The following is a 72,089-nucleotide window of genomic DNA, read 5'->3' as shown; positions in this document are numbered from 1 at the left end:
CTTTACCTAGAGCAGTTGACAATGCTCAACCTATTATAAGCCTCCTGCAGGCAAGCAAGGAGGAAAAAAAATCAATCAAAAATCAATGATCCTCTCAGGAGCACATTAGGAATAACCGGCCTGTCTACCATAGTTATTCAGCCAGCAGCCTCAACGTGCTAGCTGGCAGGAGACAGCAATCTAATCACTACACTGCAGTCACTTTGGAAAACACCCAGCAGCTCAAATAGAGAGAAATTATTGATATACACAGGGCAACTGATAATTGCTAGTGTTGAACAAGTGGACAGATTTCTTTTCTTACCTATTGGCATCCTGTATAAAAATATGAGAGCATTCTACTGAGATGATCCAAGACACTGCAGCGTACCTTGGTGCCGGATCATGCAAAATATTAGCAAACTTAATGCTTATTGTTACAAATAGTCCCATTCAAATCAATGGGACCACTCACTGGAGTACTTTCTGCATGGTAGTAAGTGGTGTGACTGCTTGAGCCCTTGCTCTGCAAAGCATTCCAGATGCAATGACCACATACCATCCTGTTTGCTTATTTCATTCCTAACTATATTCTTTGGTATTGCATATGACACACTGTATTGCACTCACGTGAGTCTTCCAGGTATAAGCTGTTTGGGACAGCTATTCTGCTCTTTATTGAACATATGCTACTTAGCACAAAGTACCATGTTATGGCAGCTATATAAATAATATAGTTTTATAGAGGATTATTGTAGAATACAATAGCTTTTTGTTAAGGAACCACAGAACATTGAAACATTGACTCTTTATAGTGTAGAGTCTCCTTTCCGCTGCAAGACAATATGTTGGTTAAGGGCCCATTAATTTGGATGATTAGTCAACATGCCTTTGAAACATTGCTTCCATGAAATCACAATTAGGAACTGGTCCTATTTAATCACCTCTCTGGTTTGGGAATGCTTGGCTCCAGATCTAAGGGCATATCTACACTCCAATTAAAAATGTGTGGCTGGCCCATGCCAGCTGGCTCAGGTTGATTGGGCTGTTTAATTGCCACGTAGATGATTGAGCTTGGGCTGGAGCCTGGGATCTAGGACCCTGAAAGGTGGGAGAGTCAGAGCTTAGGTTGCAGTCCAAGACTGAACATCAACACTGCAATTAAACAGCCCCTTAGCCCAAGCCCAGCTGTGGGAGTCTAATTGAAGAGTAAAAACAACAAGGAGTCCGGTGGCACCTTAAAGACTAACAGATTTATTTGGGCATAAGCTTTCCTGGGTAAAAATACCACTTCTTCAAATGCATGGAGTAAAAATTACAGCTGCAGGCATTATTTATCCTGACACATGACGAGAAGGGAGTTACCACACAAGTGGAGAACCAGCGTAGACATACCCTAGATGTCCTGGCTTGAACCTGTTTCCATAAAAGGCCCAAACTGGAACCACAAATCTGAACATCCTCAAACATAAGTAAAGTTTGGATCCAGGATAAAACTTACTTGCTCAGGCTCATTTCTATGTGCTTTTGTGCTCCTGCTGTGATCAGCTCCAGCTGAGGACTGGATTGAACAGTTTCTATTTTGCATGTTATGTTTTCCTTCGTTCCCAGGGTATCTTTCGAGTGAGTGAGTATATTGGAAAGTTTAGTGCTTTAAAGGCAAATTCTCTCCTTAGATGGTCAGGAGCAAATCCCACTGAAGCTAAATTGAACAACTGCATCTGAGGGCAGTGTTTGGCCCTGCCTATGCAAAAGAATAGAAAATGATTTTTCAAAAAAAGACATTGCCATCTGTTTTCTTGTTCCCTGTCAATATGATAAAGGCATGTTTTATCAGTGAGAATAATCTTTTGATACCTGAGATACACATTCAGCCTACACACCCTCATGCACAGAAAAAACTATATAAGAAGTTTGGTTTATGAGTTGAGATCATGACTCAGCACTCTAGCTCCTCCAAGAGATCATGTTGATGTACCTCCCCAGCAACTGATCTAAGCTTTTGCTAGTTTGGTACATAATAAAAGCATATACATTACTTCTACTGTTGCCATCCCTCCAGGACTCTACAACTTTGGGACCTTTGCTGGCAGGGTATAGTTTTTTTCATTCTCCTGTTGTGGTCGTTACCATCCACATGATTTAGACATTCAGTTCCTACACGAAGAATAACTATTTTAGAAATTAGATCTTCGTTTTCTGATACAACTTTTTACAACTTCATTCCTTTGGCATATTCATTTACATCAATTTGTGCAGCAATATTTGATATTTCTATTAAATCCCTCATTTTGAAAGTTCTTCATTCTCCTTGTTCATTGGGGAGGTTTCTTCAGCTATTTTGAACCCTGTTACAGATCCTGGTTTTCTTTCTAAAATTCCCCATAGTTTATTCTTTAAAATATTTTGCACATCAAACTTTAGGAGCAGTCATGCTGAGCCCAAGACATAATGGAGTTTCAGAGTAGAAATCAAGCAGCACACTGGGAATTGAGCAGCCCCAAAATGGGCTTGTTGAGGAATGAAACGAGGACAAAGGAGAGGAATGACAAAGGATGTGCAGAGAGAGTGAAAGGACAGGGCTAAGGAGAAAGACGGTTGGACTGAAAGCATCTTGCATATTTACTTATTGCAATAAACCAAATTCTCATCTGTTTCGCAGTGGTGGAACAATAGCATCATTATTAAATGGCCAAGATAAAAGTTGGTTGACTTATCAATACTTGTTTTTTAATTAAGTGTTGTGCAAAACAGGAAAAGTGTTTGCACTAACACTTTCCGGTATTGCAACCATCACTGCAAACACTCTAGCATGCCTATAAAACAACTCACCTCCAGATTCAAAACTTCCTCCAAAGTGTGAGTTTAATACTGAATAAATGGCACTGTGAGTCTAGTGAAAATTACTGAACTAACCAATAGCTGTTAATAAGATGGGTAGGTAAATATCTTTCTAGTTCAGCAATGTTTGGCTTTCAAAAGTCTCTGGCTGATCTTTTCTTGAATTTAAAGTTCATTTCCTTGATCATGTTGAACGATGGTCTTTGTAGCTGGTTTAGGGATACGTGTAGTTAGTTCTTGGTTCAGTTCCCCATACAGGACAAATTTGTAGACTTTGCTGGATTTCTCTGTTACTGTAACTCAGTTGATGGTGTTGCCAGTCACAATAAAGGAGTTTTTCTAGCGAGTTGGCTATAATTAGGCTGTGGCTCTGCCACATGATTGTTATGTCTATGCCAGGTTGTGTCATCTTTTACCTTTACTGTGTATATCACTGGAGCTCATTGTGATGGAATGGCCATTTTTAGTCTCCATGGACGTCTTTCCCCCACTTTTTTTGGTTCATGTATAATTTACATAAAATGGATGTTGTCCACTGACTTTGTTTTATTTGCTTTTTATAAACTAATCCTCAAAGGTCTTGTTTTGAGATATGTAGGCAAGAACGAGCATTTCATGCAAAAACTAAAACAGATGGCACCTGGCTAGTCTTGATGTGTGGGGTATTTCTGGGTGTAAATAAGAAGTTGGCCAAGATTCTGTTCGTTTGTTTCCTGAGTGCCCTTTTTGGATTATATAGACTATATTCCCCTCTTTAACATTTTGAATGAACTGTTCACCCAAGCCCAGCAATTTGGGGTGTGTTACCACTGTCAAGCTGCTCTATCTACAATATTTATGTGGCCCCATTAACACAGTAATGGGGGCTTCACAATCTTTATCGTATTTATCCCCATCTTCCTATTTATCCTTCCCTGTGAGGCTAGAAAGTACAGTAACCCCATTTTGCAGAAGGGGAACTGAGGCACTGAGAAACTAAGGGTAATTTTTTTCAAAACTACCTGACTGTGTTATAGAATCATAGAACTGTAGGGCTGGAAGGGATCTCAAGAGGTCATCCCCTGTGCTGCAGCAGGACCACCCCGACAGGCATTTGTCCAACCTGTTCTTAATCTCCAATGATGGGGATTCCACAATCTCCCTTGTTGTAACCTATTATGTTAAGTTAATGGGACTTAGGGCTAGATTCACAAAGGAACTTAGGCATGGCAACTCGAAGCATTGCCACGCCTACCTTTTAGGGACCTAGAAAATCACTAGGACTCACAAAGCCTGAGTTAGGAGCATAAGCTCCCTAACCAGTGAGTGGAGGAGAAATCGGCACCTGAGAAAGGGATTCATAAAAGCCTGCATGTGCATGAGCTCCCTGCCTAATCTAACCAATGTGAGGGGCCAAGGCAAGGGGTGTGTTCTAAACTTTACCCCACTCAGGGTGTTCAGTGCCTAAATTTAGGCTGCATGAATTCTCAACTACAAACCTTCTCTCGTAGCTAGTCATCTATGGAGTTTTTGCAAGACGGGGGAGAGAAGAAGGAACCCTAATTTACCTTATAGCCCAGAGGTTAGCATACTCCTCCAGGATGTGGCCGACCTCTGGTTCAAGTCCCTTCTCCATCTCAGGGGGCAAAAGGATTTGAATAAGGATCTGCGACCTCTCAGCTGTGTGCCCTAGCTGGGGGCTCTGGGATCCTCTCATATGGGGCTCCTTCAGTTTCTCCTGTTGAAGCGGTTACACTGTGAATAAATAATTTTAAAAAGGCATTGGAGCATGGGAACTGGGAGCCTGTTCTGTCGAGCTCTCTTTCTCTCTGGCACAATGACTCTAATTATTTATCCACAGGGGAATACTTTCAACAGGTGAGGCTGAGCCACACATCAGAATATCCCATAACTCCGTGATTAGAGTGCTCTCCAGAGAGGTTACAGATCCCTTCTCACCTCAGGCGAGTACCTTAATCACTGAACTAAAAGTTATGAAGGAGCTTCGCCTCCCCAATTCCAAGCTGTTTGGTGTGAGTGTGTGTATGGGGCGCAATCTAGTCGGCGAGCTTTGAGACCACTGACTGGATCAGTTCCTGCAGGTGCGTTAGGCAAATGAACACCTATCTTTCCCCGGTTTGTGAATTGCACTGGGACTCAGGAGTCTGGATGCCTGGTATGGGACAAGAGAGCACATGCTCAGAAGCAGAAATGTAGGCACCTAGGGAATTTTTACTGCAAAACTGTAGGCACTGAGGGAATTTAGGCACCTACAGGATTTGGCAGCAGCTGATCTGGGGTTTTATGAATCCCAGTGGGACCTCATTCTGGGATTTAGGCACCTAAAGTGGCAGCTATGCACCTAAATCCTTTTCTGAATCTTTCCCTTACACACTTATAAAATAGTGACCCTAATTGACTTGCCTGAGGTTACACAGGAAGTCTGTGGCAGAGCAGGGAATTGAACCCAAGTCCCAAGCGAACCTCCTACCCACTGGGCCATCTTTCCTCCCTTCTTGCAAACAAGCCACATAGCGTGTCAGTGATGTGTACTGATGTTGTACATGATATTCATAACAGCCCTGATCAGTCTGAATAGGCATCGGTCACAATGTCTGTTTGGCCCTGGAAATGTCTTACAATGTGTGTGTGTGTGTGTGTGTGTGTGTGTGTGTGCGCTCATGTTCATGCTTCATCAGTACCCATGGACACAACAGGAGCAAAAAGGAGTCTCTTTTGGTGCATTCAATCCCTGTTAGCTTCCATTTGTCCTTTGGTCAACTTTTCAACTTAGTTATTAATGTTTGGCCAGCAAAACTAGTTTTGTGTGTACCTTTTAAGCATCCCAAGATGGCCTAAATGTAACTTGTCCAGCACCTATCATTGCAGGTGACTAGAAATGATAACTCAAATGCCTCCTACAAGGCTCCTCCCCCTTACATAATGGAAAGCTCACATCTCTGACTAGGGAATGGGAGCTGTGTTCAGCTCTCTAGACTTTCATAGTAGCCTCACATACCTGTTCTAACAAAGGATCATTCCTACTTGCTCTCCTTAGCATTGCATAGGTAACTAGTAAAGCGTGCATTTGAGATGGACTGAATACATCCATTGAATCTGATTGGGAAGTAAATTCTGTGCTATCCAGTAGTCAGGACACACTAGCAGCTTTTGAAAGCTTTGCGGTGTTATTATATTTAAGTTCACTGAGAACAGTTTAACTGAAGGACATTCATTGAGATCGAATGGGAAACTAGGTAAAGAAGTTAAAAATAACAGTTTTACATACAGGTTTTCACAGTAAAAATATGTTAAAGATCTTTACAAGATAGTTAAAGTTACGTGTTTTTATAGTGTTCTTGACAAATCGTGCCTATTTGACCCCAAACATACAACACATCCTTCTCCTCTGGGGGACAGGAAGAGATCCCACTGGAAGTGCAGATGCCTTCGCAAAGATTGGTTAAGTAGAATTCCTAGTATTTGGTGTGTCTGCTATATTGCTCTGGAGCAAGCTGGCAGCTTTTTCCCTTATCAAAAATAATACATTTTCAAATATTTGACTTGGAAGGTGGCTAATGAAATCCTGGTCTCTCACATATCACCTTCTGAGGCCTCATTAGTGGAATTCTCTCAAAGTCCTCTGATCTATAAAAGAGCATCAGTGCACCTGTACCAGGCATCCATCCTTCCTTCCTTCCTTCCTTTTTTCCTCTCTCTTTCTTCCCTCCTCGATGTTGCATGAGTTGGGGTGTGGGGGAGAGGAGGGAAAAACACTGGGTCATTCACGCCAGTTAAAGCCTCTGCACTCAGGAGCGCACATGGCCATTTCCCTCTCCCCCACCTCTTCCCCAGAGCAGAAATTTCTCCAAAGGGAACAGAGAGAAGACAGGGCCTGCTAGACCTCTACACAGGCCCCCCCAGAATGCACAGCTGTGAAGAGGGAAGTGCGTTGCACCGCTTCAGAGAGACTGTATTGTGCTCATTTCTCCTGTACCCTGACAAGATAGAGCAATGCAGTCCCTTTCCTAAGGCACAATTCCTCCCAGAGCTCCCCCTAGGGCACTGCAGTTCTTCACCACCCACTTCTAAGGGCTGGGGCTAAATGTCACAATCTAGCCCTAGTCTCTTTGGTGTTCAATCTTTGACACTTACTGTCAGACAGTTTTTAAATCTCGGTTTTATCTGTCTAATGAACTAAAACATTTAGTCTAATATGCTCCATAAACTGAGTCTTGTTTCTTCTATGGACAATTAACAAACGTATCAGCCTCTCTCTAAAAGTCCGAAGTCAGAAAAAATAAATTCTCATATTAGTGGAGCCATTTAGGGGCTGATTTAAATTGCACAGAATAATAGAAGGTAATTAAATATTCAAAGTGAATAGCTCTGTCGCACTGATGAAACCTTCTGTTAAACATATATCAAATGTAATTGATTGGGAAGGATGAATAGACTCACCTTTTTCCCCCTTCCACAATGCCATAGAATTAGTGAAAGTACTAGGCAAATTGGATTATCAGTTTTATTTGGGACCATATAAACCTTATTTTGAACTATTCATCGTGTGCCAATTTGCCTGTGTCAAAATGGAAAATTGAATGCTTACATTTGTCTGACATTTATATATACCCAGGTATTGTTTTGCAAAGCACGAGTCAGTTACTATAATTTCTTGAAACTTTCAAAGAGGAGTCCAGAAATATGTGTCGCTGGATTCAGACAAATGTGTCTGGCTATACAAATAGTCATTTCTACCGGAAGTCTATTTAAAACCTCTACATTATTAAAGAGTTGCTGCTGATTACCATATCATGACACAAAATTATGAGATTGCAAAGGTTTGGAAATTAAAACTGTAGCTCTGACATAACAGAGTGGTAATATTGTGCTAAACCAATGTATTTTATGCAAAGCAGGAGTACTTCCTCTCAGATACCTGCCTTTTTAAAGGAGATCATAATATTTTAAATAATATCAAAACAGCTTCTGTATCATCTTTCCTATTAACCCTGTTATTTATTCAGGCAAAATAGAAATGGCAAGTGACTTCTGATTTTTGAATTCTTATAGAGATTGGGGAATAACTTGTAAAAAATGTATCTGATGAATTTCTCCTTTTCTTCTGATTGCAAATTTGTCTGTGAACAGATCATGATTTTTCCTGAATGCATTTGTCATTCAAAATTACTCACCAGATAATTTCTACAAATCTCAAGTTGTTGGCAGTTCATAAAACCAAGTCAGGTTTCAAAGTCTAAGCTGCGTTGGTTGGTTTTGGTCACTTAGACACTTTCTCTTTTCCATCACTTGCTCCCACAGTAACTGCATGCACTCTTTAAACTCCCTGCACTCCCTTGCAATCAGAAGATAAAAACAGTGCCAGAGTCAAAGGCAGCATATACCATAGTTCTCTAAATTTTCTTGTTTCTCCAGTGTCCCTTCCTCCTCTGATTCTGCTCTTGTTGCTGCCTCTGGGTCACTTCTCAGTCTAAATACTTAGGCTGCAGTACTTTATGAACACATCTGTATGCAGACACATTTAACATAAATGCAGACATATTTGAAAGCAGAAAATTGCACCTGCAAAAGAGAGGTTTGATAAAATTTGGACTGAAAATCAGGCCACTGAATGCATCCAATGAAGTGAGCTGTAGCTCACAAAAGTTTATGCTCAAATAAAGTTAGTCTCTAAGGTGCCACAAGTCCTCCTTTTCTTTTCGCGGATACAGACTAACATAGCTGCTACTCTGAAACCTGGCTATATGTTTAGTTAAACCTATTAATCCTGTTTTCTGTTCCAGGATCCTGTGTATACCATTGCTTTGAAGCATTGTTCACTGGAGTGTCAGAGGAACATACTGTGGCAGATCTGTGCAGCAGACGTGTTTTGCCTTTTGTACCAAGTGTGGCACCATTCAATGAGTGTGTCAGCCAAGTAGGTCATAAAGATATAGATATAAAGATAGATATAGATATATAGCAGCTACCTCCAAAACTGTTAGGGGTGATCACTTTATGTGTCATTCCCACTCTCAAACCTTTGAAGTAGTGCGTTGGAAATAGACCTTTAACTTCAGAAGGGTGGCTTTTCTCTTTCTGTAATAATTACATATGCATGATTTATATATGTTTGGGATTTTTCTTTATTGCTCTTTATCTTCATTATTTACCTTACACAGTACTATCCAGTCTAATGTTCATGATGGAGTTTCTTCTATTGAACTAGATCTATATACGTTGAGGCATCCAATCCCCCATTTGTGATTGTATATGACAGAGGGCCTGTTAGCTTTTTCCACACTGAATATTTCACATTGAATTTGGACTCCTTAACAAAACATTTTCTTAGTTCTCCAAGTAAGTGTATAACTTGTGCCTTCGAAGCCAGTGCCAGATCTGGGGGAGGGAAGGAGGAGAAATAAGCTATGCTCCCACTGCTAGCTGTGGCTGGTTTAACATATCCCACCTAGATATAAAGGAGGCAGGAGTGCCTTTCTCAAGGAGAGACAGAGAGCCCAGGATGTGACTTGAGCAGTCCTAAGGTAGGAACTGTAGGAGTCCCCAAACGCGTTGAAAAAGCTCAAGCTGAACTTTATCTCACTGTTAATAAAGCCAAATCACAGACAGGGAGAGAGCTGAGATTCTACGTGGTGTATAGTCTTTGATTCAGAGGGAGCTGGGAGACACCTGCCCATGGTTGTCCCTGCTGGCCCAGCCTATACCTGTTCTTTAGATAAAGTGTGACAGGTTAATCTGAACTCTGTTCACAGTGCCCTAACACAAATTTACCACCATCGAATGCAGTCTCATAGCCACCAAGCAAGTGTTAGTTTCCTCATTTGTAAAACAGGAATAGTAAAGCACAGAGAAATTAAGTAATTTATCAAAGGTCACAGAAAAAGTGGAGAGCAGAGGTTCCAAACCTTCTAACTCAAAGTCTTGTTTCTGCCTTATTAACTTATAAGAATTGTTAAAAATGATTTATAGACATAGAAATTACTCAACAGCAGTGAATTCCCTTTAACTTTCTACCTAAGAGGTAAAAAGAAAAGGAGTGCTTGTGGCACCTTAGAGACTAACAAATTTATTTGAGCATAAGCTTTTGTGAGATACAGCTCACTTCAAGCTTATGCTCAAATAAATTTGTTAGTCTCTAAGGTGCCACAAGTACTCCTTTTCTTTTTGCAAATACAGACTAACACAGCTGCTACTCTGAAACCTACCTAAGAGTTAATGTAGTACATGTAGTTAAGCCCATGCTGGTACATGGACTTGTATGGGAGGGAAAGAGCTTTACCATAAGCGTGCCTGCCTCCTCACCTGTACCCCCTGTTCTGTGAATGTAATAAATTACAAGTTATAAAGCAGACAAAAGTTAAAAATGTTAAAAATGTCATATATGTCACTAAAAATTCCAGTGCCAATCTGGAGCCAGATTCTACCAGCTTGCAGGTATGTGGGAGAACACAAATCTGTGACTACCCTTTAAGAGTGGTGGTATATTCCCTGGTTTCAGGGTAGCAGCTGTGTTAGTCTGTATTCGCAAAAAGAAAAGGAGTACTTGTGGCACCTTAGAGACTAACAAATTTATTTGAGCATAAGCTTTCGTGAGCTACAGCTCACTTCATCGGATGCATTCAGTGGAAAATACAGTGGGGAGATTTACACACACACACACACACACACACACACACACAGAACATGAAACAATGGGTTTTATCATACACACTGTAAGGAGAATGATCACTTCAGATGAGCCATCACCAGCAGGAGGGTAGGGGGGGAAATATATATTCCCTGCTGCCAGACAGCATGGGGAGAGGGCAAAGCCCAACTATTCTCTGCTATGCCCCTCTTCACTGTCCAGGGAGGAGCTTTTCAATATCAAACACTGTGGTCACTGTGACTGAGTGCACCCCAGTATTCACACCCTACATGCTATTGTTATAATCTGCACAAGATATGCCTTATAGATTCATAGATACTAAGGTCAGAAGGGACCATTCTGATCATCTAGTCCGACCTCCTGCACAGCGCAGGCCACAGAATCTCACCCACCCACTCCTATGAAAAACCTCACCCATGTCTGAGCTATTGAAGTCCTTAAATCATGGTTCAAATACTTCAAGGAGCAGAGAAGCCTCCCTCAAGTCAACCATGCCCCATGCTACAGAGGAAGGCGAAAAAACCTCCAGGGCCTCTCCAATCTGCACTGGAGGAAAATTCCTTCCCGACCCCAAATATGGCAATCAGCTAAACCCTGAGCATATGGGCAAGATTCACCAGCCAGATACTCAGGAAAGAATTTTCTATAGTAACTCAGATCCCATCCATCTAATATCCCATCTCAGGGGATTTGGCCTATTTACCCTGAATATTTAAAGATCAATTACTTACCAAAATCCCATTATCCCATCATACCATCTCCTCCATAAACTTATCGAGTAGAATCTTAAAACCAGATAGATCTCTTGCCCCCACTGCTTCCCTTGGAAGGTTATTCCAAAACTTCACTCCTCTGATGGTTAAAAACCTTCATCTGATTTCCAGTCTAAACTTCCTGGTGGCCAGTTTATACCCATTTGTTCTTGTGTCCACATTGGTGCTGAGCTGAAATAATTCCTCTCCCTCTCCTGTATTTATCCCTCTGATATAGTTATAGAGAGCAATCGTATCTCCCCTCAACCTTCTTTTAGTTAGGCTAAACAAGCCAAGCTCCTTAAGTCTCCTTTCATAAGACAAGTTTTCCATTCCTCGGATCATCCTAGTAGCCCTTCTCTGTACCTGCTCCAGTTTGAATTCATCCTTTTTAAACATGGGAGACCAGAACTGCACACAGTATTCTAGGTGAGGTCTCACCAGTGCCTTGTATAATGGTACTAAAACCTCCTTATCCCTACTGGAAATGCCTCTCCTGATGCATCCCAAAACCGCATTAGCTTTTTTCACAGCCATATCACATTGGCAGCTCATAGTCATCCTATGATCAACCAATACTCCAAGGTCCTTCTCCTCTTCCATTACTTCTAATTGATGTGTCCCCAACTTATAGCTAAAATTCTTGTTATTAATCCCTAAATGCATAACCTTACACTTCTCACTATTAAATTTCATCCTATTACTATTACTCCAGTTTACAAGGTCATCCAGATCCTCCTGTATAATATCCCGATCCTTCTCTGAATTGGCAATACCTCCCAGCTTTGTATCATCTGCAAACTTTATTAGCACACTCCCACTTTTTGTGCCAAGGTCAGTAATAAAAAGATTAAATAAGATTGGTCCCAAAACCGATCCCTGAAGAACTCCACTGGTAACCTCCCTCCAGCCTGACAGTTCGCCTTTCAGTAGGACCCGTTGCAGTCTCCCCTTTAACCAATTCCTTATCCACCTTTTGATGTTCATATTGATCCCCATCTTCTCAAATTTAACTAATAATTCCCCATGTGGCACAGTATCAAATGCCTTACTGAAACCTAGGTAAATTAGATCCACTGCATTTCCTTCATCTAAAAAATCTGTTACTTTTTCAAAAAAGGAGATTAGGTTGGTTTGGCATGATCTACCTTTTGTAAAACCATGTTGTATTTTGTCCCATTTACCATTGACTTCAATGTCCTTAACTAATTTCTCCTTCAAAATTTTTTCCAGGACCTTGCATACTACAGATGTCAAACTAACTGGCCTGTAGTTACCCGGATCATTTTTTTTTCCTTTCTTAAAAATAGCAACTATATTAGCAATTCTCCAATCATTCGGTACTATTCCTGAGTTTACAGATTCATTAAAAATTCTTGCTAATGGGCTTGCAATTTCAGGTGCCAATTCCTTTAATATTCTTGGATGAAGATTATCTGGGGCCCCCAATTTAGTCCCATTAAGCTGTTTCAGTTTCGCTTCTACCTCTGATATGGTAATATCTATCTCTATATCCTCCTTCCCATTTGTCATGCTACCATTATCCCCAAGATCCTCTTTAGCCTTATTAAAGACTGAGGCAAAGTATTTGTTTAGATATTGGGCCATGCCTAGATTATCTTTAACCTCCACTCCATCCTCAGTGTTAAGCGGCCCCACTTCTTCCTTCTTAGTTTTCTTCTTATTTATATGGCTATAGAACCTTTTACTATTGGTTTTAATTCCCTTTGCAAGGTCCAACTCTACTCTACTTTTAGCCTGTCTCACTTTATCCCTACGTGTTCTGACCTCAATAAGGTAGCTTTCCTTGCTGATCCCTCCCATCTTCCACTCCCTGTATACTTTCTGCTTCTTCTTAATCACCTCTCTAAGATGCTTGCTCATCCAGCTTGGTCTACAACTCCTTCCTATGAATTTTTCCCCTTTCTTGGATACAGGCTTCCGATAGCTTCTGCAGCTTTGATTTAAAGTAATCCCAGGCCTCCTCTACCTTTAGATCCATAAGTTCTTCAGTCCAATCCACTTCCCTAACTAATTTCCTTAATTTTTGGAAGTCAGCCCTTTTGAAATCAAAAACCCTAGTTGCAGATTTATTTTTGTTAATCCTTCCATTTAGTTTGAACTGAATTAGCTCATGATCACTTGAGCCAAGATTGTCCCCTACAACCATTTCTTCTATGAGGTCCTCACTACTCACCAAAATTAAATCTAAAATGGCATCCCCTCTAGTCGGTTCAGCAACTACTTGATGAAGGAATCCATAAGCTATTGCATCTAGGAAAATCTGAGCCCTATTATTATTACTAGCACTGGTCCTCCAGTCTATATCTGGGAAGTTAAAGTCTCCCATGATCACGCAGTTTCCATTAGTATTTACTTTATTAAAGACATTAAAAAGGGCTCTATCCATATCCAAATTAGATCCCGGAGGTCTATAACACACCCCAAGCACTATCGTAGGAGAGGCTTTACTAGTTTTCTTCCCCAATGTAATTTTTGCCCACACGGACTCTGTCTTATCCATTGCATCGCTTCTTATTTCTTTACATTCTACCTCATCATTGATATACAATGCTACTCCACCCCCTTTACCTTTGTTTCTGTCTTTCCTAAAGAGCACATACCCTTCAATACCTGTAGTCCAGTCATGACTACTATTCCACCATGTTTCTGTTATCCCTATGATATCTGGTTTCACTTCCTGCACCAGTAGCTCTAGTTCCTCCATTTTGTTACCTAGACTCCTCGCATTGGTGTACGAACATCTTAATTTTTGCTGTTTGGCCTCGCTCACATTTTGTACCCTATTAGGCACAGTCATTCTACGTCCAGTATAACCTATTAGACTAGTATCCACACCGCCCTCACTCCTTATATACATTCTCCTACCCACGGTTGTATCCATTCTTACTTCATCTTCTTCCCTCTCAATGCTAAAATCTGGCATGGAGATTTTCTGGACATCTCCCATCCATCTCCCCCCAATTCTTAGTTTAAAGCTCTCTTTATCAGTTGTGCCAGCCTCGATCCTAGAAGTCTATTTCCTTCCCTACTGAGATGAAGTCCATCCCGAGAGAACTGACCTCTGTCCGTGAATGCCTCCCAGTGGCCATACATCCCAAAGCCCTCCTTATAGCACCACTGCCTAAGCCATCCGTTGACAGTCAATCTTGTCAGACCTTTGTTGCCCTTCTCTAGGAACAGGAAGGATCCCGCTAAAGATCACCTGAGCCTCAATTTCCTTAAGCGTCTTCCCCAGCCTAGCATAGTCTCCCTTAATACTTTCCAGCGAGAATCTAGCCGTATCATTTGTTCCCACATGAAGGATAATTAGGGGATTCTTTCCCGCTCCCTTTAGGATCCTTTTCAACCTCAGGTCTACATCCCGTATCTTAGCACCCGGAAGACAGCACACCCTTCTATTCTCAGGATCAGCTCTAGTTACAGGCCTGTCTATTCTTCTCAATAAAGAGTCCCCGATCACATAGACCTGCCTTTTCCTGGTGACGGTGCTATTCTCCAGCGTCTCCCCTGTTCTCTCTGGCTGCAAGTTCTTTCCATTCCTATTTTCCCTTACAATCTTCTTCAACCCATCCTGTATCCTCCTGGGGCTCATATTTGGTGTAGTCTCCCTTGACTCTTCCCCTTTTTCTATAGGGCTAGCCTCTCTTCTCTTCTTCCTTACCCTTCCACCTTCAACAAGTACCTGCTGAGCCCCTTCTTCATTTTCCAACTCTGCAAACCTGTTCCTAAGCTCTATTTCTCCTTCACTAGCCCATCTTTTTCTCTGCCTGGTTCTTTGAGTCACATGTTTCCACTGACCACTTGCCTCATCCAGTCTCTCCTCAAAATTCCCCAGCCCTGCTTCCATCTGTGAGTCTGAGCTTTTCCCTTCAGATACCTCATATCTTTGCTCCATCATCTGCTCAAACCCCTTCCTAAACTCAACCAGACTTTCCACCTGCATCTCCAAACCTCGGATCTTTTCCTCCATCAGCTCTATCAGACAGCATTTCATGCAGAAAAAACTCTTACCGGTTCCCCCCTCCAGGATCATGTACATACCACAACTTCCACATCCAGTCATCCTCAATGTGTCTTTCACTGCAGGAGTCACTCCCACAGCTGCCTCTGTATCTGTCATCTCCTTCCCACCTAAATCCTGTTAATCTGGGAAACACAAGTCACACCAAAAAGACTACCCCCCAGCAAAAGCAAACCCCAAACAAGCACCACAATACAAATTCCCCTTATAGACTCCCACTCAAACTCCCCTGTTTAGAGCTCTGTTTGCTAGCTCTTATGCCACTGCAGCTGTCTGTGCCACTGCCTGACTGGCTGGCTACCTTTATAGGGCCCCTAGTCAGAAGCCCCACCCCCTAGGCAGGGCTCAGCTGCTCTCTCAGCACAAAGCCCCACCCCCTAATCAGGCTCAGCTGCTCTCCCAGAAAAAACCCCTACACACACACAAATACAAATACTAAAAATACAAAACCAAGTACAACTACCTTCTCCTTCAACAGAACTCCCACTCAAACTCCCCTGTTTAGAGCTCTGTTTGCTAGCGCCTGTGCCGCTGCAGCTGTCTGAGGTGTTACCTTGTGAGGTGTTATTTGAAAACTAATAACTCACTGATTAATAATATGGTGAAATGGGTGTGGCAACATTATATGTAAAAGTTATGAACATAAGCTGGAATTATGACTGAAACATGCTTACCAGACAAGTCTGGGGAAAGGGTAAACCTGTTTCTCAAAGACAAAGGACAAGATGATGCCTCTAGCCAGGTGTCAACAAAGAGGATTGGCAATCACCGGTGGAGTGGCCATTATTTGGCAATGGAAGGGGGCAGGAACAGATCTGCATTGTAACAAATGACTACATGGAACCTCTTTCACCATGCTTCCTTCCTCACCATGGGAAGGAACTTTATCTGGGGCTAACCCTCAGGAAAATGCATTTCAAAGGGTGACTGGACTATAACAGAGAGGGGCAAAACACCTCACATATTCTCTCTCTCTCTCTCTCTTTCACTTAGAAGAAAAAGGACTCTGGCTGGTGGGGTCAGAGCTTCTGGACTGGGGTCAGAGCTTCTGGACCAGGGCTTTGACTATACACAGACACTCAGGTTGTGAGCTGCATGCTGGCAGGCTGATTGTGAGCAACCCAAGTTGGGAGTTACAACAGCAAAGAACTGTGAGGTACCCAAGGTTGCAGGGCAAGCAGTGACACAGTGCCTAACTGGTCTGGATTGCACCCCAGAATGTGGTACTCCCCCAAACACAGAGACTGCAATTCTGGCTGCCCTTTATTCATGAGTAAAGGAGAAGGTTCTTAACTCCTGCACTACAAGTCATATAAGGAAGACACAGACTAACATTATGTCTTCTCTACAGAGTTACCTTGAATTATCTATACTCAAGTTTCTTCTCTTAAGTTAGCCTAGTTCCAGTGAAAGTGGCCACAATGTAAAAGAACATTTGAGCCACTGGGTTCACATTGGTGCTGTACTTACCCATGTGTGGCACTAGGACACACAAGAGTAGTGGTGAGCAACCTGCATTCTGTGGGCCGCAGGTTGTCCATCACTGTACAAGAGGGTCATGAATTCTTTCCTAGTGAATTGTGGGAGATCTTGTCTATCCTTGCCAGACACATGGAGGGATTTAGGGGAAGGTATTGGAGAACATGCTGTACTCAAGAGAAGCTACCATGCATCTGCACAATGGGGCAAATGTGTTAGCAGCTGACAGATTGTGCTATCTTGAGCTTTAGCCTCTGACCCTTGACGGACCAGCCAACTTGAGTTAAGGGTATTTGTGGTAGACAGGAGTCGAGTTAGAGGCAGCACCAGAGTTATAACTGGAGTTAACACAAGTCCTAGGCTAGTATGGTGAGAAACAATGAGGAATGTAAACTCAACAAGTAATAATCATAGTAATATTAGTTAGCATGTTTGTACACATTCCAAGCACTGACCACTCAGTGTTCATTAATTAATTAAGTCCATCTGATGATGTTTCCATGTGAAGGAAATACTGTCTCTATTTCAAATTACTTCTGAAAATTTAATCATCAGAAAGTAGAATTTCTCATTAGTTAGTAATAATGTATTAAGTTCCTCTGTCTGCCTTCAGATAGGAAGGATAAAGACTAATTAATTCAAAGAAATATCACAGAATATGTACAGTACCAGTGGTGGTGGTGGTGGTAGTAAGGGAAGCTATAACTCTTGGACATGTTAAAATTTAATGCAGCTATTTCTTATACTGTCCCTAACCAACATCAATGCTTTTTTTACAACAATAAAAATATAGATTGTTACAGTCTAACTGCATACATTCCCTTCACTCCAGTATAAAAACTGTATACAACATATGTCTTTTCCTGGGATAGTACAGCAGTTGAGGCTTTAGCAATCTTGAAAGAGATATTTCTGCTTTCATCTAAAAAAAAGTTACAATAACTTTTAGTGAGTAATGGAAAAAAGCTCATGAAAAGTACAATATGGTTCGTATTGATCACAAACAACTATGAAGACATCCTTATAAGAAACATTAGTCAGTGCATCTGACTGGACAATGTACAATGTTTACTCAGGGGTAGATTACAACATTTAGTCTCAGCTTACAGTAAAGGGGAATGCAGAGCAGCACTGGTGGGACACTGGAGAAATTCTCAAAAAGAAAAGGAGTACTTGTGGCACCTTAGAGACTAACAAATTTATTAGAGCATAAGCTTTCGTGAGCTACAGCTCACTTCATCGGATGCATTTTTTGGAGAAATTCTGTCTCTCAGAGCTCTCTAGTTGTGCTTGAGGGAATGCAATCTTTGACACCCTTTAAGGGATACAGCATTCAGGTCCTCTCTGTGCAGATGATGGGGGTGGAACCATGGCTCTGCCTATTCCCTCCTGTCTGCCTGCTTTTGGGTGGCTTTCTCCCAGTAGCAGCCTCTGAGCATAGGGGTTGCTATTCTGGACAGTCCTTTTCACAGAATGTGAAAGGTTTGGTAGGCTCCTTCCTCCCTGGGCAGCTGTGTATATGGGCCAGCCATGATCCAGTTCTTAATCAATTCACATCGGACGGAGGTGCTTTATGTAGTCAATACATGAGGCAATAAAGGACATTTATACATCTTTGCTTGATGTTCCTCAATAAAAACTGATATAGCGTATGTTTACACTATCACTACAGTGACACTGTAGCACCATCGTGTAGACATTTCCTATATCGACAGAAGTGGGTTTTCCATCAATGTAGTTAATCTATTTCCCCAAGAGGCAGTATCTAGGTTGACAGAAGAATCCTTCCATCAACTTAGCCATGTCTATTTCGGGGCTTAGTTAGACCTAACTAAGTCACACAGGGTTCAACATTTTTTACAGTCTGAGCAATGTAGCTATGTAGATCTAATTTTTAAGTGTAGCCCTAGAATCATAGGACTGGAAGGGACCTCAAGAGGTCATCTAGTCAGTCCCCTGCACTCATGGCAGGACTAAGTATTATCTAAACCATCCCTGACAGATGTTTATCTAACCTGCTCTTAAAAATCTCCAGGGATAGAGATTCCTCCCTAGGCAATTTATTCCAGATCAAGATTACCTGGCCTTAATTGCCAGGAAGCAAAAAATCACACCCAGCATTTCCACTTGTTCAAGATGAGATATTGACAGCAGCTGAATTAATTTTTCATGGTTCAGTTCTGGCAAACTTACAGGACAACATCAATTCAAATCTTCATGCGGTAGGAATCATATCTGAATAACAATGGGGATTCATTACCATTTATGTAAATATGTCCAGTTCAAGGAGCTGGAAATTAAAAGTTAAGGGGTGGGAGGTTGGCTTTATTTTATCACCTGGATACCTCATATTTAATAAAATGTCATATGGTTGTGGATATTACAGACTAAAGCTGTGCTATTCACAGGCAGATGCATTGAGAACATAAGATTACACACCCAGAGGAGAACAATTTTGTCTTTCCCCCCTTCACACTTATATCATGTATCATTTCCCTTAAAAAAAAACAGAATATAAATATTTCCTTTCCCCTTTGCCTCTTTATACAGATTCTGTCAGCCATAAGTGCCATAGCAGAATTCACTTCTGCATGATTACATTGCTGGGTTTACAATAGTTTTCTCTCCTGACATTGTTTTATGTACCCTTCATTCTCAGAAAAAATATGCTCCGAAATCAATGTAATTGTCAGTCATAATGCATTTAATAAACTAATATTAGTAGCCATTAAGAAACTCTTTCTCCTGCCTACTAGTTAAATAAAGGGGTCTTATAAACATTTCATATGCTCATTGTGGCATATCTCATGCCTTCAAAGTGATTTAACAGCATTTTGAGGAAGCAGACCACATGGAATAATTTGCAAGTGAAGATAGAAGGTCCAGGATAAAATGTATCTACAGAGCCAGGTGGAAGGCAGCTGACTAAATGATGGAGCTCTCTCTGACTCCCACACATGCCTATATCTTCTCTTATATTTCAAGGTCAAATACATCAAAGTGCTGACTAATCCTCTCCCAGAGCTCAGGGATGAGTGATTGTTTCTGGTCCCCATAATCATTTTTATGAAACAGGCTTTTTTCTGGTTCCTCTGTAAAGTGCCAAGATAAATGTACTGTACACAGTAAGACTGAAATCAAGTTAAAAAGCAGATTTAAATCCACAGCTTTCAAAATCTGCAGCCATGTAGTAATCATTGTGCTGCCTGATTAAAATTATTCTAAACTCCAGCCTCATTAAAAGACATCTCAGTTTTCAAAATTCCCTATGACTTGAGATGTTAAGAATAACAAGAAGGGTTTCTTCAGGTATGTTAGCAACAAGAAGAAAGTCAAGGAAAGTGTGGGCCCCTTACTGAATTGAGGGAGGCAGCCTAGTGATAGAGGATGTGGAAAAAGCTAATGTACTCAATGCTTTTTTTTGCCTCTGTCTTCACAAACAAGGTCAGCTCCCAGACTGCTGCACTGGGCAGCACAGCATGGGGAGGAGGTGACCAGCCCTTTGTGGAAAAAGAAGTGATTTGGGACTATTTAGAAAAGCTGGACGAGCGCAAGTCCATGGGGCTGGATGCGCTGCATCCGAGAGTGCTAAAGGAGTTGGCGGATGTAATTGCAGAGCCATTGGCCATTATCTTTGAAAACTCATGGCGATCAGGGGAAGTCCCTGACAACTGGAAAAAGGCTAATGTAGTGCCCATCTTTAAAAAAGGGAAGGAGGAGAATCCTGGGAACTACAGGCCAGTCAGCCTCACCTCAGTCCCTGGAAAAATCATGGAGCAGGTTCTCAAGGAATCAATTCTGAAGCACTTAGAGGAGAGGAAAGTGATCAGGAACAGTCAGCATGGATTCATCAAGGGCAAGTCATGCCTGATTAATCTAATTGCCTTCTATGACAAGATAACTGGCTCTGTGGATGAGGGGAAAGCAGTGGATGTGTTGTTCCTTGACTTTAGCAAAGCTTTTGACATGGTCTCCCATAGTATTCTTGCCAGCAAATTAAAGAAGTATGGGCTGGATGAATGGACTATAAGGTGGATAGAAAACTGGCTAGATTGTCGGGCTCAATGGGTAGTGATCAATGGCTCCATGTCTAGTTGGTAGCCGGTATCAAGTGGAGTGCCCCAAGGGTCGGACCTGGGACCGGTTTTGTTCAATATCTTCATAAATGATCTGGAGGATGGTGTGGATTGCACCCTCAGCAAGTTTGCAGATGACATTAAACTGGGAGGAGAGGTAGAGGCGCTGCAGGGTAGGGATAGGATACAGAGGGACCTAGACAAATTAGAGGATTGGGCCAAAAGAAATCTGATGAGGTTCAACAAGGACAAGTGCAGAGTCCTGCACTTAGGACTGAAGAATCCCATGCACCGCTACAGATTAGGGACCGAATGGCTAGGCAGCAGTTCTGCAGAAAAGGACCAGGGATTACAGTGGACGAAAAGCTGGATATGAGTCAACAGTGTGCTGTTGTTGCCAAGAAGGCCAATGGCATTTTGGAATGTATAAGTAGGGGCATTTCCAGCAGATCAAGGGACGTGATCGTTCCCCTCTATTCGACATTGGTGAGGCCTCATCTGGAGTACTGTGTCCAGTTTTGGGCCCCACACTACAATAAGGATGTGGAAAAATTGGAAAACGTCCAGTGGAGGGCAACAAAAATGATTAGGGGACTGGAACACATGACTTATGAGGAGAGGCTGAGGGAACTGGGATTGTTTAGTCTGCAGAAGAGAAGAATGAGGGGGGATTTGATAGCTGCTTTCAACTCCTGAAAGGGGGTTCCAAAGAGGATGGATCTAGACTGTTCTCAGTGGTAGCAGATGACAGAACAAGGAGTAATGGTCTCAAGTTGCAGTGGGGGAGGTTTAGGTTGGATATTAGGAAAAACTTTTTCACTAGGAGAGTGGTGAAACACTGGAATGCGTTACCTAGGGAGGTGGTGGAATCTCCTTCCTTAGAAGTTTTTAAGGTCGGGCTTGACAAAGCCCTGGCTGGGATGATTTAGTTGGGGATTGGTCCTGCTTTGAGCAGGCAGTTGGACTAGATGACATCCTGAGATCCCTTCCAACCCTGATATTCTATGATTCTATGATACACTTCAGACATCTGAATTTGATTCAATGTTGTTCCTACCCTTTTCTGTTCAATTTTCTGCAAATATTTCTGCATCTTTTAGTCTCAAGATGTTTGGAGAGTAGTTTTATTTGTACTGTATGTACCTGATATTTGTCTGCAAATCCTTCTCAAGAATCTTCCCACAACCACTGCAGCTAGAACTGTACACTGTTGGGGTTCCCCCGATACCTCTTCCACTGGATTCCTCAAAAATTCAGTTTCACTCTAGTCTTTGTTACTTAGGTTCCTTTATGTGGTGTACTGCAAAGCTTTGTTGATCAGCCTCAAGTATAGGGGGCAGGTATAGGGTGTACTACACATCCAAAGTTACACAGAAACCCTCTTTCTTTAGATACATTTACACATTACATTACACTGATTGTACTTTGCATCACACGTTTTAGGGTTGGCTTTGTTACTTTGTAGGAACCAATCCCTGTCCAGCATGCTTTGTCCACACACAACTTAACCTTTGCCTCATCTTAGGGCCCTGAATTATTGTGTCCATTGTAAATGGTTCCCTGGGTATTTCCCCTTATTTTAGCTAGTGCCGACATCCTCTTTCCAGGCTGCTGATCCACTTATCTCCCTAGTTCCATTTCCCAAGAAATGAAGCTTCCCCACATGCAATTACTCATGTCAAGCCATTTGGTTTATTTGCATTACATTTTTCTCCTTTTTTTAAAGTTATTATGCCCAACCCCTATCCTCCTTCCCTGGGTGTCTTGTATAAGGCAAGGAATGAATGAGGCATGGCTTCAGCCTCATTTCCAGTAGCACTTTTTTTTTTTTTTTTTTTTTTTACTAACTTGGACCGGTGAGAGAACAGAGTGCAGGCTTAGCAGAGAATATTATTTGATTTATGTATGTGCTGCTGTTACATGTATTCCATGCATCCGATGAAGTGAGCTGTAGCTCACAAAAGCTTATGCTCAAATAAATTTGTTAGTCTCTAAGATGCCACAAGTACTCCTTTTCTTTTTGCGAATACAGACTAACACGGCTGCTACTCTGAAACCCATCCAATATCTAATTTATTATGTTCACAGCATACACAGAGAAACTAGATAAAAACATACTATACTTTTACTGGAAGGTTGAAATGGAATGCTACTTTTTTTTCTTAGAAATCAGACTCAGAACACATGAGTACCCCAAAACAGAGAAAGCCAAAGCAGGCTGCTTCCTAAAACAGAGAGGCACTGGCTTTCTGCAGACTGACTCTGCTCATTGCTTCCCTACAGAGCCCCTAGCTTTCAAGGAGGATGAGTAAAATCCCCTATGATTAATTGATAGTTTGTAATTTTAACACAGTTCAATACACCACACAACTCAACAAAATTCTTTCTACATTCAACAAAGATTTTTAATGGCCCAGTAGTTATTGATTGAATTTCTGGTCTTCCTTCCAACCAACCAGGCAGCTTCCAGTAAAGATCCAGTAGTCCAAAACTAACTTTTTTTCTAAATTGTAATTCTGCTGGATAAACCAGGAATGATCAGTCTTCCAAGAGAATAATATTCATGTTTGTAGTAGTCTACTGGGATAACCTTAATTTAGTTAATATGCCTAATGTAGGTAATATACAATACCTCTGTACACATTATGTTAAATGGCTTGTTGCAACTTCTTTTGTTGACTCTGTGTTGGAAATGCTGATATTTCAAGTTGCCCTCACTACCACAGATACCACAGCTTGCTAATATCTCTTTAAGAATGTGGCTGCAATATTTCAAGTCTGAAGTTTTTGCACACACAAACTGGAATGTGTATATTTGTGAAGACAGATTACATATCTAGGTGTGCTGTTTGTTTACCCACAGTGCCCAATTAACTGTTTTCCACCACTCAGCTCCACTCTGGCATGATTACACAATGTAATGTGTAAATGTATATAAAGAAAGAGGCTTTCTGGGTAACTTTGGACTTGTGGTATGTCCTATACCTGCTCCCTATGCTGAGGCTGATCAAAGCCTCCCCATTAAAAACAAAAGAAAAATTATAATTGCTTTAAAAAGATATATATCATATAAAACTATTCATTATATGATCCATTTCTCTTATAAAAATGACTTGTCAAATCAGTTTTGCTTTCCTTACCACCCTTGCCGTTCCTCATCTACCATAGTCTGTGGTTACTAGCTGTAGTGATATTGATCTAATTTAGATTGTAAACTTCTAGGGCCAGGAACTCACCAAAAGAGGGTGGGGAGGGCTGGGAGTATGCAAAACCATGTCTCCACACAGGGATAGGAATATGCTGCATCACTTATGTGGGGATCACAGATTGCAATCTTCCCACACTCAACCAGGGAGCTCTCGGAGGCATTCTGTGGCATAGTGCTCCCTGGTGCTACCTCCAAGACGATGGAGGCTGCACCACCCTCAAGGCAGACCTATGGCTAAATGCCACAGTTGACTGTTTTCTAGATAATGAATGAAAATAATTATTTCAAATATACTTACTTTTTTATATATAACTGCTTGACTCTGCTCTTATTTACTTTTATAAATGCTCTGGTTCCAAGAAACCAGACAAGACAAGACAAGGAGTTAACAATATATGTGACTTGAACCATAAGTAAACAAATAAGCATTAAAAGAAGAGAAAAAAAGGATAGTGTGTTGCGTCAAAACAGCACTGTTCAGTAGGGTATAACATTTAAAATTGGAAAGATGCTTTTTAAACTATGCAGGGCAATGAATTAGGGTTCATCTACTTGGGGACTTTAAACTGGACTAAGTCAAGAAAACACTTGTGTGCACACAAAGCAATTATGATGTATTGACTCAACATTTATCATACACTCTGGATTCTTCTTTCAAAATGAACAACCTTTGCTGCAAATCGAGTTAGTCCAGTCTATTGTTTGTGCACACAATGCTGTTGAGAACTACTTTGGCACTCTTCAAATGGCTATCCCACGCTGCTTTGTGGGATACTTTTATTGTCCTCTGTGTTTACCGGTGTGCCCTTCTCTCCTCTGGGGTCAGGTTGATTATAAACAGGAGAGGGAACATCTAAACTGGTGAACAGCCAGATTTTCTCCACTTGATTCTGGATTTCATTGTATCACAATAGCCGCAATAATACTCCAGAAGCCTTAAAACATGCCTCAAGCAGCCACTTGGAGACTGGTTGAGTCCCTGGATCCCACTGCCATCTGGGGAGAAGCATTGATGCGGAAAATTCTGTGGCCTGCCACTGGAAAGAAGATCTTTTTGTGGACAACAAACTGAATGAGTCAACAATGTGATGCAGTAGCAAAAAAGTCCAATATCATTCTGGAGTGTATTAACAGGGGTGTCATATATAAGACAAAACAGGTAACTGTCCTGCTGTACTCAACACTTGTAAGGCCTAAGCTGATCTGTTGTGTCCAGTTCTGTGTGCCACGCTTTAGGAAAGATGTGTGGAAATTCGAGAGAGTCCAGAGAATAGCAACAAAAATGATAAAAGGTTTAGAAAACCTGACCTATGAGGAAAGGTTAAAAAAACTGGGCACGTTTAGTCTTGAGAAAAGACAACTTATCAGGTCCCCTTCTCAATCTTCAAATATGTTAAATGCTGTTATAAAGAGGATGGTGATCAATTGTCCTCCATGTCCACTAAATGTAAAACAAGAAGTCATCTGCTTAATCTCTGCAAGGAAGATTTAGGTTAGATATTTGGAAAACATTTCTAATTTTAAAGGTAGGGTCTGGAATAGGCCTCCAAGACAGGCTGTGGAATCCCGATCATTGGAGGCAGAGAACATAGATTTATTTGATCCTGCCTCAGCACAGGAGCTGGACTTGATGACCCCTCAAAGTCCCTTTCAGCCCTGCATTTCTATAATTCTATGAAATTGGTAGGCCAATATCTGCAAGATGCCATGCAAAATGCTGAACACTGCTGGATAAAGAGCAAAAGAGCGCAGAGGATCTACATTAAAACAAGGAATGACAGGGGGAAAATCCAGCAGAAGACATGTAACATGTACATATTTTGAGGAGCCGGACAGGAGTTTACATAACTACATAACTACCCAACCCAGACAACTTGTAAAACTGTTTTCCACCTTCAGTACCACACCCTCAAGGATGACAGCAAGATTATCAGAGGATATAGCATGAGGAGGCCAGTAGAGATCTTCCTGTAAAGCCAGTACCTCTTTGGGACTTGGGAACATGACACTGGCCGGAAAGAAGGTGAGCCCAATCCCTGCCCTCAAGCAACCAGCCTGATTCTAAGGCAGCAGCACAGACTAGGACTAAGAAGGCTGATCCTACTGAGGGCACCTGGGCATGTAAGTCTTTTTTATCTTTTTTTAATAATTAACTATGTATTATCATTATGCTGTGCTAGTTTCTGTTCTGGGAAGCCCATGGGCGCAGTCATTGTAGGTGGATATGAGCTAGAAGCCTTTGAGTCTGAAGTCCCCATCTCCTTCCCTCCTCTCACACTGTCCTGTCAGCCCCCGATACACCTTTCCAAAATGGGGGCTACTCCAGCTGGGCAATTGGCCACCATGTTATGCTAAAGCCCTGACTACCGACCATTTTCAGGCCCCTTCTCTCAATTGTCCTGCCTGGCATAATTCCTACTCCATCCCCAGAGTGAGCACATAATTCCCAAACCAGTCTGAGCCCTCCAGCCTCCAAAGCACATCAGCAAAACCAAACAGTGTATACTGCACAGACAAAAATCCCAACTCACACATCACATACCATCCCTGAGGTTTCCCCCAGATTAGGAAAAATCTCAAGCAGATAAAGCCAGAAATGTTATCACAGCCTCCCTAGGATATGACTACTAACTGCTTGTCATTTTTAATACCCTCAAAGCTATGGCACCTGCACTCAAGGCCAGGGCCCTTATCAATGCCTCTGCTGCTGGCAAACCTGAAGGGGGGAAAATAGAAAACTCGTGACGAAATGTTTGCAGACATCGTTACAGAGTCCCCAGAAAACTGAAAATTGAGGAGAGGTGGAGGCAGTATCTGAAGGCTGAGAGGGAATCTGACAAGGAGCTTTCCACGGAGCTTGCTGCACTGGCAAAGGACAGTGTGGCCTTTGCCAAGAGAAAGTGTTGCATGGCCAAAGACAGTATGGAAAAAGGAAGGGAGATGCAGATGGATCCCTAGCTTAGGGCACTGAGAAACAGTGGTACTTAGGACTCCAGCTCTTTTGAGCCCTTTGTCACCCCTGGTAAATTTGTACCTCAACACTACATACCAGAAGTCTGACGAACCAGGAAGTCAGAGGGAAGACTTTGCCTGTAAGCCCACTAGCTCTTTGCATTGTGTCTTGCACTGCACTGTTGTACCTTACTGTTTTGTTTCACTACCAGTTTAATAAAAGGGGTCTTTGTAGTTAGACAATAGATTGGTTTTTAATATATTGTTCCATATAATTAAAAGCCATCATTTCAGCCGAATTTCTACTTGTTACATAGATGGTTTAATAATAAAAACCTTTAAAATGTAATTCCTAAGGAGTCGACAGTTTGTTTTACATAGAAAATTATTACTTTTTCACTAATTCATAAGGCTTTACAAACACACATAGGCAAAGACAAAGATGCAATAGGGATTGCCACAACATTGTTCTTCCACTGCCCATAAACACTGAACTGCACAAAAAACTTTCAATCCCCCTCCACAGGTTGACTGCTGGATTACTACTGCATAATTTCAGGCCTGCAATTCAAAATAAGAGAAGAAGACATCCCTGACAATATTACCTTGGCTGTTTGCGGTTTTGTATGGGATGCCTTGCTGGTTGCTCATATCACTGACCAAGTCTCTTTACCTCAGCCTCCCACCCATCACTAAGGCTTTCGTGCTTATCCTCATAAATACAAAACACAAACATACTGCTATAATCTGTGCGAAGTTGGTGGGGGGCTTTGGGGAGGGCTTGGTGGTTTTGCTGCTCCTAATCTATTCCACAAACAGTGCCACCCATCTCCCTTTCAAATGGCCAAATGCTCTCTCTATCACCATTCTTCAAATACTGAGGGGCAGTAGTTAAACAGTTCCTTCCTTCTGTGCAAGCAGCCCACGAATGGCTGCATCAGCCAAGGAAGCAGAGGATAAACTGGGTCTCCCAGGATAACCAAAGCAATGTCTACATCATTATTGTCCATCATGGTCCTGGGGGCAAACAATCCTTTCTCCCTTAAACTTAAATAGAGCTGAGTTCCAAAGGATGCTAGCACCATGGATCCTTCCGGGCCACCCAGCATTTATGTCTGTAAGCCTGCTATAGTGGTCAACAAGCCTTTCTGTTTATGAATTCTGAGCCTTGGCAGGCAGGGAGGGTAGAGCAGGAGGGGAAATAATAGGCACAAGAATTCCATCACCTGTCCCAATTCAGTTTGGAAAACCCATGCATACAAAGCCAGTCTCTTGAGCACAGCCCTTTATGATTTGGTGCAACAGTACCTTATTCATGACAATGGCTCCAGCGGTCAGTATCCCCCTGCCACATTAGTTTGCTATGAAGCTATAGCCTTTGGGGTGGCCAGCTTCCAGATGGCAATTGTGACCTGCTTGTCCACAGGTATGGGGCATCACATGTTGGAACACTGCCGCTGCAGCTCCGGGGTCAGCTCAGCAACTGTCTCCAAAATGATTGCCTTTCCCACCCTGAAACTCTTGCCACTGCTGGATCCCAGGTCTGCAGAACAGTCCTTTCCCACCAAGCCTCACTGGTCTGCCAAGTGAAGAAACAGCCCTGTATGCTGTGAAGCTGCTCCAGGAATTGGTCCTCTACTATCAGTCGCTCGGTGTTTTCCACTTCTTCCTCAGCCACCTCCTGGTTCCACCATCACTGAAGATCTTGTTGCTGCTGCCACCACCACATCATCCACTTTCTGATGCAGCAGGTGAAGTCCAAAGCCAAATTCATCTGACTTTGAATGCTGAAATACAGCCCAAGCGGCCTCCACATATTCCACATTGCCAACGTAGAGCCACAGAGCACTGTTGAGTACATGTTGGCTGACAGCACTTCAGAAATGATGCTAACATGCCCTTAAAGGAAGTGCAGGGTGGAGTCAGAGAAATCATGGGATTTTTTAAAAATGAAAACAAGCCTGGCCCTCACTATACATCCCACAATGCACAGCAAGAAAAATCCCAGAATGCACACTGTTCCACAGCAAGGCAAAGGAGCATGGGATACCCTCCAAGAATGCCACACCCTCACCTCACAGCATGTATTGCCAGAGGGCACACCGTCCCATGGGCACGCTATTACTGCACTTGCATACACTGCACATTAGTTTTTAGCTGCAGATTAAATCCCCCTCACCCCCATGTAGACAAGTACTAAATAAAGAAACAAACTTTTTTTCAGTCAGGCATAGCACGTGTCACATATGCACTCTTGTAGAAGTATTGCTTCTTTACTTCACGCTCACTATGATGACTGTCTTTGTCAGGATTTGGTACAAAGCTGTGTCATAGGGTTGAACAAATTTTAGCATGTAGTCAATTCCCTGAGGCCTGCTTGCTTCAGTGGAGAGGGTAGCATTTTCAGAAGTTTCTAAAAGGAGCTTAAGTTCCATTTTCCAAAGTGACTTCTGCTCTTATTTAGAGCTGTCAAGTGATTAAAAAAATTAATCATGATTAATTGCACTGTTAAACAATAATAGAATACCTTTTATTAAAATATTTTGGATGTTTTCTACATTTTCAAATATATTGATTTCAATTAAACACAGAATACAAAGTGTACAATGCCCACTTTTTATTATTATTTTTATCACAAATATTTGCACTGTAAAAAACAAAAGATATCGTATTTTTCAATTTCCCCATTTCAAGTACTGTCGTGCAATCTCTTTATCATGAAAGGTGAACTTACAAATGTAGAATTATGTACAAAACAACTGCATTCAAAAATAAAACAATGTAAAATTTTAGAGCCTACAGGTCCACTCAGTCCTACCTTTTGTTCAGCCAATCACTCAGACAAACAAGTTTGTTTACAGTTGCAGGAGATAATGTAGCATGCTTCTTGTTTACAATGTCACCTGAAAGTGAGAACAGGTGTTTGCTTGGCACCGTTGTAGCTGGCTTCACAAGATATTTATGTGCCAGATGTGCTAAGGTTCATATGTCCCTTCATGCTTAAACCACCATTCCAGAGGACATGCGTCCATGATGATGATGGGTTCTGCTCAATAGCAATCCAAAGCAATGAGTGTTCATTTTCATCATCTGAGTCAGACGCCACCAGCAGAATTTTCTTTTTTAGTGGTTTGGGTTCTGTAGTTTCCACATCGGAGTGTTGCTCTTTTAAGGCTTCTCGGAGTATACACCACACCTCGTCCCTCTCAGATTCTGGAAGGCACTTCAGATTCTTAAACCTTGAGTCGAGTGCTGTAGTTATTTTTGGAAATCTCACATTGGAACCTTCTTTGCGTTTTGTCAAATCTGCAGTGAAAGTGTTCTTAAAATGAACAATATGTGCTGAGTCATCATCCAAGACTACTATAACATGAAATATAAGGGAGAATGTGTGTAAAATAGGGAGCAGGAGACATACAATTCTCCCCCAAGGAGTTCAATCCTAAATTTAATTAATGAATTTTTTTTAAATGAGTGTTATTCAGCATGGAAGCATGTCCTCTGGAATGGTGGCCAAAACATGAAAGGGCATATGAATATTTAGCATATTTGGCATGTAAATACCTTGCAATGCTGGCTACAAAAGTGCCATGTGAACACCTGGTCTCACTTTCAGGTGGCATTTTAAATAAGAAGAGGACAGCATTATCTCCCATAAATGAAACAAACTTGTTTGTCTTAGTGATTGGCTGAACAAGGACTGAGTGGACTTGTAGGCTGCTAACATTTTACATTGTTTTGTTTTTGAGTGCAGTTATGTAACAAAAAAAATTCTACATTTCTAAATTGCACTTTCATGATAAAGAGATTACACTACAGTACTTGTATGAGGTGAATTGAAAAATACTATTTATTTTATTTATCATTTTACAGTGCAAATATTTTTAATCAAAATTAATATAAAGTGAGCACTGTACACTTTGTATTCTGTGTTGTAATAGCAATCAATATATTTGAAAATGTAGAAAAACATTCACAAATATTTAATACATTTCAATTGATATTCTATTGTTTAACAGTGCGATTATTTGCAATTAATATTTTTAATCGTGATTAATTTTTTGAGTTAATCGTGTGAGTTAACTGCTATTAATCGACAGCTCTACTCTTATTCAAGAGTGTCACTGAAAGCCAAAGCAATTTAGACTCTTAAGTTCCTAAATCACTTCTGTAAATGAGACCTGTGTAGCTCGGACCCTTAGATGCTTTTGAAAATTTCAGTGAAATCACGCAAATACATCCAGGTAGTCTCATTTCTGAATTTTAGTGGCAAAGTGCCTTTCCAGAATATGTTAAAGAAAAAAGTACAGTACAATAAGGTGTTTTTTTCTCTCATTTTGTCCCACTGCTAAAGCACTTGAATTTAATTACCATGTCCAATGTTAGCTTGTGCTAGCTGTGAGAGATGTATGTATTCCTTCATACAGTACAGAACTTTCTCGTAATTCACGTTCATTTAATTAAATCCTAGTCCTCTGGGAAATTTCCAAGCTTCTTCTATGGTAGACCCAGTATAAAACCAGCCTCTTTGCAGCCATGCAACCACTAGCCCTCTTTCCTTCACCCAAACACGTTTCTGAAAAGCACTATATTTAGGACTGTGATAAGTCTCTCTTTAAAAGCCCATGAGAGCATGAGTAATTTTTGTCAGTTTCTGTGAGATCATTATGGTTTTTATTAGAAACTTCACATAATGTACTTTTTCTCATTAAAGGTTCTAAATCTGACTTGCCTTATATTTTCAATGGATTGACATGGTGGGGGGAGGGGATTGTATAATACAGCTGTTTTAGTTGTGTTTTATGATGTGGGCATTTTCCCCCTTGAAGTTCATGGACATCTTAGGAATGTTTTCAATGACAAACAAATTAAATTATGCAGCCAATTGTGTGATCCAGATTCAGCTATGTTGCTGAACTTTACCAGTAGGCCACAAGTGTGGGCAGTAGGGTAACTGGAGTAATAGAGAAAGTAACTATCTGGAAGGAAAAAATCTGCTAAAGCAAATTATGAACCAGGCTCTGCCACTCTTACATTAAGTTGCACCTTAGACTTCAAATAGTCCCATTGATTTAAGTCTAAAAAGTTTGTGAACCCCTGCTATATATGTTATTTTAGTAGACCAGTAATATTCCCTGGATGCAGGAATGTGTCTTTGAGGAGACCCAAATGGAAACCAGACACCCCATCACCTCAAAGACTAAAGTGGGCCTAGGGAGAACACAGGACTATTCCATATAAGGGAAGGATTGGGATCGAGCTTTGCTATTGGACACATTCTGGAGAGAAGTGTGATCAGACTGGACTAAAGCTAAAAGACAGCTGTTTTTTTAAATTTAGAGTTAGAACCAAATGTTTTCTATCATCTAAGATTCTTGAGCAAATGTTTTATTTTATTACTTTTCTTTTTTAAGGGGTAACAAAGTAGAGAGAGAGAATTCCATGTACATTTAGAGTCAGCATTTTCAGTGTAAAAAAAACCATTCAATTTATTCAGCTGAGCAGAAAGCTGTGAATCATCATATTTTGTTTTGAAGTGCAGATGCAAGCAAAAGTTAAGAAGATAAAGACTGTTGTGTTGTATAATCTCGGCCCCCTGGTACTGAGTCCAACTGGGATCCTCAGGCAGGAGTAAGTCTTATGGAGGGTTGTCACTTTTTCTTCTAGAAGAACAGGAAAGTTCTTTTAATCCAATGTCTTGGTATGGAACAAGAAATGTTAAAGAAGACTCTTGTTCATTAAACTTTTTGTCTTTGATCCAGCCTGAATTCTGACTGGTATAACAGCAACCACAATCCATAAGACAGATTTGAAGGAAAATATTGTTGCTAGCTCTGTAGTTACATTAAGAATACCATTCTTAGTGGAGCAATATGAATACAACTAAACAAAATCAAATGAGTTCATTGCTAATTACCACTCAGCCACTCACATGTTTACCAATGTATGTTAATTGGCTCTTTTTTAATAGCATTCATAAGCCTTATTGCCTGCCCAGCAGCAAGTATAGGAACATTGTTCTAAGGCATTTTTCTATTTTATACTTTTATTTTGCTGTAATTTGCCAGTGGAAGACATCTGGAATGGAGTCTCAAAATAGTTGATTGTGGCTGCCACTAATGGGCACCTTGAAGAGAAATACTCCAGCCTCAGTGATAGCAGAGAAGGAGTAGGTCACATCTTGATTGTAATCTCCTTCCTGCTCTGGACCTTATCATCTCCTTTTCAAAACAGCACCTCCCCAGAAAGGCTGCTGGCAGCTATTATGGGTACCTGAAATAGTGGCAGCTGATCATTGATCCCAAAATAACTAACAGTCATAAAGGAGGTAGAGAGAGAGAAAGGGGGAAAAATGCTTTTTCAGAATTAGCCGAGGGGAATGGGAGAGCAGTCACCACATCAGTGAGGCATGAAAATCTGACGAACATTTGTTTTCATAACCCGGGCAAAGAAAATAATTCTAAGAACTGCAGGTGGAGATTTTCAAAGCTAAGCAGGAGAATTAGCTACACAACTTCCACTGAAATTAACGAGAGCTGTGAGAGCTTGAAAACCTCTCATCTACCTAACAGAGATGCTGCATAGCTGGGTCTTAGACGTTCTCTTGGAGCCGTGGGGTGATCCAGCAGCAGAAAACAGCAGTCGTGTAGTGAAGGGTAAACGCAGTTAAACAGAGTTTACCCACTTCTCATTTGGGGAATACAGAGTTTAGCTTAGTTCACCAATTACACCACTGACAAACTGTCTTTCTGTTGCCCTTGAAAACTATGCACAGCCTTTGTCAAGGACCAATTTGAGTGATCAGCAAAGGTGGTTGGGTCCCTATGTATATACTTTTCTTCCCTCCCAACTGGGAGAATAGGCATCACCAGCAGAGGCAGCATTGTTTCAGACAATGGAATAGGCAGGCTTCCAAGTATCTGTTTGTTGTTTCACACATTTCTCCTAAATCCAGGAAGTTCCTTCTCACAGCTCAGTGGTGTACACTGTGTATGTGAGCTTGAAATAGAATGATGTAAAATACCAGAATGTCCTTTCCATAGTTCAAATCTACAAATTTAAGGCATTTTTTCCAGGGACCACAAGAAGATGGCCTGTGGTGCCATACTTGGCTGTTAGGCATAATATAGTTCAGCCGATGTATTATGTTAACTGTCAGCCATGTGTTCAGCACTGCACTTTACAAACAGGAAGATTCAACTCCTGCCGCCAGAGGATTTACAGTTTAAATTAGACAGATGATATAGATCAGACACATAATCCACTGGTGGACCAAATAAGATCCAAGCTTATAATACAGGGATTATTTTTTTTATTTATTTATTATAATATACTTGCCTTCTTTGTATATTAGCACTGAAAGGGTTTTGAATGTGTTGTGAGGAGGGATTTCAATGTAGAGGAGGCAATTGATTGGCATGCAAAAGAAGGAGACTTTTCTATGCATAAGGCACAACAAGGAAAAGGTGCAAAGATACGAGCGGGAAGAGGAACTACTATTATTGATAATAATCCATAAATTGTTATGTACTGTCTGTCCTAACCCCACATACTGCAAAGGCTTTAGATTTGGGGCTTGGTGGCTAGCCCTACATGGGTACACAAGTTGGGGAGAGAATGCAAGAAACCTTCCCACACTGCACATGGGTTGTTAGGGAGCACAGCCACCGTTCTCTGATAGCAGTACAATAATAATATATTAAAAAATAATAAGATGAGAGAATTGGAATCTAAAGTAATGGTGCAGAATTTGAATATCTGGCAACCTTAGAAGTTAGAAGGATGAGTACAAATAGTGAAAATATGGAAAAAAAACATTAAAAATAGAGAGCAGAGTGGATTTTGAAAATATGGCCTAGAAAAGAAAAAGGAACACCATCCATCATTCTTTCATGACCCAAATGAGAGCAGGAAAAATATTTCATCAGTGATCTTGAAATATTTACCCTTTTTCCTGGAACTTCATTTCCCTACATGCTTACATGAAAACATGTGTATATGAAGCATAGCTTCAGGCTAAACACACTTATCTTGTTACAGAACACTGTCACTAACATTTTTCCACGGTTTGTATGTCAGCAGGATACAGGTTACCTATTGATCACTTCTCATCAAAATATACCTTTTGAACACTGACAGATGAAGACTGCACTATGGAGTTCCAGCTAATACACCATACAAATTTATGCAATTAACCATTTTGGCCAGGGTGGCTTACCAATGGAATCCCCAGCGTACAAAATATTTCAATTAATATGTTCAGGCCTTTTTTAGTATATAATTTTTCTAAATTGTGCTTAAAGCTCATGTTAAAATGACATTCTTTTCTTCATGATTTCTCCCTGACCTTATTCTTATTTACTACAAAGAAATGCAAATTTTAATGAAACAGAATAATTGTAGCTCTTTTTAAAATGCATTATTCTTATTACCTTGATTTGGTATCTAAACTGTTTGTCATAAGTGACACTGTTAAGTGGGCTATATTGGTTACATCTCAACTGAGAGTGCAAATTGTTGGTAAACTTCTTGTTGTTTCTTGAGAATAATGTTATATATAATAGTGAGTGAGTGTATATACCATTTTTGATTTGTGGTAAAAGTATGTATATATAACTTGTATTTGAGGCTGATCACTGAGTGTTACTAATATGTAACTACTATGGCCACTCTTAAAAAGTTCCATTGATTTAAAGAGTCTACTGGAATACGAGGCCAAAAAAATCTTAACAATGGCTAGGCAGTTGATGTGCTGTGACTGCTGATCTAAACATGATTGTTTCACTGTTCCCTTATCCACTGTGTGTGTGCATGTGTTTTTTCACCTGTCCTGTCTTGACAGCCTAGTAGTTTGTAAGCAAGTAGTAGTAGTAGTTTGACAGCCTGGTAGTTTGGAGGCAGGCACTTTTATTATGTTTGTACAGTGCCTATCACAATGGGGCTCCTATTCCAGATTGTGGTTGTTAGATGCTACTACAAAACAAGTAGATAATAATTAGAGTACTACTAATTTACTCAAGGTAGTTAAGTTCAAAGCTGACTGCAAAGGATTACAGAGGGATTGCATAAAACTGGGTGAGTGGCAGATGAAAATAAATGTTGATAAATGCAAAGGAATGCACATTGGAAAACATAATCCAAACTATACATACAAAATTGGCTGTTGCCACTCAAGAAAGATCTTGGTGTTCATTGTGGATAGTTTTCTGAAAACCTCTGCTCAATATGCAACAGCAGTCAAAAAAGCTAAGAGACTGTTAGAAAACATTAGGAAAGGGGTAGGTAATAAGACAGAAAATATCATAATGCCACTATATAAATCCATAGTATGCCCACACCTTGAATACTGCCTGCAGTTCTGGTCCTCCCATCTCAAAAACAATATATTAGAATTGTAAAAAGTATAGAGAAGGGCAACAAAAATGATTAAGGGTGTGGAAAAACTTCCATATGAGGAGAGATTAATAAGAGGCACTGTTCATTTTAGAAAAGAGAGGTCCAAGAGATGATATGATAAAGGTCTATAAAATTGTGAATGGTGTGGAGAAAGTGAATGAGGAAGTGTTATTTACCCCTTCGGATAACACAAGAACCAGTGGTCACTCAATGAAATTAATAAACAGTAAATTTAAAACATACATAAGGAAGTACTTATTCACACAATTCATAGTCAGCCTGTGGAACTCATTGCCAGGGGATGTTGTGAAGGCCAAAAGTACAATCGGGTTCAAAACAGAATTAGATAAATTCATGGAGGATAGGTTGATCCATGGTTATTTTATTAGACAAGATTGTCAGGGATGCAATCCCATACTTTGGGTGTCCTTAAATCTCTGACTGCCAGAAGCTGGGAATGGACAGCAGGGGATCAATCGCTCAATAATTGCCCTGTTCTGTTTATTTCCTCTGAAGCATCTGGCATTGGTCACTGTCAGAAGACAGGTTACTTGGCTAGATGAACCATTGGTCTGACCCAGCGTGGCCATTCTTATATTTTTAATAAATTGCTAAACAGATTAGATAGGACAGATAATCTGAATAAAATATAGTAGACTGATCACATAGTACTCATTCACCCCAAACTCTCATTGAAGTCAATGCCAGATCAAACGCCCTAGTTAATTCCTGAATGTAGAGCCTATCACCTGGAACTGTTATTCCAAATAGTCACTGCAGCTGTTTACAAGCTACATTCTCTCCATCATGAGACCTAACATTAGCAATCTTTGCTTTGCCCAGCCGTGAGTCATTACTTTGTTTTATTTACTAAAATGCAAAAGGACACTCTGTACAGAACATAATTCAGTGTGCAGACAAATGGTGCGCTCATGCCACTGGTACTTATTTCTGGGATACAGAGAGCTTAATAATTGGCACATTATCACCTGGCATGTTTGTTCCTACTTCACAGCTGCTTTCAGAGCTCACAATTTGATGTTGTGTTGTGGTGGAAGTGTGGGCATTTTAAAGCGACTTAGCCCACCTGCACATTCTCACCAGTTCCCCATGTAAAGAGAGGGTTTTAAGATGGTAAATAAAGCTATTGTACAGTGTGGACTGTTACCTGATCTCTGTTGTGAGCTCTGATTTAATAAATATGTTTATAAAACAACTGAGCTGTAGCTCATGAAAGCTTATGCTCAAATAAATTTGTTAGTCTCTAAGGTGCCACAAGTCCTCCTTTTCTTTTTGCAAATACAGACTAACACGGCTGCTAATCTGAAACCTGTCATCTTCTCCTGTAGCCCTCCTACTCAGTGACAGTTATCTGCACTTGTATCACAAAATCTTTCAATTAACAATTCTTGCCGTTCTTATTTTCTAATTCTAAACTGCTTGTTTCAGAATCAGAGCAGACCAGGGAGCTCTTAGGTGGAAATACCATTTGTTTCTTTTGTAGCAACCAGCTGAAACAAACAGTCAGGTAAGCTCATCACAAAGAACCAGGCAAGCCAGCACGCACAACCTAAGAGCAGCATCTATTTCTGTTTTCTACATGTCACAGGTCCCTCTTCACTGAAATCCAAGCAAGATATTCTGATTAAGGTTACATTGGCATAAACCCAGAATAATTCAACTGGCTTTGGTGGAATTATTCTGGATTTACATCAGAGAAACTGAGATCAAAATCTGGTTCTAATTCTCTGGCAAACAGCTCACTATAGTGCGTAGTTCCCACATTCTGCTTATTTCCAATAGAAATAGAATGGCCAGGAAAAAAAAAACAAACAACTGTGGGGGCCAAATTCATCCTTAGTATAACTTCCTTAAAGTGATGCTAGGATGCATTTTTCCCTTCTGATTTAAGTCAACGCAGTGTGCTGGGCAAAGAAGGCTAATGTTCTATTTTACACCATAGGTTTTTTTGCTTTTCGTTTATGCCAAGACCCATGAGTAGGCGTCATATAAGATAAATCTCACTAATTTTAAAAGAGAAAAGCTAGTGAACAGCAGGTGATAAATGCTGTGCTGCCAACTCAAGTTCTGTCACATAAGATGTCAGTTCTTTATTTTAATTATATTTGGTGCCAGCTCACAAAGGCAAGTAATTTTATTGCACATTACCCTACCTTTTTACTGTATGTTTCTTCCAAGTCTATAGCAAAACGCCCTCGACTTGTTGCTTCTGTCTGAGACTTTTTATATGTTCCATTTTATGGCTAGTTCCTGATGTCCTAGGGAAACGGCATCTCGGGGAAATTCTAATGCATGAATAACAGATTGTTCACAGCAAAGTGATCTGGACTATTTGAACATGGAAATATTTTTAAAGCACTAACAAAACATACCGTCTGTCTAGAGTGGCATGGATGAACATTCCTGATGGGTTGCTTTTGCTAATAATTTATACTGGATGCAAGAGACTGGGCCTAGACCTCCTGAGAGAGCTGCTTCTTCCCAAATCATCACTGCGTTGATGACCAGTGAGTTCCTGTCTGTTGGCATGACAGGCAAGAAGTTCCTCGGCAGAGTAGCTGTTATCCAAAAGAGTAAGCTAAAATGATCTTGTAACAGCACCAGCTGTTTGATCCATAGCCACCTTTGGTAGGAGCTATGTATTGCAGAGATACTTGTAGCAGAACTGGGCCAATCAATAGATGGTACTGATGTGCTGATAGCATCACAGCCTCATGTGAAGCAGACTGAGGAAACCGGGATTAAAACAAAATCACTGGTACTAGACAATGAATTTTGCTTTGCAAAGATACAAATGGGAATGTATAAAAGGCATCCTTAAAAATAAAAAAAATGTGGACCAATGCTACATCACACCCCTAGCTCATTCAAGGAGTTGCTGCATAAGTAAATAGATTTGTCATGTGAGGAAGGGTGGCGGGATTGTGCCCCTAGCCAGTTTGATTTACATGACCGTTACACATGAGCTATTGCAGTTCCAAGCAAAATTAGCAATTATATGAAAGTTATATGCTTGCTTTGATAAACTGAAAATCAAACAGGAATGATAGTAATATCTCAAAATTGAAACTGCATTTTTTTTAAATTTTGAAAATGTAAACAAGTTAATTGAGAATAGGAGGAAGAGAAAGTAGAAAACAAGACTAAACATTTGGGGGTAAAGAGGTTGCTGCTGATGACCACTGTGGATCAAAGCCTGTGAAGTTCAGCTAAATCCAAACAGCCAAATCATGGTCTGAACACCCAAACGCATTTCTGAAGCAATTGTTGATATTGTGCTGCACGTACTACTGCTGCCCAGTCAGCTCTGTTACAATGAAATAGTGATCTTTCTGATCTTTTTCACCCTTGAACACAGAACGTCTCACTGTCCTTTCATAGAACCATTTAGTCCTCTTTAATCACAAGTTTCTTATTATGTAAAATGAGATTGAATATGAAATTGAATTACATGTCAAGTGAAAATATAGGTTCTTTAATGGGTTATATTTCTAGAGTGAAATTCCAACCAGTGAGTGTGAGCTCACTGGCTCTCTGCTCTAGGTGAATTTTTCTGTGTGTTTGACAATGCCCTAGTATAATAAGCTCTCATAAATAAATAATATCCAATAGTTTCAACATCCTGAATAGCATACAGAATGCCCCTATCTCAGAACCTTTAGAGGTCCAGAGAACCAGATCTGGAAGTGTATCCCATTCACACCCTAGAATATAAAGTATCAGTGGAGTACCCATCATAAGTTAAGAGCAACATAATAAATCACAGTTGTCTACTTAAAAGATTAATGCCATCAGAGCAATCCTACCCTGTGATTCTCATAATACTTTTCGTTCCTTCACATCCCAAGGATTTATTGGTGAAAATGGTGACCTCATCCCCCAATGCCATTAGCCGTGCTAAATCTTCTCTTTGCAAGTTACCTGTCTCACCCAGTACAAGTTGCCTTGCCTTTTAGACACTGATGTTCACTTTCTTCACTCAAAAATTGTGGGTCTTCTAATACAATTATTAACTCTGGGCACACTAAGAGAGCTGATATTTCCAAGTGACGTTATACTCTTTTTATAGTCTGAAACTGAATGAATTGCTAAAATCACAGCATCTGTGCTAAAGAAGCAGAAGAGGGGCTCCCTGAAGAGAGAGAGAGAAAGAGAGAGAACAGATAAAGTCCAAGCCCGGGGGACAAAACAGCAATGTACAGTCAATAGGAAGCTACCTGTGGCAGTCCGCTGCTAGGGAGCCTCTATCAGCTCCTGCCACTCCAGACCCAATCAGGGGAAATAGATTGGGTCTGGGTAAATAGTCTAGGTTTGCCTAATCACTGACTGCCCCTGCCAGCCTCATTAGGTAGGAGCTATAAGGCTGGGAGGAAGTGAATGAAAAGGGCCTGGAGACCAGGAGGTTCAGGGAGAGGTAGGAGCCTGCTACTCTGTTGCTGACCAGGTCTGTGTTAGGCCAAGCCATTGTAAATAGCCTATATATAGTAGAAAACCGGTGGTGGGAAAGGGACATAAATAAAGAGCATTGGAGTTGCATGAGGTTGGAATGTCCCTGAGTCTGTGAGGAGCAGGCCCAAGGGGCTGGATATGCAGGGGCGCAATGGAAACCCCGTTACACTACCAAAGTGGGAGAGGAAAAAAGGAGAATATTATCAGACAAATAAAGAATATTACAAAAATAAATGACATCACTGAGGTATTTCATTACATATATACTATGGGCCAAATCCTGCCCTGGCCAGCACCAGGGAACAGAAAGAGTGCCAGATGAGTGACTTTCTCGAAGGTTCCTGCTAGCCAAGACAGAACAAAGAGAGAAGGCCAGCACTTTTCTATTCCGCACGCCCACCATCTATTGGCCAGTGCTTGCTGTTGATAGTTTGGGAGGGCTCCATAACCCATAAAGCAAGCTCCACCAAGGATATACGGCCTGGGCAATGCATTAACCAAGCCCATCTTCTTCTCTGCTGTTGTGTACTAATGAGGTATTCTGACTGACGTGTGAAGAAAGGCAATTTACACAGAATATGTCCCCATCTTTGCATATCAATGAACCTAAGGGGAGGATTAATTTTATTTAGATTCCCTCCTTTTGTCTGTATTGTCTATTTAGAAAGCAAGCTCTTTGGGATAGGAACTGTCACTATGTGCACGTTTAGTGCCTAGCACTAGAGCTGGTCAGGATCTGGAATTCCTGTTCTGTGGGAAAGTTCACGTTTTTTTCGTTCCAAACAGAAATGGAAAATTGAAATTTTGAAATTTCCTGTGGAACGAAAATCTGAAATTTCATTTAGGACTAACAAACATCATTTTGTTTTCACCTTATCAAAATATTTCATGTCAATAAAGTCAAATCATTTGTATTTGGCTCTATTAACTTGACTTTTATATATTATCTTAGTTTAAACATTTCAACTGTTACGACATGACATAGTCAAACATTTTGACTTGCCTTATCAATTTTTTTATTTTTAGACTTTCTAATTAGATTTAAATTACTTTAAAATTATAATGTAAAAGAAAATGGTGATTGGTCTTGCAATTGACCATTGAAAATTTGTATTTTTAACTGGTAATGGTTAATTACTACTGAAATGGGTGATTGGTTTGTTCATTGGTAATTGGGGTTTTAACTGGTCATTGTAATTTATATTCTAATTGGTAATTTGTAATTTGCAGTTTCCTATGGTAAGAGATAGAATATAACAAATGTTATAAAATACAATTTTAAAAAGTACAGCTGGGCAGCAGCACACTGGCTGGGCGCCCACCTACCTGCTAGCCAGGCAGCTGAGGAGCTGGCTAGGTATCCTACTCACCCACCCATCAACAACTGGCATGCCAAGCAACCAGGATGCTGGCCACTAGCACGCCAGGTAGCTGGTTGTGTAGCCTACCTACCAGTCAGCCAGGAGACTGTACAGCTGGCAATCCAGCCAAGCAGCCTGCCCCTCTGCCAACAAGGCAGCCTGGGCGCAGGTAAGCAGAGCAGCTGGCCTGCCTGATCTCCATCAAAAGTTTCAACAGAATCTACATGCTCCCACCGACTGCTTCAATTCTGTCAGATCAGAATTTTCCAACAGAAAACTGTTTCACTGGAAAATTTTCAGCCAGCAGCTGTACCTTGCACACTGAGACTCTGATCTCATCTGGGGCCTCTCAGTGCTAATTATGATAAACCTTGAATTTCTCAAATATTCAAGGCCAGGCCAAGGACAGAATTTATAGGAACCAAGGGGGAGGGAATGATCATGTGCCAATTCTAGGAAATTCTCACTCTGATTTTGAAACTGTTACCCACCATATAAGTTATAGAACAGAACAAAAATAAAAGCAAACCTGAATACCCCAGCCATGTAAGAATCTCAGCCCAGGCTGGCTTACAGCCTTTCACTTCCCCTACCCCAACCATGATATTATTTAAAGTGACACCTTGCATTTGGCATTGAAGTGCAGTACTATCACAGAGTTTCTGCCAAGATTTAACAGTTTAGAGGTTTAAGGAACCAGGAGCAATAGGAGTAACAGAATCCAGCAAAGCCTTTCTGTGGTCTACCACTGCAGAACTTGGGACCGAACAGGATGTCACTGAAAGGTGTTAGCTGGAAGTGAGTCAACTGGCTGGTGTTCCTGAAAAATAGTGAGCAAATTTTTCAACTGTTTCCTCAAAAAGGTAGTTGCCCTAGAAGACCAAAGAGGACAGCCAGATAGGTGGATAAATCAGATAAGCAATTAGGCATTTGGATGTGTATCCAAAGCAGTACTTGGAACTTGTGGAGGGTTGTCCATCACTAGTTCAGGGTCCCTCACTGCTTTATTTACTGTTGTCTGCACTGAGCATCTCTCATCTATTCAATCTTTATAGGCTACATACTGTGGACCTATGTGGAGCCTAAAACATAAGCTCATGATTTTGTCTCCTATTTTCTTACCTCACTGCATGTAATAGTTCGTTAATGAGGTCCTATACTTAAGAAAATGTACAAGAGCAACTGATGGTTAAAAGAAACAAAAAGAAACCAGACATATGGGGCCAGAGCCTCAGCTGGTGTGAATAAATATAGCTCAGAGGTGGCCAAACTATGGCCCGCAGGCCACATCCGGCCCGTGGGACCCTCCAGCCTGGCCCCTGAGCTCCTGGCCTGGGAGGCTCACCACTGGCCCCTCCTCTGCTGTTCCCCTTCCCGTGTAGCCTCTACTCACTGCGCTGCCGGTGCAATGCTCTGGGCCGCGGGGCTGTGAGCTCCTGGGGCAGCGCCATTGCAGGGCCCAGCCTGACCCAGTGCTATGTGCTGTGCAGCAGTGCAGCTGTAGTGCTGCCAGCCACCCGTGCTCCAGGCAACACGGTAAGGAGCAGGGACAAGGGGGTTTGGATAGAGGGCAGGGGAGTTCAGGGTGGTGGTCAGAGGATAGGGGGCAGGGCGGTCAGAGGGCGGGAAACAGGGGGGTTGAATGGGTCCCGGGAGGGCAGTCAGGAAGGAGAGGAGGGGTTGGATGGGGCAGTGAGGGGCAGACAGGGGCGGGGAGTCCAGGGGCGATCAGGGGACAGAGGATGGTAGATGGGGCAGGAGTCCCAAGGGGGCCATCAGGGAAAAGGGAACAGGGGGTTGGATGGGGTAGGAGTCCCGCAGGGGCTGTCAGGGGGTGAGAAGTAGGGGGGGATCAGATGGGGTCGGAGGCTGGGCCACGCCTGGCTCTTTGGGGAGGCACAGCCTCCCCCAACTGGCCCTCCATACAATTTTGAAAACTCAGTGTGGCCTCAGGCCAAAAAGTTGGTCCGCCCTGATATAGCTCCTGTTCCATGGAAGACTTTGTTTATAAGGAGATACCAGTGGCAGTGTATGAAATACATAAACAATTCCACCTCTTTGTCAGTTTCTCAGCAACTGTGTGAGAGGATACTGTTAATTTTATTAACTTTGATAAAAGTAGAAAAAACCTTCCACTGTGTTGTCTAACCCACAGGAAATAGAGTCGCTAAATAACTCCATTAAAGTCATTGCCAACTCTATTACAGTCAGTTTCAGAAAGTTATAAATCTTTCTGCTAATATTCTACTTCAGGGGTCAGCAATCTATGGCACGCGTGCCAAAGACAGCACGTGAGCTGATTTTTAATGGCACTCTGCTGCCTGTCAGGTCCCAGCCACCGGCCCTGCTCAGCCCACTGTCGAACCCAGGCCGGTAGCGGGCTGAGCGGGGCCGGCGGCTGGGATCCCGGTAGGCAGCAGCGTGCCATTAAAAATCCTGCTCGCCCCAGCCTGCTCTTCTCCGTCCTCCAGGGGGGGTAGGGTGAAGAAGCTTGGTCCTGCTGGCTTCTGCTGCAGGGCAGGCAAGTTTCCCCCTCCCCCGCTGGGTTCCTGCCCCTCCTCCTTTTCCTCCCTGTGGCCGATCAGCTGATGGCCCTTGCGCAGGAGGGGGAGAAGCGGAGCCGCAGCGCGCTCGCTGCTCTGGGGAGGAGGCGGAGAAGAAGTGGGGAAGGGGGGTGGAATCAGGGAATATCCCCTCCAGGCCCCCGCCGTGAGCCGCTCTGGGCAGGGGGCTGGGAGTATCCCCATGATCCCAGCCCCTCCCCAGCTCCCTGCCCTGACTCCTGTACCCTCCTCACACACTCCCAAGCCCCCTGCCCTGACTCCTGCACCCAACCACATACCCAGCCCCCCCTTGCCCTGACTCTTGCACCCCACACATTCCCACCCCCACCCTGAGCACCAAGCGGGAGCTCCTGCACCCCTCACACCAAATGGGAGTTGCCCAGGTAAGCACTCCACACCCAAACCTCCTGCCCCAACCCTGAGCCTCCTCCCTCATTCTAGCTCCTGGCCAGACCCTACACCCCAATCCCCAGCCTGCTCCTTCACCCCCAGCCCTGTGCTCAGTGCATTCCCACCCTCAGCTCAGTGCAGAGAGAGAGGAAAAGAATGGGCTAGAACCAGGGAGAACGTAGATACCCACTCTGTGTGGGCAGGGCTGGGATCCCAGACTGGCAGCAGGCTGAGCGGGGCTGGCAGCTGGGACCCTGGCTGGTAGGACCCGGCGGGCGGAATCTCAGAACGGCAGTGGACTGAGCTGCTCAGCCCACTGACAGCAGGGGTCCCGGTCACAGGCCCCGCTCAGCCTGCAGCCGGCCTAGGTGAACAAACCTCAGCAGCGGGCTGAGCGGGCCGGCAGCGTAAGATCAGCATTTTAATTTAATTTTAAATGAAGCTTCTTAAACATTTTGAAAACTTTGTTTACTTTACATACAACAATAGTTTAGAATTTTTCTGAGCTAGTTATAGAATATATAGACTTATGGAGAGAGACCTTCTAAAAAACGTTAAAATATATTACTGGCACGCGAATCCTTAAATTAATGTGTATAAATGAAGACTCGGCATGCCACTTCTAAAAGGTTGCCGACACCTGATCTATTACCATATATTTTCTACATTTTCTTTGCTTTAGAGTGTAAAAAAAAAAATCTTAGAAATAAAAGTTTGGGACTCGTGTACTGAAACAGATTTGAAAACGATCTGTTTCCCTTGTCACGTCTTCCACAAATGAAAGATGCCTACAGTACCATAGGTTTCAGAGTAGCAGCCGTGTTAGTCTGTATTCGCAAAAAGAAAAGGAGTACTTGTGGCACCTTAGAGACTAACAAATTTATTAGAGCATAAGCTTTCGTGAGCTACAGCTCATTTCATCGGATGCATTTGGTGGAAAAAACAGAGGAGAGATTTATATACACACACACAGAGAACATGAAACAATGGGTTTATCATACACACTGTAAGGAGAGTGATCACTTAAGATAAGCCATCACCAACAGCAGGGGGGGGAAGGAGGAAAACCTTTCATGGTGACAAGCAAGGTAGGCTAATTCCAGCAGTTAACAAGAATATCAGAGGAACAGTGGGGGGTGGGGTGGAAGGGAGAAATACCATGGGGAAATAGTTTTACTTTGTGTAATGACTCATCCATTCCCAGTCTCTATTCAAGCCTAAGTTAATTGTATCCAGTTTGCAAATTAATTCCAATTCAGCAGTCTCTCCACACAAACTTCCTCGTGGCTGGACTTTACAAAAACTAGACAAGCCATTTACAAAACACACTTTGATTCTCTACAAAAGAAAAAGGACACTAAGCTATCTAAACTACTATATACCACAAGGGGCCACAACAATGGTTCCCGTAACCCACGCAGCAATATTGTTAATCTATCCAACTATACTCTTAGCCCAGCGGAAGAATCTGTCCTATCTCGGGGCCTCTCCTTTTGCCCCTCCACCCCCACGAACATGATACAGTTCTGTGGTGACGTAGAATCCTATTTTCGACGTCTCAGACTCAAGGAATATTTCCAACACACCTCTGACCAACATATTAACCCACAGAGACCTTCCTACCAACACTACAAAAAGAAGGATTCTGGGTAGACTCCTCCTGAAGGTCGAAACAGCAGCCTGGATTTCTACATAGACTGCTTCCGCCGACGTGCACGAGCTGAAATTGTGGAAAAGCAGCATCGCTTACCCCATAACCTCAGCCATGCAGAACACAGTGCCATCCACAGCCTCAGAAACAACTCTGACATCATAATCAAAAAGGCTGACAAAGGAGGTGCTGTCGTCATCATGAATAGGTCGGAGTATGAACAAGAGGCTACTAGGCAGCTCTCCAACACCACTTTCTACAAGCCATTACCCTCTGATCCCACTGAGAGTTACCAAAAGAAACTACAGCATTTGCTCAAGAAACTCCCTGAAAAAGCACAAGAACAAATCCGCACAGACACACCCCTGGAGCCCCGACCTTGGGTATTCTATCTGCTACCCAAGATCCATAAACCTGGAAATCCTGGACGCCCCATCATCTCAGGCATTGGCACCCTGACAGCAGGATTGTCTGGCTATTGTCTGAGACTCCCTCCTCAGGCCCTTCGTTACCAGCACTCCCAGCTATCTTCGAGACACCACTGATTTCCTGAGGAAATTACAGTCCATTGGTGATCTTCCTAAAAACACCATCCTAGCCACTATGGATGTAGAAGCCCTCTACACCAACATTCCACACAAAGATGGACTACAAGCCGTCAGGAACAGTATCCCCGATACTGTCACGGCTAACCTGGTGACCCTGACTAGATTTAAACTGTCCCTGATGCTCCCTTAAGCAGACGCATGGAGGTGTGGGAGGAAAGAGTTAAGGTAACAGATTGACACCCAGATTCCAGAGATTAGGGGTGACTAGGAAAGTGAGGCTTGCCTAGGATATCTACCAAAGGATGGTAAGCCTTTTGGTAAGATAGGAAGGTAGATAGACTGTTTTAAAATCTTTTTTCTGTGATGTTATGCTTTGCTGTGCTGTTAAGATTGAACAAAATCTTGGTCTTTAAGAAGCTGTCTGATCACTGTACACCACTGGTCATGAACCCCCCCAAAGGGAAGAACTGCAGGTACCCAAACTCAGTTGGGCTTACTGGGTAATCCCAGTTGTCACACAGGGCCTGGTCTAAGAGTGGGAGAACTGTGGAATTCCACAAGGCCTGACACCTGAGGGAGTGCATTCAGACAGAGCAGAAGGGAGTCAAGGTGCAACTACCTCTGTAACCATGACAAGTGTATTCTAATGTATTCATCATTTCTAAGGCCAGAAGGGACCACTGTGATCAAGTAGTCTATATAACACAGACCATACAACTTCCCCAAAATAATCTTTTAGAAAAATATCCAATCTTGATTTAAAAGTTGGCAATGGTGGAGAACCCACCATGACCCAGGGTAATTGATGCCTTATTTCCCAATCTAATTTGTCTAGCCTTAACTTCCAGCCATTGGATCGCATTCTATCTTTCTGTGCTAGACTGAAGAGCCCATTATCAAATATTTGGTCCCCCCTCTTGGTACTGATAGACTGTAATCAAGTCACCCCCTAACCTTCTCTTTGTTTAGCTAAACAGATCGAGATCTTTGAGTCTATCACAATAAGGCATGTTTTCTAATCCTTTAATCATTCTTGTGGCTCTTCTCTGAACCCTCTTTAGTACTTTAGAAAATGACTCTAAATTGGATAGGCATTTTCACTGCTGCCATCTGAAGAAACTGATTAAATCTAATGTGATAATTTTGGGAAACTAAAAATATGGGAGTCTAGAATCTGTTCTTATTAGTTTAGGAATGGAATCTTTGGGACCATCAGCTAAAACTTCTCTGATGAATTTGTATAACCATGCAACAGCAGTTGCAAACTAAAAAAGCTAAAGCTAGGCCCCAAACCACAGCATTACAGCAGCCAGAACAAAGGCTGCTCTAAATCTGTATTTTGTATAAATCTGAATTGAGTGTAAACACCCATCTGCCAATATCTGTGCAGAAGGAGGAAGACTGCACGAAGGAAAACAACTCAGCAATACTCTGAACCTTGCTGAGCCATACTAGCAACCTTGCTAGGTCACACAGTGTGCAGTAAGAGGCTTTTGTAATAGGACCGCTCAGAGCACAAGTAACAGAGTTTCCCAGCCTACAGTCATAGGATTCTCATACAATTCTCATGGAGACCTAAAGACAGGAAGGCAACTGGTGGTCCAAAGGGTTCTATCCTGTCTTTCTGGCATGCAAAGTGAGTCCAATGGTCAAGATCTCTTGCCTACATCATGGCTGGGAAGGCGGCTTATAGGGTTTGGTGGCTGACATGAATATTCATAGGAGTGTTCTGCTTCCTTTGTCTCTAACTTTCCCACCATAATAATGTTGGGATGTTCTTATTCTACAAGTTACCATATTAGTTATCCCAAACTTATTAGCATGCATGTCAACTTGTTACTATGGCAGCCCTGCGGTTGTACATCTGCTGATGTTCTTATTTCAAAATATCCCAAACTGGTATTAGCTGACTTCTTGCAGTTACCTGTCAGCATTTTATACAAGATCTCAGCAAAACTACATATTGCAAAATAGGCAAAACAACAAATATAATGCCCTCTTATGGGTCACTTCTGGTCAGATTGCTTATGCTAAAGTTCAAAGGCCTAACTGCATACGCTAATGTCTCACAGGTTGAAGTCTGTAGGTTTCTTGCATTACTGCTGGGAATAATACCCTCACTACCCTGAAAGCTGGCAATGCACTCTGTAGGCTATGTCCATCATGGTGGGGCAATGATAGTGACTCAAGTAGCCTCTACAGAGCAGCTCCAAAAACTATTCAGTGGGCTTTGGGGTAAATGACCTCATCTGTCCCTTCTGCCAACCCTGAGCAGCATGGTCCATGCAGCTCCCAGGCTTTTGCTCCTCCCTTATCTGCACACCAGTAAGAAACATGCTCTTTCATTCCCAGGTCTTTTTTCCCATTGGAATTCTTATAGTGATTATAAAGGGAGGTGTGTCTTTAATGAAGTTCGAAAAGATGTCCCATGCAACTATGGAGCCGTTAGACTGATTGCATCCTAAAATTTTGAAAGTAAAAAGAGAGGTTTAAAAGAAAGCCAAGCAACAAGACTGCAGGTCAGAACAGAGACTGAACATGCAGTTTGCAAAAAAGTTAGGGGGAAAAAAATCGAATCATCTCTCTCTCGGGAGCAACATTCCACAGTAATGGACATTGCTTTAAACTTTTTCTCCCACTCCTTATTGTGTATCTCACCCATTCACCATTGCCTTGCATTTGAAATGTTCTTCAGTAGTTCTCCGCCCTTAGGAGCTTTGCTGAGAAAGAGGATTCCTTGCAATAGAACAATAGATTTTCCCCACCCCATCACTTATATACACTAAATTACAGGATTGAAATATACTGTTTCAAAGCTAATACTCAGAGAATATAAGGTCTTGCTATCACCGCTGGTCTCCTCACTCCTAAATGTCTTCTCTTTGTCCTTTCCACTGGGCACCAAAGTCTGGGCAATGGAGATGTATAGCGTCCCTAAACTGGTTTTACACCAGTGACACCAGTGCTTGTCATTGACCTGATTGTGCTACATATAGGAAGGTAGTGAGGTGGAGTGGCCTCCCTCTGAGCTGGAGGGAGTGGGAACATCCTCTGTACCTGGGTGGACAGAGACAAACCAGACCCCTGGACACCAGGGATTGTGGTAGGAAATAACCCAGGGAGACCAGACTTCAGTCCGGTTTTGCTGTCAGTGCTCAGGTCAGTATGTTTCGGTGGGATCCCAGCTGACTCTGTGGCAGAGCCCGCTGCCACTGTCAGGGCCTTGGGCTCGGACCCAGTGGAGTAGGGAGGCCCAGGTCCCCTGGCCCCCTGCTGCTACCCACCCCTTGGGTGGCCGCCTACTTTCCTTAGACCAAAAAGTCTATCTGCTGATTCAGGAGGCCAGGCAAAAAACTGCCTGTTGCTCCACCCTGCCTGAGGGCCTGAGCTCCCTAGACTGTTTGCCACTCTGCCCTACTTGAGAGCCAGGGCTTCCTAGACAGCAGCCCTCCTTTCGCTAATTCCCCCTGTGACTAGCTGACCCCACAATGACCCACTGACGTGGAATGGCCTCTCTCCAAGCCAGAGGGGGAGGGATGACAATCAACCCCTACAAGGAGCAAATGCCAATTAAAAAACTAGCTTAAAGGAAAACAGGACTGTAACATTGAGGTGTGCCAATCAGTGTCTTGCCTGTCCAATATTGTTATTTACATTATGGTAAGTAGCAATTAGTCTGCCTGAAAATAAGGGCTATTCACACTAGCATGGTAAGAAACCCAGCTCTCAGAGAGGTGGGAAAGGCAATTTATAAGCTAATGAGCCTTTATATAAACCATCTGGTGGTCAGAACTGGGGAAATGGTTATTAAATGCAGATTAGTATTCTTGTAAACACTTACACAGTAAAAGAAAGAAGAAGCCAAAAGAAAGCAATATGTACAGAACACTTGTTCTATCTGAAGAGAGAATCTTTGATTATGCACAAGGAAGGGATGCACAGTATTACTGTGTATTGACCGGTTTCAGAGTAGCAGCCGTGTTAGTCTGTATTCGCAAAAAGAAAAGGAGTACCCGTGGCACCTTAGAGACTAACAAATTTATTAGAGCATAAGCTTTCGTGAGCTACAGCTCACTTCATCGGATGCATTTTGTGTATTGACTGAAAGAATGATGTACCAGGGTGGGTAATCATCATAACACAGGGAAAAGGGACTCAATGCAAAGACAACGGAGGAAGAACAACAATCTAGGGCATCACACAATTGCAAGACAAATTAGGCAAAGACAGACCACCTTCCAGATGAGAGAGACTTTCTCCATCTGCACCATATTGAGCGTTTCCATAATGTGTAACAAACTTTGGCTCATCTTGAGGTGCTTGTGTTGTGGCAACCAGTTATATGCATCTATTTACAGTCATCATTGATCATGCCAACAAACTCTGCCTTTGTTTAAGGTAACTGGCATTGTCACCAAGAAATGACAAAGGGGGATGTGGCACTAAGAGAGCAAAGGCCTATTGAAGTCAGCGGGACTCTACTGGTAAACATGTGCTTAAGTGCTCTGCAGGGACCTAAATGACCTTAGAAGTGCCAGCATTGTTTGATAAAGATACTCCATTATTCTAATCACTATTATCTTGATTCTGCCAGACCTTGGGGAGCAGGGAGTGCAAATGTGAATACAGACTAGTCTTGAGTCACATACTATGTGCAATCTGCCATAAAAATCTGAAGCTTCTTAAGCCCCTTTCACACCCTCTCCCTTACTCTCATGAGCACATGGCAGAAGAGGGTGTGAACAATGGGTATATCTGAGAAAATGGATGCAAAAGTGAAGCTCATCACGTAAACAAGGCACTTAGCTATGACCGCTTTGTGCTCAGTGCTAGCAATAACCCAGAACTCTCATTCCCTGTGTCTGACAGGAGGGGGCACAGCACCTCAGGGGGATGCTGCTAATTCTCCTGATCACCTAGGGAAGTCTGACAGACCCAGAAACACTCTTAGGTGATAGTTTTGCTGTAATCACTGCTTATTACACTAATTGGAACAATCTTACCGTTATCTTGTGCTCCCTCATCTGTCTGTGGTAGCCACCTTCTCTCATTCATTACACACACAGCTTGTAAGCTCTTTGGAGCAGGGACTGTCTTTACAGTGCCTAGCATAGTGAAGACCTGATCCCTGATTGAGCCCACGAGACACTGCCACAGTATAAATCATCCTAACAGCAAAAGCTTTGTCCTTGCCACATTTTGTCTGAACATTTTTCAATTTTTAGCAAATTTATTTGGATTCAACAGACATTTTGTAAACACACCACTTTTGCTAAGAAGTTTTCACTATGACTAGATTCCCCCCAGCACTACCACCCATTGCAGGGTGCCTTGTACATTCTAGTTATATGCAACTTTACCGAGCAGCAGCATTTTCTAAATTGAGGTTAAGTTAAGAGGGACATCTTCCTGCCATCAACAGTCACCCTGACATAGGCTACTACAGGGTTCCTTCTGAGAATGCTGAATGAACAGCAGCAATTTAAACTTTTCAAGCATTGCTGTAGTTATGAGCATGTGTTTTTATTGATCTTGACTCTCGGATTAGAAATTTCCTTGCAGTTTCAGTTCTCCAATCAGTTGATAGAGTTTCTGAATCCTGACACATGAATAGAATCATGTCTTAAGGTAACACTGACATCTCCAGGAAGCAGGATTTTACATTTTCAGTGCCAAAGACATTTTTATTCTTACCATATATTTTCAGGTAGTAATTAAAATATATTGTTGTTATTTTCTCATTACAGCAAGGGAAATATTTGTCTAAAATATTTTGGTCTATTTAGTATTTAGAGTATTTATTGTGTATTTTATCCTTGTTCTAAAAAAATGAAATAGTTTGTTTGCATTCAGGAAAAAAAAGTGAAATGCTGTTAAAATGCCAAGATCAATTGTTGTTCTACAAAAAGAAAAGGAGTACTTGTGGCACCTTAGACACTAAAACGTATTTGAGCATAAGCTTTCGTGAGCTCACTATCAAATAAATTTGTTAGTCTCTAAGGTGCCATAAGTACTCCTTTTCTTTTTGCGAATACAGACTAACACGGCTGCTACTCTGAAACCTGTTGTTCTACAGTAAGTTTCAAATTTATTCAAATGATCTAAAATAGCAATGGACACCACTCAAAATCTTGGATCCAAATGCACCAAATTTTAGGTGATAGCCTATGAATTGAGCTGAGTTGTGGCCATAGAAAGTGCTGTGATCTCTGCTCCAAAGAGATAACTGAAGAGGGACATAAGTTACTCTGTGGACACAGAAGATATCAGGTGATGTTCATAAGGAACACTGTGGACTCATCAGGTCATCTTATGTAGTCACTTTCCTCCCAACTCTTAAAACAGTTCATGAGGACAAAACCACTAACACCATTCTCTGTTTTAAAACTGATGGGAATGCTCACTTAACACCTGTCACCTGATTTACAAGTTCACTGTCAGCCATTTGTTTTTGCACTCTTCTGGTGGTTTATATCAGGGACGGAAAATAGCCTGCAAAATTCAGATCTGTATTTCAAACACTCCAAAGTTCAAGGCTCTTTGGAACTGGAATTTTGGTGTGAACTTGTTAGTCTGAGCTGAACCAGCATGATTAGATGCATTTTAATGAATGGCCAATATGTATTTTGGAATTAAGAAACAAGGACATTGTCATTTTTGTGAATTACTATAACTCCAAAGCTGGTAGATATCTGAAAAATCAAATTTTGCTCCCTGTTACACCAAGGCAACCCACTGAAAGCAATTCAAAGAAAAAAAAATTCCCCTCTCTCATGATTCCAAAATACATACTGGATATTCACTCAGTTATGTTTTCCTTGATAATTCAATCCTTTATTTATGTATGTACTGGACATTATCTCACTTCACACAAAGCCTGATCCAAAGTCCATCAAAATCAATAGGAGTCTTTCCATTGACTCCAGTGAGCTTTGGTTCAAGCCCAGATGTACTATTTGTTAAGGGCCAAATTTGAGTAGTATCTTCATGAATAGCTTTATTGGCTCCAATGGGATCTGTCTGTATGTTCCCTCAGACAAGGCCTTTGGTTGACATAGAGGATAAATAGGTTGACCATTGTTTGAGATCAATTCACTTCCCCAGAGCTCCATTCACTGAATTCTGTGGAGCTATTTCCAAATTACATTAATCTAGGGGAGAGGACAGTCCATATCATCTGGGCTCTTTGAGCTTTAAACGTTTACATATAATAACTCCTATCATATCTTTCTTCTAGTAATCAAGAGCCTTTGCATATTTTTCAGTTAATTCTTTCTCCCCATATTGTTGATGAGTGTATTCCTGGAAAGAATTTAACATGCAAATTAAGAGTTTACTTTGGTCTGTTCTCTGGCGGTTACCATATGTTCAATAAAGTGTTCAGATTTGAGTTTAAAATTTTGTAGGGACTTAATACAAAGTCAAAAATTCATACAAATACCACAAAGATTAAGGCAGGTTATTACCTATCACACCACTACAATGATGTTCAATGGAAAAAGTATTCATCTCTCATGTAGTACATTAAAAGAAAATGGAAAGGGAGCAGATGTGCTGTTTAATATGGCATATGTATTTTCCTGAAGCTGTGCCAAGGTGAGAGCATGGTAATGAAACATCTTTTGGCATAGCCAATATCACAGAGTGCATGAGCTCTAGGAAACTGACATTTCTAATTTCAGATTTGAGTGAAGGGATGATCCTCAACAGAAAAAAAATTAAGGAACTAATTTAAAAAAAAAAAAAAAAAAAAAAAAAGGCTGAGAGCATTTCCCAGGCACTAATGAACATCTGGAAGAGCTGAATTAACCCAGGCTACTCAATATGGCACCAAGTAATACTGTGTGAGCTTGTTGTTCTAATCCATCTGGGAACTGTTTAACTGAGCCAAAAACAAAAGGTTGTAATGTTTTTATCCCACATTATTGTCATTCCTTCAGTTGCTTCCTGGAAAATTTCATCAAAAGAAGCTTCCATTGGCCAAACATATTTCTGCCAGCAATCCTCATGTGGAGTGTCACATGATTCAGGGGCAATCCAGACTAGCAAGGGATCGTGTCACCTCTTACCCTGTAACTCTGAGTGCCTCACTATATTTTGGTACTGTAGCTGCTGGCCTGGGATGCTCACCATCAGCCTACAAGTATGCAGGTCACACCCTGAGTGTCTATATGCTATGCAGCCAGCCCTGGTTCAGCAGCTGTGACCCCCAACAGCCTTTCTACACCCCCTTGCCCTACTCTGGTTTCAACCAGCCTTGGTTACCATCAACACGGTAATCCCAACACACTCCAAGTCCCAAATTTCTACAAAACCATGTACTCTGTAATGTCCAGCCCTCTCCTGGGCAGTTTACAGAAATAAGACATTTATTTTGTTCCTTTAAGGAGACAAAAGCACATCCCAGCTATTAGGTGGGGAAAACACACACTTCCCTGCAAACAGAGCACTAGTTCATTTATAGTAAAAATAAAACAAATTTATTAACAGGAACATAGGTGAAGTGATGCCAAGTAAAAAGAATAAAAATTAGCAAGGTTTGAAGCAAATAAAAGTGAAAACATGCATCTAAAGTCTAAAATCTTTAGAACAGGCTTTGTTCAGGATGGTTTATCTCAGCAATTATTCTTCTTCCCAGCTATGGCTGGCATTCCCTCAATCAGTATGCAGTGTTGTAATTGTGGTGGTTCCAGGATATTAGAGAGATAATGTGGGTGAGGTAATATCCTTTATTGGACCAACTTCTGCTGGTGAGAGAGAAGCTGTTGAGCTTACACAGAGGTCTGTTTAGGCCTGAAAACTGGTCTCTCACCAACAGAAGTTGATCCAGTAAAAAATATTACCTCTCTCCCCTTCTCTCTCTAATTCCCTCAGTCAGGACCTTCCTCAGAAGTACAAGATGCTGGCTTCCTTTGTCTTCCTAAGGAAAAGATCTTTTTATAATCAGGTTTCTCACCTCTATTCAGTTTCCAGTGACTTCAACCTTCCCCAGGTAAACCTTGGTTGAAGGATCCATCTTTCTGATCTTGCAAGAGTTCTAGACTCTTGTGTATGTCTATTGTTGGATGCCAAAGATAGCTTCTGTCCTTGCTTATATCTTCCAAAGTTCAATGGCCTTGCTTGAAGAGGCAGGATGCCCTCAGGCTGTTCTTCTCTTCCTGTGGGCCTCCCATCCCTCTGTATGTAATGGAGTTTCCATTGTTTTGATTCCATCATGCTTAATTTACATAGGGACAGGTAGATAGCTGTGACATTCCCTTTCTGTCTGGAAGAGACCTGTTTCTCCCTATTTAGTCACAGGCTTTAAAGCAGAATATCATTAAGTATCCATATTTCCTCACAGTGTTAATACGTACACTTCACAATGACATTAAATCATCAGTGTATTAGCTTTTAGAAAAGACCTGCATCTATACACTTTTATAATACAGTAATAGTGTACAGAATCAGTTGATTCAATTGCTTATCACTTGATGTTCATCCTCCCATGTCTTTATAGACCAGTAAACCTTTGAAATGGATTCTTCTGAAGGTTACACCTCAAAGTAAAGTCAATTCAACTGTAAGGAAGGAAACAAGGAGTCTGGTGGTAAAGGAAGCTCCATGCTCTCTTTCCCCGTGAGGGTTTGCTAAAATGAGCAAATTGTTCTGTTTCCTGCAATTTCCCCCTCCCCTTGTTAGTTTGATTATCCTGTTTACTGCTTAGATGTAAATTGAGGTAAACCCACATTCCTTTGTCTAAGGCAGACTGTGCTTATACATTGCTTGCCAAGTACATTTTAAGTATATAGTTCTAACTTTGTTTCTACCACACCTTCTGCATACATCATACAAGAATATTAATAATCTATGAATTATTAGTTTTCCAATGATATTTTATACTCCACCTTTTAGATACAGATTATGACAACAGTGTGTGTGGTACAATGAGTATGTCAGGCTTGATATGAGCTGCTAACACAGATCCGTGAACCACAAATGAGCCTCTAGTGTCACAGAGGACTAGATAATATTCAAATCAAATTGCTTTATTGTGGTACTCTCCTAGCGTATAGAATCATAGAAAATTAAGGCTGAAAGGGACCTCAAGAGGTTATCTAGTCCATCCCCCTATGCTGAGGAAGGACCAAGTTTACCACGATCATCCCAGGTATTTGTCCTGGGGATTCCACAACATCCCTTGGTATCCTATTCCAGCATTTAACTATCATTATACTTGGGAAGTTTTCCTAATATCTAACCTATCCCTTGCTGTAAATTAAATCAATTAATTCTTGTCTCACGTTCAGTGAACATGGAGAACAATTGATCACTGTCCTCTTTATAACAGCCCTTAACCTATTTGAAGACTGTCATCGGGACCCTCTCCCACTCCAGTCTTTTTTTCCCCTCAAGACTAAACATTTTTTAAGCTCTCCTCACAGATCAGGTTTTGTAAACTTTTTGTCATTCCCATTGCTTTTCTCTGGGCTCTCTATGGTGTATCCACAACTTTCTTAAAGTGTGGCACCCAGAACTGTACCCAATACTCCAGCTGAGGCCGCACCAGTGCCAAGTAGAGTGGGACAATTAACTCCTGTGTCTTAGATACAACACTCCGTTAATACATCCCAGAATGATATTTGGCTTTTTTGCAACTAAATCACATTTTTGGTTCATATTCAATTTGTGATCCACTATAACCTGCAGAACCTTTTCAGCAGTACTACAGTGTAGGGAGGCTAGCCGGGGCTCAGCTCTCTCCTGGGCAGCAGGGAGCCACACCGCCTCACTCCCTTTGGGAATAGCTCTTGCGGGGAATTAGTCCAGCCATGGGAGTCTTCCTCTATGGCCTTGGTGCAGGTACAAATAAACACAGTGAGCCCAGCCCTGGGTCAGGGCGGGATACTGGTGGGTCAGGGTGGGGCACTAGTAGGTCAGATACTCAGGTCCTCAGGCAGGGGTTGAGCAACAACAGTATATAGTAACAAGCCGGGCCCTAGGTCAGGGCGTGGCAATGGTGAGTCAGGCACTCAGGCAGGGGCTGAGCAACAATAGTATATTAACAGTGAGCCCAGGCCCTAGGTTCCAAAGGGCCTGGGAGAGGGGATACTGCCACCCACGAGTTGGGTGGCAGGGGGGACGCAGGCCCTCCCACTCCACTGCGTCCCAGCCTGGGGCCCTAGCAGCAGCAGAAGACCCACGGCTGTGTCAGTGGGCTCTGGCAATGCTACAACCAGACAAGGGTTAGCTGCCCCAGGCTACTTTCAGAGTCCCCGACTTGAGGTACCTGGGTCAGGGTGGTGTCCTCAGAAGGGTCCAGCACCATGGGTTCCTCAGGATAGCTGGCCAAGGGGAGACTCAGCACCTCCTCCGGGTAGCTGGCGCAGGGCAGGCTGGGCCAATCCTTAGGTCTTCCGCAGGCCGCTGGGCTTTCCCACTCGCGAGCTAGGCCGGAGCATCTGGCCTCCCCGGCAGCTGCTTTCCCAGTGAGCCCTGAGGCTGGGCCTTTATACTTCCGGGGCAGTACCTGATCCTCTGGGGGGCAGGCTCAGAGTTCCCTGGCTCCGCCCACTCTGGTGTCCAGAGGGACTCATCTGTCTCCAGGGCAGCAGGGAATAACACCGCCTCACTACACACGGCCTAGCCAATTATTCCTCATTTTGTATTTGTACATGTGTATTTCCCTTTCTGAGTGTAGTACTTATGTATGTCACAATGATGGGAAGTAAAAAATCATTTATGCTAAGAGAAGACAGGAGAGTTTGTGCACCAGAAAGAATAAAACAAATATGAAAAGTGACTGGTTGTTTGTATTGCATAATTTCTGATAAAAAGAAGCTACCATGTCTGGTGGGCCCCCAATGTCAGCAGCAATAAGATACTGGGACTGTTACTGAACCTTGAAAAATAAATCAGAGATTGTGCTAAGGCATGAAATGGTATTGACTGAATCTAAAGCGTTTCATCCATCACTACTGTAGATAAGCCATGTTCTTCTATGACCTATGTTTATAGGCTATAAAAGATGTCCTTGTAGATCACCAAAGAGTTCCCTAGGGATTATACCCAGAGAAGCTAGTCACAGATTATTTTTTGTATTCTTTGCAATTTTCAACAAGACAGGTATCAAATGATAAACTGTTTCTGGAGTATTTGCATTTCATATACGTACTACAACATTATCATTGTAAATGGATACAACAGCAACAATTGCACAGAAAATGGCTTGTAGGCTTCACATTTCTGTGGGCTGGGAAGTGCCAGTTTGGATATGGTTTTGTTATTTGCAATTTGTTATTCCCTGTATCTACCACTGAGTATGTGCATGTTACAGGATAATATATGTACAATTCTACATTGACAAATCAAGTCTGCATGGAAATGGCGGTGCTGCTGATTCATTCTAATCTCAGGTGCAAGAGCCATGTATGAAGATGCAGAATAACTACTAATTCCTATTAGTGGGTGGGTTTGTTATCTCCCTCCACATATAAGGGGCTAAAGTGTCTCTGAAACACACGAGTCAGTATGTGTTACATGTCCTTCTATGTGCCCAATCCATACAGGATGATACTCTGTTACAGCTCTCAGGAAAAAGAGCCTGGCTCCTTAGCTCAGGCTGTAGAGATCTGTGATTTTTAGTGGTGGAGATCTATAGTTCAATCCCTGGTGTACTGGCCAAGACTGGGGTTATCACATATCTATGGAGAGAGAATGTGTATATGGGATGGGCTGAGAAGTTTTAGAACAGGGGTTCTCAAACTACACTGCATGGCAACCCCCTTCTGACAATAAAAATTACTACATGACCCCAGGAGAGGGGACCAAAGCCTGAGCCCACTCGAGCCCCACTACCCCAGGTGGGAGTGGAGGAGCAAAGCCAAAATCCGAGGGCTTCAGCCCCAGGCATATGGCCTGTAACATGAACCATGCTGCCCAGGGCTAAAGCACTTGGGCTTCAGCTTCGGCCCCAGGTGGTAGGGCTCTCACTTCAGCCTCAGGCCCTAGTAAGTCTAAGCCAGCCCTGGCAACCCCATTAAAACAGGGTTGCGACCCACTTTGGGGTCCTGACGCACAGTTTGAGAACCACTGCTCAAGAATAAGCCAAGATGAAAGGTTTAGGTTTTGCTTTTGTTTTTGTTGTTTGCGTTAGCAGTTACATCAGATCACAAGAGATGGGTAAGTCTGGATGGTACAATGTTTTGAGCAGGTGGGAACACCACCTGTTTTCAGAATGCTAATGGAGCTATTGTGGTCTTCTTTTGTTTCTCTTGTTGCCATTTTTATTTAGTTTTGTTTAAAATATATTAGGTCAGATCACAGGGCTATTGGTCACACTGATTGCAGATTCTAGCTAGCACATCTGGCCCCAGAAGGATCATCCCCATTGCAAAGAGATTCTCCAGTGCTACAGAGCCAGTGAAGCCCATCCATCATGACCTCCCTCAAACCTCATTGTCAACACAGTGGCCATTAGGACTGACAGAGTGCAAAGGTTTATGCCATCTTTTCACAACTACTTTCCCCAGCTTTCTTTACGTGCTCCTCAGACATAGTTGAAAGTTTGGCTTTATTTATTTACTATATTGGCTGAATTGCAAAATTTGGTTCCAGATCTGGATTTCAAACATTCCAACGTGTCTGGGACTTTTGGTTTGTCCCATGATAGTGACAAAGGCCAGCTGTGAAGTTTGGATTCAAATGTCAGATCTCCCCAAAGTTTGTTGTTTGTATATATTGTATATATGAAATATACTTCTGTAGAACCACATTTTTGAACTTCAGTAAAGAAATAGCACTGACTATAGGTTTCAAAACCAGACAGTCAGGTGCCCAAGTATGGATTTAAAGGCCTAACCTTAAGTATGCAATTTTAAAACCCAGGTTTGAAATATGGGCTTATGCCACGCAGGATCTGAATACTCCTGTTGCTCAGCAAGGGTTGAAATTGGAAACTAGACCGACACCTAAATTATGCAGCTGATTTATATTTTACAAATGACCCAGACCCCTGCATCTGAAGATTCCTGAAATGCGGAGGTCAGAACCAAATTTCATGCCCTCTCTAATAAATAACACATTACAGGAAATCATATGGGAAAGAATTGTGTATAAAAGATTCAGTAAATGTCCTTCTAAATAAAAATCACGTTATCCAGTGCCTGTATTCCTAACAATCCCATGAGTCAAATACATTCAGGAACAAAAACTAAACACCATCATACTCTTTAATCTTTATCTTTTCAGATGTTCAGTACTTTTTTTTACAGATTTCCTAAAATGAAGCCCTTAGTTCCCAGGAAAGTTCTTGATAGGAGTATTTATTAATAATAATCAATCCTTTCACTATTCATATTTGAAGTGAGTTGAAAGTTTTCATTTTTAGATATTAGACAAAACCAAAAAATATCAGCACAGAGAGCAATAAACTGCTGCCATTGGGATGTTTTCTGCATCAAAATGAGCTCCTAAAGCAATGTCTTGTATGTGGCAGAAGTTTCCAGACCTTCTAGATCAGGGGTGGGTAAACTTTTTGGCCCGAGGGCCACATTGGGGTTGCGAAACAGTATGGAGAGCTGGGTAGGGAAGGCTGTGCCTCCCCAAACAGCCTGGCCCCTGCCCCCTATCTGCCCCCTCCCACTTCCCACACCCTGACTGCCCCCCTCAGAACTCCCAACCCATCCAACCCCCCCGCTCCTTGTCCCCTGACCACCCCCTCCCAGGACCCCACACCCTATCCAACCCCCTCTGCTCTCTGTCCCCTGACTGCCCCAACCCTATCCACACCCCCGCCCCCTGACAGGCCCCCTGGGACTCCCACACTATCCAAACCCTCCTGCTCCCTGTCCCCTGACTGCACCCTGGGACCCCAATCCCTAACTGTCCCCCCAGGACCCCACCCCCTATCCAACCCCCCCTGCTCCCTCTTTCAAGTCCACCACCCCCCAAACCTCTGCCCCATCCAACCGCCCCTGTCCCGTCTGCCTGGGAGGAGGGACAGCGGGGGAGGGGCCGGGGCTAGCCTCCCCAGCCGGGAGCTCAGGCGCCAGGCAGGATGGTCCCGTGGGCCAGATGTGGCCTATGGGACATAGTTTGCCAACCTCTGTTCTAGATAGAAACTTCTCATGTGCAGCATGGAGTCCATTGAAATGTTTTGATAGCCTCAACAGAGGATTTGCATCACTCAAAAGACTATTCGTGAACTGACTCAGTCTAATAAGAAGAAAACACCATAAATTCAATCTTTCACCAAACCCTTATTGAAACATGGTTATAATCATAAGAACTCTGATTTCTTATTCAGACTGGGAAGAATTAATCTGTCTTTTTCTTGGAGTTATTTTCGGAGAAGGAACATCAGTGTAACTTGACAAATCTACTTTGAAGCAAGGGCTTAAAAACACACAAAAGTCTGCTGTAGTAAAAAAAAAAAAAAAAAGCACTGGCCATCAGAAGGGAAACAGCACACCCATGGGCTTGTTTAAAACCCTGATCATTCAAAGCAGCCATGAAGTAATAAGAACACATGACATTTTACTGATCAGTGTTTGAGCTTCCATAATCCTGCTGAGTGTCTGGAAGGGAGAGAAATTGGTTATAGATTTTATAGGATGTTGTTAATGAGATATAGGCTTTGTCTTCACTGTGAAGACAAAGCCCTTTAGTTATAACATGACTTAAACTTGTTGAGGAGAGCCCTATACCACCTATTGGGGTTGACCTCCCAATAAAACTACAGGCCCCTGTCTACACTGTGTTTTTACTATGGGATAGTTTATGCGCATTAGCTACCCCAAGTTAAAAATACAGCTAGTTTAGTGGTGAAGACAAGGCCTTAGTGCTTTTCACCTAGAGAACTGTGTTTCAAGCAGCCCAGGGGAGTATCAGATGGTCATTTGTTGGTGGCCTGGGTTTCTTCATAACAAAACCTACCACATGGTTTGTCCACTTTTAATTAGGACCCTAATCACAGTTGCCAACTTTCATGTGGTAAATAAGCACCCCGATTTTCACAATAAGCCAAAAATCAAGCGATCTCATTTCAAAACAAGGCCAAAACAAGCCAATCCTTAAGAACCCCAACCCTCTATGTGACTAGATCTCCCCAGCATGCAGTCTGGGACTGTGTGGGCCTGCTGTGCACCCCTGACTCTCTCTCCTGCTTGCCCCTACTTGCCGGGAACCAATCAAAAAAAAACAAAACCAGAATCAACAAGCTACATGTAACAAGCTACAAGCCAAACAAGCTACAACCTACAAAAACTAGCCAACAAGCAATTCGCAATCCAATTAAGCCAAAGCCCAATTTCTGCATTTTTCTCATGGGTTTTGCATGTCTGACTCTAATCAGCACCCTTGATGAACTTCAGCAGATTAAGACAAAAACACTGCTCCCACTATTATGGCCAAGAAACAGCAGAACGGCAGAAGTTCTGCTGTGCAGATGAAGGCTGAATCTGAGAACTCCACTTTGGATGCACACTCCTTGTTTGCCCAGAGCACAGCTTCATCCCTGTGCATCAGGATTTGAAGGCCAGCTTGAGAAGGAGTAAGAAGAGAGTTGGTGGAGCTACTTGCCCCCTGCAGATGAAAACAGTATTTCAGCATGAGATAAAATTATACCAAAAAAAGAGTACTTAGGACAAATATGAGGAACACCTCTTAATTATGGACTATGTTGTGACTTTCAACACTGCCCTGAATAAGGGATGGTGGTAAAATGCACCAACTTGAGAGAGTAGCCACAAGAGGCATGATGAATCAGACACACCTCTTTGTCCCAAAGCTTCCTTTTTCCTCCTGGCGGGTAGTAATTTACTGCTGGCCTTTAGGACCAGGATACCCTGCACTGGCTTAGCTAATCTGGCCACTGAGCAGATGGAGCAGAGCAGAGAGTCCACCAATTCCTTGCACCTTCCATCTACTCACTCCATGGAGGTAGTAAGCACATGAGTAAACTTGCTAACTTCTCCATAGTTGTACCCAACATTCCAGTAGCCTATATAGGGACTTAAGGGGAGTTCTGACACCCTTTTGTGGATGGACAGTCCAAGTCTCAATCTGGCCCTGAGAAATAATTGAACAGTCTCCCAAGGAAAGCTCCATCACGAGTCATTTAAAATTGGATTGGCGATAACATTGGACAATATATTGTAGGAATGAATCCTGCCCTGAAATGGCCAATTCAGGACAAATGTGACCTAATGCTGTACGTCTTTTCCTTTCTACTTCTGATTTTCAGGATTCTGCTACTTTAAAAAAAAAAACACCTAATATGTCAGTTTGAACCCAGCACAGCTTCTGGACATAAACACTTTCCAGATGTTTCCTGTTAAGTGACTGGTAGGACACCTGAGCCCTGGCCTACACTACAAGTTTAGGTCAGATTTAGCAGCATTAGATCCGTTTAGCCCTGCACCCATCCACACTACGAAGCCATTTTTTCCGACTTTAAGAGCTCTTAAAACTGGTGTCTGTACTCCTCCCCGATGAGTGGATTAGCACTGAAATTGACCTCGCTGGGTCGAATTTGGGGTAGTGTGGATGCAATTAGATGGTACTGGCCTCCGGGAGCTATCCCAGAGTGCTCCATTGTGACCGCTCTGGACAGCACTCTCAACTCAGATGCACTGGCCAGGTAGACAGAAAAGCCCCATGAACTTTTGAATTTCATTTTCTGTTTGGCCAGTGTGGTGAGCTCATCAGCAGAGGTGACCATGCAGATCTCATCAGCAGAGGTGACCATGGAGTCCCAAAATCGCAAAAGAGCTCCAGCATGGACCAATTGAGAGGTACTGGATCTGATCGCTGTATGGGGAGACAAATCCGTGTTCCAAAAGACAAAATGCCAGACTATTTGAAAAAATCTCCAAGGGCATGAAGGACAGAGGATATCACAGGGACCCGCAGAGTGAAACTTAAGGAGCTTAGGCAAGCCTACCAAAAAACCCAAGAGGCAAATGCCCACTCAGGGTCAGAGCCCCAGACATGCCGCTTCTATGAGCTGCATGCAATTCTAGGGGGTACCCCTACCACTGTCCCACCCCTGTACATGGACTCCTGAGAGGGGGGAATCTCACACAATAGGGATGAGGATTTTCGGGACAAGGAAGATGATGAGGAGGGGGAGGTTGAAGATAGCGCACACCCGGCAAGTGGAGAAACTGTTCTTCCCGACAGCCAGGAACTGTTTATCACCTTGGAGCCAATACCCTCCCAACCTGGGCTCCCAGACCTTGAAGGCGGAGAAGGCACCTCTGGTGAGTGTACCTTTGTAAATATAATACACGGTTTAAAAGCAAGCGTGTTTAATGATTAATTTGCCTTGAAGACTTGGGATGCATTCACAGCCAGTACTGCTATTGGAAAAATCTGTTAACGTGTATGGGGATGGAGCAGAAATCCTCCAGGGACATCTCAATGAAGCTCTCCTGGATGTACTCCCAAAGCCTTTGCAAAAGGTTTCTGGGGAGAGCAGTCTTATTCCGTCCTCAATAGTAGGACACTTTACCACAGCAGGCCAGTAGCATGTAGTCTGGAATCATTGCATAACAAAGCATGGCAGCGTATGGTCCCAGTGTTTGCTGGCATTCAAGCAACATCCATTCTTTATCTCTCTGTGTTATCCTCAGGAGAGTGATATCATTCAGGGTCACCTGGTTGAAATAGGGGAATTTTATTAAGGGAACATTCAGAGGTGGCCGTTCCTGCTGGGCTGTTTGCCTGTGGCTGAACAGAAATCACCCCTGCTGTTACCCACGTGGTGAGGGGAGGGGTGAAGCCATCATCCCAGAGAATTGGATGGGTGTGGAGATAGGGGTAGTTGGGTTTGTGCTGCATGTTAACCCGAAAACCGCAGCCCCTCCTTTTAAATGGCCAACCCATTTTAAAGGGCCAACCCAACGGGTGCTTGGTATGTGAAATGAGGGTGCTGCTGTTTGAAATCATTCCCACATGTTAGGAAGGTTAAAGAAGCCAAAAGACTGTGGCTTACCATGTCTGCCTGCAAGCGGAATTCTGTTGCCCACCGGCCCTGCATGTGTGATCTCTCACACCATACTGGCAGGCCTTCAATATAAGAGGCAAAATGCGACCTCATAAAGAAACCACACTTGCTATGTAATGTTAACAGCTTGGTTCACCATGAAAGAGTCTACCCATTGTTCTCTAAAATGTCTCTTTTTAAAGACTTATCTCCCTTTTTTCCATCCCGAGGCTTCAAATGTTTCAGCGCTCCCCCTATCATCTCCGTCCCAGAGGCTATCAAAGATTAGAAGCCGAAAAAAAGCGCACTCGCAATGAAATATTCTCTGAGCTCATGCAGGCCTCCCACGCTGAAAGAGCCCAGCACAATGCACTGAAGAAGACAATGTCAGAGTCCAGGAAAGCACAAAATGAACGTGAGGACAGGAGGGATGCGCGAGAGGAGAAGTGGCATCAGCGTGATGAGAAGAGGCAGGATGCAATGTTGAGGCTACTGGAGGATCAAACTGATATGCTTCGGCATATGGTTGAGGTGCAGGAAAGGCAGCAGGAGCACAGACCACCGCTTCAGCCCCTGTGAACCAACCTCCCTTCTCCCCAAGCTCCATAGCCTCCTCACCCAGATGAATTAATAAAGAATAGATTCATAGATATTAAGGTCAGAAGGGACCATTATGATCATCTAGTCCAACCTCCTACACAACGCAAGCCACAGAATCTCACCCACCCACTCCTGCAAAAAACCTCTCACCTATGTCTGAGCTATTGAAGTCCTCAAATCGTGGTTTAAAGACTTCAAGGAGCAGAGAATCCTCCAGCAAGTGACCCATGCCCCATGTTACAGAGGAAGTTGAAAAACCTCCAGGGCCTCTTCCAATCTGTCCTGGAGGAAAATTCCTTCCCGACCCCAAATATGCCTGATCAGCTAAACCCTGAGCATACGGGCAAGATTCACCAGTCAGATACCCAGGAAAGAATTTACTGTAGTAACTCATATCCCACCCCATTTAACATCCCATCACAGGCCATTTGAAACTACAATGACTTTATTGCCTCTGCAAGTGGTGATCAAAGGGGAGAGGGGAGGGCGGTTGGCTTACAGGAAAGTAGAGTGAACCAAGGGGGTGGGTTTTCATCAACAAACAAACAGAACTTTCACAACGCAGCCTGGCCAGTCATGAAACTGGTTTTCAAAGCTTCTCCAATGCACAGCGCACCCTGCTGTGCTCTTCTAACAGCCCTGGTGTCTGGCTGCACGTAGTCAGCGGCCAGGCAATTTGTCTCAACCTCCCACCCCACCATAAAGATCTCCCACTTACTTTCACAGAGAGTGTGGAGCACACAGCAAGCAGTAATAACAATGGGAATATTGGTTTCGCTGAAGTCTAACTGAGTCAGTAAACTGCGCCAATGCGCTTTTAAACGTTGAAATGCACATTCTACCACCATTCTGCACTTGCTCAGCCTGTAGTTGAACAGCTCCTGATTACTGTCCAGGCTGCCTGTGTATGGCTTCATGAGCCATGGCATTAAGGGGTAGGCTGGGTCCCCAAGGATAACTATAGGCATTTCAACATCCCCAACAGTTATTTTCTGGTCTGGAAAGTAAGTCCCTTGCTGCAGCCTTTCCCACAGACCAGAGTTCCTAAAGATGCGAGCATCATGTACCTTTCCTGGCCATCCCACGTTGATGTTGGCAAAACATCCCTTGTGATCCACCAGTGCTTGCAGCACCATTGAAAAGTACCCCTTTGCGGTTTATATACTGGCTGCTTTGGTGATCCGGTCCCAAGATAGGGATATGCATTCCATCTATCGCCCCACCACAAGTTAGGGAATCCCATTGCAGCAAAGCCATCCACTATGACCTGCACATTTCCCAGAGTCACTCCCCTTGATAGCAGCAGCTCAGTGATCGCGTTGGCTACTTGCATCACAGCAGCCCTCACAGTAGATTTGCCCACTCCAAATTGATTCCCAACTAACCGGTAGCTGTCTGGCATTGCAAGCTTCCACAGGGCTATCGCCACTCGCTTGTGAACTGTAAGGGCTGCTCTCATCTTGGTATCCTGGTGCTTCAGGGCAGAGGAAAGCAAGTCACAAAGTTCCATGGAAGTGCCCTTACACATGCAAAAGTTTCGCAGCCACTGGGAATCGTCCCAGACCTGCAACACTATGCGGTCCCACCAGTCTGTGCTTGTTTCCCAGGCCCAGAATTGGCGTTCCACAGCATGAGCATGCCCCATTGCCACCAGGATGGCCAAATTGCCGGGGCCCGGGCTGTGAGAGAAGTCTGTGTCCATGTCCTCATCACTCTCCTCACCGCGCTGCCATTGCCGCCTCACCTGCTTTTTCAGGTTCTGGTTCTGCATATACTGCAAGATAATGCACGTGGTGTTTAGAGCAGTCACAACTACCGCGATGAGTGGGCTCCATGCTTGCCGTGGTATGGCATGAGCAGGAGAGCAGAGTGGCAGCAGAACTGGCGGGTGGATGACGATGCTGACAGCAATATGGCGCCCGCACGGAAAAAGGCGCAAAACGATTGTCGGCCATTGCTTTCACAGAGGGAAGAAGGGGTAGGCTGGCAGCAGATGGTGCTGCTGGCTGGGAGAGCTATCTCTCTGCCAATATTCCAGGCAGGACTGAATCTCCATTAGACAAAACTTAAAGAAGAGAATGACCTGAGTCACTCCCATTTATGTGCAGGCGCCCCGACAGACTTTACCAAGGTCTGCCAGGAGCACCCATGTCCGACCAGAAGCCCCTGACAGACCTTACCGAGGTCCGCCAGGAGCACCCATATCTGCCCAGGCGCCCTGATCGACCTGGCCAAGGCCGGCCAGAGCACCCAGGAGACAACGAGGACGGCTACCAATCGTACTGCACTATCTGCTGCCACAAGGCAATGAGCTGCTGATGTGTAGCAATGCAGTCCCATGTCTGCCAGCACCCAGGAGACGTACAGTGACGGTGAACTGAGCGGGCTCCATGCTTGCTGTGGTATAGCGTCTGCACGGGTAACTCATGAAAAAAATGATTGTCTGATGTTGCTTTCATGGAGGGAGGGAGGGAATGGGGGCTGGATGACATATACCCAGAACCACCCGTGACAATGTTTTTTGCCCCATCAGGCATTGGGATCTCAACCCAGAATTCCAGTGGGTGGCGGAGACTGCGGGAACTGTGGGATAGCTACCCACAGTGCAGCACTCCGAAAGTCGATGCTAGCCTTGGTACTGTGGTACTCCGCCGACTTAATGGTCTTAATGGTTTTAAGTGGGGACATACACAATCGATTGTATAAAATCGCTTTCTAAAAATTCAACTTCTATAAATTTGATCTAATTTTGTAGTGTAGACATACCCTTAGGGAGAAGCATGTATTTCTCTGTAAAGTTACTTATCTTCAAATACTCTGTGTAGCAGCTGATTGGCATTGATCTTCTGCTTTAGACAACTTTACAGTTAGGTTACCTGAAGAAGCAGGTCCATGCGGCTTGCACGAAGGTAACCCAGTGCTTTTGTGAATTCTAATTCCATATGCATTGTGCCTGTAGTCAACTCAGGGCTCTTCACAGAACAAGAGCCCAAAAAAGCACTGCTCAATTAATCATTGTAAGCCAAAGAAAACAAGTAACATTTGAATCTGGTCAGTCAAAGCAGAGACAGCATGAGAAACATCCACAGCTAATGAATTCCAAATTCAAGAAAGCATCACAATTCAAGATCCAGCTTGGCCAACTATTTCAGTTCACAGCTTGGAGTTGTCAAGAAGCCAACAATTTAAAACCTTACCCAGGCATAGAGTTTCAAAATAGGTCCATAGGCATAGAGTGGGCTGAGATGGTGCAATGCTTAGCTAAAAGCAATACAACTCAGAAAGCAAGATGAAATTTAATGGCATGCAAGACAAAAATCTAAACACAGGAAGAATGATCTATGAAAAAGGAGTATGGATAAAGATTGGCTGCATTCTTCTCAGGCTAAAACTTTATTCAAGGACAAATTGGAAAGCCATGAAATAACAAATATACTGCTCTGAAAAGTATCAGCAAAGTTTGAACTGTAGCTTCAGTAACTTACTGTGCAGCATAGTCCACAAACCTGCAGCATTTTTCAGATAATGAAAAGATCCAATCCACTGAGACAACTTTCGAAAGGAAAATAAAAACCAACTAACTGTTCTATGGAATGCCAGTATTTCAAAGAATGCCCTGGCCATATAAATGGTTGCCAGTAGTCTAGGGAGAAATGTAGCAACTATTTACAGGGAAGTCTAGCACAATGGGGTCCTGTCTATATCTAGGACCTCTACATGCCATAATAATACAAATAAATACATAAATAATAAATAAATACATTAATAATATAAAAACAAAGTGTAAGCACCAGATGTATAAGAAATAAATTGTTTTCTATTAAATCAACCCTTTTTAATATTACAGATAGTCAGAAATAGATCATTTAAAAGTTATAGAAGTAGCAAGTTACATTAAAAGATGAAAAAATTAGAATCTCCCTCCCTTTCAGTCTTTTTCCCTAACAAGTAGACCACAAGGGCTACTTCAATTAGCTTGACAGTGGAGACACTGAAAAAGCACCTTCTTGGTCTAGAGTGATTATTAATTTTAGTGATGTTCCCCGCTTTAAGTAAAGGGAATATCTCTGAAACCTTTAATACCTTTGTGAGAATTTCTTTAAATTAACCCACTGATCTGATGATTTTTGATTCTGTATGTAGGAAAACATGGCGTGTTGCCACTACCTAATCCTTTAATTGACACAAAAGGTGTTATAAAAGAGAGAGAGAGAGAGAGAGAGGAAAATATATAGCAAAGCTGTTTTCCTTAAAGTGCAGAACTGTGCTGAAAAGAGACTTTGTAAAATGGAACTGTGGGGTTTCAAGTTTATTCTCTCAACGACTTATAGCCAGGGAGAAAACCTCGCCCCATTGAAGTCAACTGGATTTTTACCATTGACTTCAATAGGATCAGGATTTTACCCAACTCTGTTGAGCTTAGCTGAGTGAAAAAAAGATTTTTTTCTGATCGCCAACCTTTCCATCTCACTCTGGAATCTGAAAATTAATCTTTCATATTTGTTTGCCAACATTAAGTTCTGATTGCAGAATCTCTGTTAATAATGCTATTTATGATAGGGAAGGCAGAAAAGAATTCAGCTCATTTTCTCAGAACTGATACTGACTCCGGAGTGCTACCAAGTGTACCAACATAGTAAAAAGGGGTGCTTGGGGATGTTAAACTACATTAATCAGATATGGCTTTGAATACACGCAGGGTGAAGTTTATTAGGTATGAAGAAGGTGCTATTTTTAAACACAGACACTTTTTTCTAACCCCAACCCCAGTAAAGTATTGGACTATTTGGAGAATGAAGAATATATCCTTAGCTGCTGTCGGTGACAGGATACTGGACTATATGGACCAATGCCTTTATCCAGTATAGCAGTTCCTATACATCTTCCTCTTAAGTAGGCACCACTGATGTTGCTCACTGAGCTTTTCATAGATATTTATAATTCAATAGTATATTTTTGACTATCAAAAAGTAGAAGACTAACTCCCCATTACATTACCTTCTTATCCATAGCTTACAAAGCCTTTACTTCCTTCTGAACACAATTCCAAATCCACTCTTGCTGTAACTCCACTGACTTCAGTTTGGCCTGGTGGTGCCCTCTCATTATCTGCACAATACACCACAGAGACGATTCAGTGATCTGACTCATTCACATAGCAA

The sequence above is a fragment of the Dermochelys coriacea genome, chromosome 1 (genome assembly GCF_009764565.3).
Source record: "Dermochelys coriacea isolate rDerCor1 chromosome 1, rDerCor1.pri.v4, whole genome shotgun sequence".
NCBI classification, from domain to species: Eukaryota; Metazoa; Chordata; order Testudines; family Dermochelyidae; genus Dermochelys; species Dermochelys coriacea.
Note: the sequence above shows the minus strand (reverse complement) of the source record.